The following is a 72,089-nucleotide window of genomic DNA, read 5'->3' as shown; positions in this document are numbered from 1 at the left end:
TAGATCTAAGAATCTCTGATTCTCAGTTTCTCATTTATAGATTTTTGAGCAACTGAGTGCTTATATTTTCATAAATACGTGCATGCTTGTTTGCTTTGTTTTCTTGCAAGTATTCGAAATAGCCAGTTTTGCCCCAGAAGAAATTACAGCATCTACTATTTTTATAGCTTAAACCTGCTATATATTAACAGTTTAAATTTGTGCCTCAGGAAACCACAGAGCTAATGCAAACAGCTAAATATTTAACAAGGAAGACTGCATCACCCAGAGCTCATCTTTATGAAATTCCAAATACATCGAAATTTCTCTGAACAAATGAGTTAAATGTTTAATAATTTCAAGACATGTTAAAGAGTGAGGGAAAAAAGTCCAATAAAGAACTTACAACAAGTTTGCTTTCAAAATTAAAAAAGAATCCTCCAAGCTTAAAAAATATGTAAAGGCAATATAGCCTTCCTTCTTCCTGACCAATAAGAAAATGTAATCAAATTAAAATAAATAGTATTTTTATAGTGCTATGTTTTTAGCATTGTTAATGTAGTTGCATAATAAGTTTAAGGGAATATTTCATTTTATATGCTATTTCACCTTTCACAATATACATTTCTTATGAAAAAAGAAAACTACATCAAAACTTTTTAAATGAGTTTTGAGGAAAATTTTCAGACATTGGAATTGAGAGGTTAATGGTCTTTCAGTTAAAAAGACTTTGAGCAATTAGGCCACATACAGACGATTAGGGATATAAGAATGTTTCCGGAAGTTTCTTTTTGGATGAATCTACTTGGACCAATAGATGGACGTCGAGACTATTTGAGTCAACTTGTGGCACATGCACAAAAAAGAGCTTTTATCAACTATGTATAATGTGAATTTTCTATGAAGTGTGCCATTTCGAAATGACTAGGAGATTTATGCCTCACAGTTCTCCTCAGAGTCTACTCTAATTCATTACATGCCGGTTAAAAAGGGGTAAATTATTTTAAGTTTACCTATGCCTTGGACTTGAGCCTGAGTTGATCCCAAGCCAGAGGCGCTTGCAGCTGCGTGCTTTATTTACAATCCCTTTGTCAGACTTACAACTGCCCCAGGCTATAACATAGTGTACCTAATGTTCAAACTGGCAGGTAATCTTATGTCAAACATACTTCTTTGATTTAAAGTGATCAATAGATTCTTGTAAAGAGGTAATTTCTCTGATGTTTCCACCTTGCCTTTTTACAGGTGATTCACACAAAAGCCTGCTTATATGATGTACGAACAATAAACAGAAAGCTATAATCATGTTTTTTCAGATGTTTCCGGTGCACAACGATTTTGGATCGATACACTGTGTAATACAATTATCTGCAATGATCTGGATGTATTGAAAAAGAATTTGCTGGAGACCTCTAGGGGGTTTTATCCAGAAACACGTATCTGGCAACGTTGTGAATAGTGGAAGGAAAAATTAAGGGGCTGACAAACGCTGTCTATTATGGACCCAATGACTTCATTAATATTTTATTTCATAAAAATATTACACCACAAAGTTTAGTCAAACAATAGCTCAAAAGCAATAATAATAATAATGCTTATGTCTTCATACTATTTATTTATATGGAAAAAGAAGGAACCTTAACAAACATATGGGCTTTAACTGCAGATTCAATGTCGTGTGTATATTATGTGCCACAGATTATAAGCAATATTGATTATTTATTTATGCTATGAAACAAATTCACTTATTTCTATCTTATCTAAGTTATGTTAATACTAGTGTCTGTGTACTTTGATGTCTCTTCAACTACATTTTTTTTGCTAGAACAGTAGAATTCTAGACTAAGTACCAATTTGAACTGCTTAAGAGCTCTTTACAATAAGCCCTTTATTTCAAGCTTTTTTCTTTTTTTTTCAAATGAAGATTTGCAACATCAGGGAAACAGCTAGACACACAGTCCGTATCCAAAAGACATTACACATTTTCTGCAAAGGTCTCTGTGTGGCGAAACAATTCAGTTTTGTTTTTACGGTTCTCCCAAAGATGCTGACACTCTTTGCAGCATCTACCTCAAAGCCTAAAATGATCCACATTTCCTGTTTTGAGCCTCTAATCATATATCCGTAATGTGAAATTCACTTTTGTCAGTCTACGACAGATTCACATTCTGGGGGTGCTCACAATTTGGGGTGCCCTGGTCCTTCTCACTAAGCCCTGCTCTATGCAGATTCTGCAGGTTCCTATCTGGCTGCAACAAACCTGCTCTCAGACGAAGCTTGCCCTTTTCCAGGCTTTCCTCTCTGCATATCCTGGATACTGGCTTTCAGTCTCGTGACCACACTCTCGAGGCGCTTCACCGTCCCTTTGACTTTGATGGCTTCCTGTGCCTGCAGGAGACCAGCTTCTGACTTTCTTAGAAAGTCTTATCTTTTGCGTATTGGCTGTGAAGACAAAAAGCATTCCAATAGTGCCTTTTATGATGTACTTTTTATATTGCATCCTGCTATTTTGAACTATAGGATACTGGAGATTATACAGCCCCTCATTAGCAACTGGGTATAGTATCCACATCTCTTCCAGGATCAAAACCTGAAAGGGACTTTCTTAAAAAAAAAAAAAGTCAGTTGGAAGGAAGATTCCCCATGAGCCTAAATACAGTGTTAATCAATATATAAAGGTTCAAAGGCTAAAGAAAATATTTCCCATAATTCTTAGGGAATTAAAAAGGAGCCTAGTTGGATCAAAATGAATTCTTTCGCTTTAAAATACAAAAAAGAATTTAATGAATACAAAAAATGTATTTAATCTCTTTAACACCTATATCGCTCTTTCATTTAGCTCTAAAGCAAACTACGCTAATGTGACACCCAGGGAAATCCCGTCACCGTAAAGATAATTATGATACCCTCCTAATGACTTCTCCACATCGCTTAAACTAATGAGCTTTATAAGAATACGTTTGTCACTTTCTTTTTCGATTTTATTACCTTTCCACCACACTATATCTCAGCTTTAAATTTCAACGAGGAAAGACATTAAATATAATCGAAGGCTAAAATGATAAACTAATGTGCTTCTTTAAAACAAAATTCACCAAACTTTACTGGTGCTGTTTTCATATCCATCAATATGGTATTCCTGGCTGGGTATTTTATTGGCTCTCTGCCACACCTTGACTCTCTATCATGCTCCATCATGCTTCTTTTAATCTGAATATTTAGTGTTCTTTCATGTCTTAATTACAGCAAATTGCGGCACACTTGGCACCATTTCTTGAAATTAATCCCAGAGTACTTTGTTTCTGTCAAGCAGTCAAAGCCTTGGAGAATAATAGTAAATGTTATTGCAGATCTAAATTTAAATGACTGTCTATGTATTTAACTTAAGCCTTTAATTATTCGTGCCGAACTGTTTTGGGTTCAAATGTTAAACATTATTCATTGAGAGTGTAGAATTACTTTAGACAGCTTAAAACCTGCAGATATGTTTGGCTATAATTTTAACACAACAATTATTTGTATTAACATATTTTCTCAGGTGTACAAAACTTACTAAATGGCCTGTGATATCTTATTATGAATACGTATTTCAGAGTTCCATTACTTCTGTCATTATTAATAAAAGGTATGGCTTTAGGTCCATTCCATTCTAAATAACTTTCCCCTAACGAATTGTTAAACTGTAAACCAGACTCAGGAATGACTTGGTTTTACTATTGCTAATAGTCTTTAAAGAATTCAATATAATGAAGCGCCTCAAAAGTTCTTACAAACGTAAGAGTCATTTTGTTTGTTTTTCTACGGAAAACTTAAAGGTCCTAGAACTCTCAATGTCCAGTTCTTTCATTCCCCAATTCTGAGCCATCAATACAAATCTCCAGATTCAAAAAGAAAGCACTACTTCATAAAATAATATGAGTTTCAAAGGTCCAAGGTAGTGGAATTCACTATTCATGTTTTATGAATATACGTTTAATGAGTTAGAAATTACAAAATTCTAGAATGTCGAGAATACATGTTTGTCGACCAGATTTCAAATAATTGGCTTTCTTTCTAGTTTTTTAAAAAGGAAACCTACTCTTCATGAATAATAAAAATTGCATACTTTGTAAAGTGAATATGCTTTTCAGTAAACCTCATAGTAGGAGCCTGTGTATCACAATGCTCCAGTCTGTGAACCTCTACCAGGCTGTGAGCTCTAGATGTAGAAAGAGCCTTTGCCTCATTTATCCATCTGTGTTGCCAGCATCTAGTACAGAGGCCTATATTTAGCTCTTTGTACAATAAGAGTTTAGTGAATTGAATTGGATAGATAGTGTTAATTTCACCTGTCAGATATGCGTCATTTTCCTCACTAGGAAAAATGTGTCGTTTGCTTTGCCTCTGAAATACCAAGTGAATATGGAAGGATTTACACTTACATTTGTGGCAGATTTATCTTCAAGCCATCTACAGGCATAAGTTAATAAATACTACAATATTATTTGGTTTTAATCTCTGTCTAAATGAAACTTGATGGCATTTCTATTACCAACACCTGAGGTATATATTGAATTTAGAGACAAACAACAGCAGAAAGGTGGATTCACAAAATTTATGGTAAAATAGATATGTCTCAATAATTCAGAAAAAAATGTACGAGGTGTGTTTCCAGTTCCCTCTCCTTATCAATAGCAATGTGATTTTTGAACCGATATCTGTTTCCCGATTTCTCGCAATCTCAAGGGTGTAGCTGATCTTTCTAACTACAGTTTCCTGGCAGCTATAAAGTTGCTTTCAAGCTGAGTTATCTGCTGTTCTAGCTGAGCAAGTTCCACTTTGTGTTTCTGTTGGGTAGCTATTACACCAAATGCAATGACTGTAAGTTTTTTTCTAGCTTTTCAATTGCAAGAACAGCTTTCTCCCCAACGTATTGGTCAAGCGTATTAGCTGTTTCCACTTTTTCTTCCTATGTGATCTACTCAGAGTCTTCAACTTTCATCCATGTTTGCATTGCGTTTAAGAGCATGATTAAATGAGAAATTAATGTGCATGATACCAGATATATTCTGTTCATTATATCCTCTAAACATTATTATAGACCTACTTAGAAAAAAATAAACAAGCACGTCTCTCTGCTAGTACAGCTAATGTAAATGTAGAAACTGAGGGATATCAAAGAGAAACCAATTATCTTAGCCCTGGGGTAATTTCACATATGCTGTTTAGACATCTTAGGGAATCAAAGACCTATCACATTTTTGCAACAAGTCTAAAAGCAGGACTTCTACACACTTGTTTTATATAATCAAGATAGTTCTCTCTTCTTGAAAATCATTCCAATGTGCTCAATTTGATTTCGTATTTTTTAAATTAATTATTGGATACTTAATTAAGTTAAAACTTTTATTGCATTTTACAAAAGCATTTTATATGAATTTTCTCATTTCGTCCCTATTGTAAACCTGTAAAGTATTATCACTCCATTTTATAGATAAAGAAACTGAACTCCTAATCCTTTGTTCTTTCTACTACACCAAGCTATTATTTTTCTTGAGAGATTTGGGTTTTATGACACACATTAATGGGATAATAAACTGATTTTTAAATTAAAAATCTGTTTATATTGCAATAACCATAGAGTACATAATGATAATGATAATATAGCACTCAACGTAAATCACAAATCAGTATAAACCACGTATCTAAAGGAAGTCATCTCTAACGTTTTGGCATTCTTATTTGAACTCTTTACCATCTAGTTATTTTGTGTGATAATTACAATCCTTGCTTAGCAATGGAAAATAAATCTCGCTCTGATTTTTTTAATGGGGCTGGATTTTCCCATCTGCATTGAGAGAAGCAACTGTGCATAGTGGAGAATTACCCTCAGAACCAGAAGTGCAAATCATTATCGAAAACTAGAAAACACTGTTAGCTATTGATGTTTATTTTGGCTATATTGTGATTGGGTTCTTGGAGAGAATACAAGTAGAGATGGAAATGTGTTTAATAAAGGAGAATAATTCAAAGATACCTGAAGAATTGGGGATACCACACTGTAAGCAGTCAGCTCTGTATCAAAGAGCAGCGTCAGGGAAACAAGACAATAGGCAGTTAGCACAAAGGTTGTAAGATGGAATCGAGGGATGCTAGACTGTAGGCAGAAAACACTGAAGATTATAAGTTAAAATCAAGAAATACTAGACTGTAGGCAGTGAATACCAAATGTCATAAGGTACAGAGTAAAGTGGTATTTCCTTTTAATCTCATTTTTCAAAAGATCCTAGCTGGAACTTGCCTCTGCTTAATATGTAATGAAATCAGAAAATTCTAATAATGGCCAATCCTATTATCAGGAGCTTAGCTGACCATTATTGATTGTCGAGATTCAAAAATAGCCTTCTGTAGCTGTTGCTCTGTACAGTGTACTAGATTTAGGCCATGACTTGATTGAGGCCAGAGACTCGGTTATTTGTTTTTCATTCAGTGGCCCTTGCTCTGCTCTGGCATACAGTAGGTGCTCACAAATGCATGTTGGGTTGAACTGAAGTCTTCAGTAGCAATAATAATAGTAATAGTGACACATTCAATATATACCGATTTCCTATACTTGGAGAATAATTTCCATAAAAAGATTATATTATAAAAACTGATACATTCACTAATTTGGAATTTTATGTAATAAAAATAAAGCGATAAATTACTTACAATTTCTAAAATTTGGAAAATGAGTAGATTGTGTGTAATTGTAGTTATAGGTATGAGCTATAATATTCTTTCTTAAACATACAGTGAAATTTGTGAGAATAAATGGCACTTTAATTCTGAGGAACAAACGTAACAATTGATCATATTTATCACAAAGAACATATAAGTCCTTTCAAAGCAAAATGGAAAACCTCATAGCCAGGCATGTTCAGAGGCTCAGAAATGATATTCTACATGTGTTTTCAAAAAAAAACATTCTTTGTCATTTATATTTAGGGTGTGTGACTGTCATCTTGAGCAGTATTAATTCTCACTGGAATTTCTGTGTCAGTTTAGTGGTTTGTTATGGTAACATAAAGTAGTCAAAATATTACATGTGCCAAAAGTTAACATATCACTATATTGAACTGGAACCCAGAACAGGGCTTCAAAGCCGACTTGAATTTTCATTAAAGCTTCACTACTTAATAGCTACGTAAGTTTAATTAAGCTATTAAACCTCTCTGAATCTCAGTTTGCTCACCTGTAAAACGAGGATGTATCTATCTCATAGAGATGCTGCAAGATAAGAAAAAATACAACTGGTACATTTTTAATATAGTAGACACTTAGTAAAAAAGCTATTGATACTATTATACTGGGTTATTTTTTTTCTTACCTTAAAAGTGTATTTAAATTTAAGGAATTATTAAAATTATTATAGAACCACCATGTACAAAAATGACTCTATTTTAAAAGTCTCACTGTTTCTCTGAAAGGTTACTTTCTCCTTATGTTGCTATATTACTATTTTTAAAAAATATTTTCTCTGCAATCATGTGTTTAAGTGTCTCCCTAATATGGTTTTTTATAATGATAAAAGAAGTTTAATAAGGGAAGTCTGTGTAATTGTTAAAAACAAGCTGCTTTGCTAGATTCTCAAGAAATAAATCATAATTCAATAAAAAAAATTACCTTTGACAGAGTAGAAGTGTCATCACTATTTTGTACTTATTTTCGAATGAAAGATTCTGGTGCTTTCTCTCTGGTAGTTGGAGGTTTAACTCTGGTAAGTAGAGGTTAACCCCACACTGATCTAATCTAGGGTCAGATGTTAAGGAACAGATATAGGCCAATAAACTGTCAGGTCAGGATTTGGTTTTCAAGTCAGATGTAGCAATATACGGGCCAGTATTGTGTCTAGAAGAGACAGAGATTCCATGTGAGTATGTGAGTACAGTTGTACAATTGTGATGGAGTCACAAAGAATTTGATCAAGAGAAATGGATTAAGATACAAAAAAGGCAGAATATCCACAAAGGAAGTAAGTGCCAACAACTCGCGGCTCCTTCTTACTAAACATTATCAACAAACAAACAAAATAAACATTGTGTTGTGTCGTAGATTGGTTCATGGGCTTGATCGATTGGTTTCTACTAAATTTGAGTTTGCCCATCTGGCATGTGGAACTACGTGATGTACTCAGAGCTCTTCATAAGACCCAGTTTACATAGGTGTCCATGAGCCTATTATTGATAAGGGAGGAGGAGATGGGGTCAGATGATGTACTTAAAAACAAATTTAGACATATTAAATAAATTCACTTACTACTAGAGGAATTTTCATTACAAGCACTTGAGAAGACTAGCATTCATAACAATCAACCTAAGCTAGGAAAGCAAATGAGTTTCTGCTCTATCTCCCAGGACAAGGGGTATCTGTAGGCACACAGCTGGTGGAAACATTGGAATATAACCAGTCAGTGGTGTTACTCAGGCTTGCTTCCCTGGGACATCTTAGGTGGGCTTTGAAGAAGTTTTGTGTAAGCTGTAGGTACTACCTTAAATTAATGCATTTTCTTGCAGTTATGTGCCAGGCACTATTCTAAGAGTAATTTTATTAATTTATTTAACTTAAGAAAATTAGTTAGAATCTTGCTGGAAGAATTTCTGTAGATAGGGTACTAAAAAAAGAATGATCAATTGAATTGTCCTCCACAAAGTGGGAAATAAATTGATAAAGAAGGTAGAAGTCAGGGGCCGGCCCCGTGGCATAGTGGTTGAGTTCAGCGTGCTCCACTTCAGCCCCTGGGATTCTCAGGTTTGGATCCCGGGCACAGACCTACACCACTCATCAGCCATGCTGCGGCAGCAACCCACATACAAAATAGAGGAAGATCGGCACAGATCTTAGTTCAGGGCTAATCTTCCTGGAGCAAAAAAGAAAAAGAGGAAGATTGGCAACAGATGTTAGCTCAGAGTGAATCTTCTTCATCAAAATAAAAAATAATAAAAAAAAAAACAAGATTGAAGTCACTAAAAAGTCACTAGGAACATTTATTGCCAGTAGCTGCTACTACTAGAAAAAGAAGAAACTGGTGGTAACTGCCGTCAGTGGGAATCACCGTGAGCAAGAATCACCATGTTGTTTAAGAGTGTTTACTGAGTGAAAGAAGGAACTTTGGGAGGCATGAATAGGAGGCAGCGTTTTGATCAAAATGCTCTCTTATTTCAAACATTGCTGCAACTTCATGTTGTTCACAGATAGAGGGCTACATGGCTTTCAGGGCCTGTCTATCTCAAAGTTTCATTTTTCCCATTATACACTAAGTTCTAGCGGTGTTGGTTGTCTTTCTGTTCCTGGAATGCCCTAAACTCCTTCCCTCCCTTGTCAGGGCCTGGTCCATGTGGTCCATTTACCTGGAGTGCGCTTTCTCCATCCTTACTTGCTCCCAACACCTCCAACCCTGTTAACTCCCTCATTCTTCGATATCAGCTTAAGTCACACTTTCTCAGAAAGCCCTCCCCACCTGATCCAGCAGAGGAGGTAAGTTTCCTTTGACATATATCCTCATGGATCTTGTACATTTTCATAGGATTTAAAATTATTGTAAATCAACACACATTTGTCTCATGATGTATCCAGTGCCAATTTCTCCCACCAGGGCAATGCTATCACATTCAGCATTGTATTCCCTATATCTAGTTTAGTTTCTGGCAAGGCCTTGTAATCATGTGCCCGGTATATAATAGGTAAACAAATGAATGAGTGAATAAATAAATATATAAACTCCCACTGAAAGAACTATGATTGGGATACTGTTAGACTGATAAACCTATAAGTCATTCAACTATGATGTACAGACGAAAGGTTAAAATTATTATTTTTCCCTCTGTTTGGAGAACTTTTACCATTCTTTAAGGGTAGGTAGGCTGCTGACAAATTCTTGGTTTTCCTTTATCTGAGAGTGTATTCATTTCTCAAGATATTTTTGCTGGACATAGAATTCAGGATTGCTAGTTCTTTTCTTCCAGTCCTTGAAAATTATGTGTACTTCCTTCCAACTCCATAGTTTCAGATCAGAAATCTGTTGTCATTCAAACCATTGTTCCCCTATAGGTGAATTCAAGATTTTTTTGGTCTTTAGTTTTCAGAAGTTTGATTATGATGTGTCTTGGTGTGGATTTCTTTGGGTTTATTCTGTTTGGGTTTTACTCAGCATCTTGAATCTGATGGTTTATGCTTTTAACCAAATTTGGGAAATTTTCAACCATTATTTCTTTGAATAACTTTTCAGCCCTTTCTAGGACTCTGATAACATGAGGATTCTATATTGGTCCCTAGATCAACAAAGCTCTGTTAACTTTTTTTCTTTACTGTTCAGATTAGGTAATTTCTATTGTTTTTTAATCAAGTTCATGATTCTTTCCTCTGTCATCCCCAATCTACTGTTGAGCTGGTCCAGTGAGATTTTATTTCATTTTTTATCTTGACATTTTTCACAAGTTCTATAGTTTATCTTTGTTTTTAAAAAATGCATTCCATTTTCTGCTGAGATTGTCTATTTTTTTCACTTATTACAAGAGTTTGTGATTGCTTATTGAAGCAAATTTATGATTGCTGCTTCCAAATCCTTGCCAAATAATTCCAATATCTGAGTTATCCCAGTGTTGGTGTCTATCGATTGTCTTTTCTCATTCAAGTTGAGATTGTTCTGGTTCATGGAATGATTTGTGATTTTGGATTGTATCTTGGACTCCTAAGATATGTTGTGAGATCCTGGATCCTATTTCATCTTCTTTTTCAGCAGATGCTCCCCTTGTTTAGCTGTAGCACGCAGGTCTGGGTGGACATAGATGTTCAGATTCCCACTGGACCCCATTGAAACTACCTCTGAAAAAGTAGAGCATGACGTTGCATTACCTTGTTGCTGCTGGATGAGAATAGAAACACAGCTCCCAGCGAATTCCCACTAATACTACCCTATTGGGGAAATCAGGGTACCAACTTACACTGCCTCACACCACCTCACACTGCCTGATTGCTTACAGCAAGGATGGAGGACAGTAGGGGTGGAGGTTCATGTTTCCACTGGGCCTCACTGACACTGGGAGAAATGAGGGAGCAGGATGCTGAATAACACCAACTTGCACTGCCTTGTTGCTGTCTTGTAGGGTAAAAATTCAGCTGTTTGCTTGGCCCAACTAAGAGCAATGCGGTGGGGTAATCAGAGCACTAACTGCTGCTGCCAAGTAGAAGGGTGGAAATTTGGCTCTGTGCTCAGTCCCCCTGACACCAGGGAATCAGAGGGAACAGTTTGTCCATTGGTATTTACATGAAGTAGAGCAGGTATTGTCGAAAAGTTTATTGTTCTACTAGGGTACCCTTTTCCTTCTTCTTTGGCTAGAAGGAGCAGACTTTTGTTGGGTCTTTTTTGTCTGTATTTTCGATGGTTTCAGGCCCCCAGTGCCTCATCCTGGCTGCATAGATGGCAAAAAGAACACCCTGGGAATTCACTGTCTTTTCATTCCTCAAGTCCCGTGGTCCTTAGTCAGTCCGCCTTTTTCTTTCCATCATTCAGAGTCTCCCTAGGTCTGCTTGTTGTATTACGTTCAAGTTTTCAAGTTGTGAGGAGGAGGACTAGGGAAGAAACCATTACATTTCAGCTTGAATTGGAAGTCTTCTAAAGTTATTGTTTTAATATATTCCTTTGCTCTTTTATTATTATATTTTTCCATTAGGAAAACTAGTGAAGTTGTAGGATTAAGAACTATGGAAAGTGGTATTATTGTGACCCAGCCCCAGATTCCTGGTCATGGATAAGGCCTAGGAAAAGAGAGTGATTTCTAAGAAGAAAATTAGTTCAAAAACTTGCTTAATTTCTAATTTGCTTAATTTCATTTTCATTATGTAATGTTCTTTCCTAATTATACATATTTTTACTCAACACATTTGCAGCCTTACTTTATGCATTACATGCCAAGCCCTGTGTTGTTCCAAAGCCTAAAAAGAAAGAATTCATGAACCAAAACAATCTGAAATACAAAACCGATAAAATCATATATTTAACCAATGAATTTATGCATCAGAAGAACATCATGCTAAGGGGGAAGATCTCACGTTAAGTGTTCTCCTCGAAATAAAATAAGATTAAAATTAAAATAAATAAAAAGAGGGGCTGACCCCATGACCTAGTGGTTAAGTTTGATGTGCTCTGCTTCAGCAGCCTGGGTTTGTGAGTTTGGATCCCAGAGGCGGACCTACACCACTCATCAGCCATGCTGTGGTGGCGACCCACATACAAAATAGAAGAAAGGTTGGCACAGATGTTAGCTCAGGGTGAATCTTCCTCAAGGAAAAAAAAAAAGGAAGATTGGCAACAGCTATAAGCTCAGGGAGAATCTTCCTTAGGGAAAAGACCAAACAAATAAATAAATAAAAAGAACATCATGCTAGTAGTTAGGAAAGACAGGTTGCTAAGTAGTTTAGACAAACTTCCAAATTGCTCAACTCCTGGGTGACATTTATAAAAAAACAATTTAATTCACCAGCCTTATATTTTCCAAGTTGTTTCTACTATAATAATTAAAATATTCTTTGTCAGATAAGGCACTGTTGAGAGTAGAGTTGCCATTTTCTCAACCATCATGCTGGGTAGGGGCATATAATCCCATACTGTGCCTTTCTTAGCTTTAGAAAATTGCAAATTCTGCACCCTCTGTGACAATTCTTCCCTCCTATCAAGTATCAAAAAGCATCTCCTTTTTCACGTTCCTAGGAAAGGATTTCACTCCCTATCCATTTATCTATCTATCTATCTATCTATCTATCTATCTATCTATCTATCTGTCAGTCTGTCTACACATATACTTCTTAGTAAAAGTAGATTTCTTTAATAATGTGACTAGACTCCCCATAAGCAGGCAGGGACCAATATTTTCATTGTAGATATTAAAGAAATTCTGAGACTTTTAGACCCAAAACGTTTATACTAAGCAGCTTGATTGTGTGATACTACTCTCAGTGTAATATGATTTTTACAGCACCCTCTTTCTGAATGGGCTTGGAACTGCTGAGACAGTTGGTGAAGGTAACTATAGTTGAACAGCTCTAAGGAAATAGGAGCTAACTATATATCCATAAATCACATCCTCAAGAAATAGCTATACATTAACCATATATACACATACATATAGGTATGCATATATCCCTACATGTATTTGTTTACATATATAGTTATATATTTCCATATCTATATATCCATCTATCTATCTATATGTATACACATAGATAGATATATGTAGATGGATACCTATATCCCTATATATGCAGTACATATGTAGCAGCATTATATATTTTTTATACTCATATGGAATGTGCCGGTACCTATGAATTATATCTATAAACGGCTTTTTCTTTTATTCTTTAAAGATCTTATGTTCCTGCAATCTTAAATAAGGAAACCATTAGTTATTGTTGTTGATGCTTTCAAAAAATGGAAATAAATTAGAAATTTTATTTAGCAAATTAATTCTTTATTAGCAGAAGGATTCTATATTACATAATTAAACTAATGTGCCAGGAATCAGCAATGTGAGTATTAATTCTTTCCTTACCACCCACAACTCTAGACAAGTTAGAAAATCTCCCTGAGTGTCACATTTCTCGTTTGGAAATGGTTTTCATGGGTATGTGACGGACTATATTATCTCTACAATCATTTCTAGCTCTTAAGTTCTCCAAAACACAAACTCTAAAATTTGCATACTAATTCTTTAGAGATACTAAAAGTGAAATATTACTCAAATCAGTGAAAAAGAAATAACGTTATATATTTAGGAATAGGAGGAATGAGTGTTTAACACTATCTCATCCTGTAAATGTTGCTTGTCTTGGAGACACTAGATTTGTAATAAAATTCTTCCTCGGTCCTAGCCTTCTATAACAGCCGCAGCTGTGCCTTCTCTTAGCCCTCTCCACTGGGGTGGGCGGCCTGCTGTTTTGCTGTAGGAGGCCTCAGATAGGCTCTTGCTAATACTTAAGACCTATCTCTCAAACTTGAGCCTTATCTCTCTAATTAATGCCTGTTCGCCCTCAGAGCTAAGTGCCCAGGGAGAACCAAATCTCTTGATCCTTGCTTTATGAACATCTACTTACTGGATCTCAGGGTTAGAAGCTCTGTGATGTAGTCACTCTAGTATTGTACTCTCTCCAGGAACCTAGGGTTCAAACAGCCCCTGCAGCCAGTAATCACTATGGCGAGAGATGGCCTAAAGCTGGTTTGACTGTTCCAGACTTCAGGCATACGAATTCCTGTAAGCCTGGACTTGCTACTTCACCACTCTAAAGCCGCAGTGTTCCTTCTGCTCTCTCTAGGTAGCCCATCTTTAATGAAGTGCTTTGCCAACACCATGGCTCCCATGGTATCTAGGCCTCTTTATGCTAGTCCAGACAAGGCCCAGCGAGAACTGCCTTATTTTTAGTGCTCTTCTACAGCACCTATTCTAGTCTCATTTCTTCTTTCAGTAACAACAGAAAATAGAGATAAAAGCAAGGCACTATACTCTTTTCTTATTACACCATGACATATTGGTACGCTGCTGTGGTATTCTTCTCCCAAACACGACAGGCATTTACTTCCATTAGCAGAATAATCAGATACTGTCTATTGTCCTCAGAAGGGAATCTGAATGCACAACTTATTCTAAAAGGGTTTTTTAAGTATTACGTGAGAGCAGAATTTTAAGGAAGTTCAAGGAAATGGTTAGATGATAGCTCTACAGAAAGTGAGACAGATAGACAGATTAAGATAAAAGAGAGGAAAAAGAGAGAAATGAAAGAAAGTTGTTAGTTCCCTGTTCTAGACGTACTAGTTTTAATATACCCTACTTTAGATTTGACCATTAATTGAATCAGATTTTTTTGTTTATTCTTAAAATTTGAAAAATGTTACACTTAAATATTATATTGGTGTTTTGTTCGAGCTTATTTCTAATGCAAAACTACCACTATTATCTAGCTGGTTAAATAAATTGTATACAAAAGTAATACTTAGCGTAGAACTGTAGACCTAACAATTATTTCTGGTCCAGGAAAACTTCTACCCCTTCTCACAAACACAATACAAAGCTGAGGTGAACTGTAAGATAGAATGCAAAAGAGCATATAGCACTGGACAATCCTGAGACTTCTCGAAAGAAGACCTGGAGGATCAGGATTAACCATGAAGTCATTTACTGTAGACTGACAGTGATTCAAGACACCTGAGAGTTACCTGGGCGTATGAGATATTCCATGACCACCGATGAATAAACATCAAACATCATCCAGTAGTATTTCATCGCTAACATGTTGTGGATGTTGGTACTAGACAGTCAGATTCAGAGAGATATCTACACAGGTACACACATGGAGTAAGACTTACTTAGTCTTGATTAATATGCTTCTGGGTAACGTCTGCTAAATTTTATTTAGTGTTTTTGTAAATTGGTATTCATGGGTGTGATTGTTGTGAAGCTCTTTTTATTTATCTTTCCTTTTTGGGAGGAGGCCAGGATGCTATGTAGCAGATGAAGTATGTCTTTTTATCACTGTTTAGTGCTAATATTTTGCCACCTTCATAAAAAAAAGTTGGAAGCTCTCTTCTTTTTTCTACGCTGTAGAGGATTTTTAAGTAGCTTTGAAATTAACTGTTTCTTAAATGAAATGTTCTGAGAAACATCCATTTTTGGACCATAACTTTCTGACAAATCTGTTTCTTTGATGGCATTAATCTGTTCAGATTGTCTATCTGTTCTTTGATTGGCGATGGCAGTTTATATTTTCCTAAAAAATATTATATATCATCCAGGTTTTTAAATGTTGGCATAGAATGGAGAAAATTAGTCTCACATGATTTAGTTAACATCTCCTATATCTGTGATTATTTCTGCTATCAGTGTGTATGTCATGTATTATACCAATTTTTCCTTGTTTATTTTAGAAAATGAATTATGTGTGTTATTGTTTTGATTTCCATCCAAATAGATCATTAATTTATTTATTAGCTCTATTAAAGTATTTATTACAATTTATTTCTTTCATTCTACATATACATTGTTTCTTTTCAGTTTTTCTTAAGTTAACTTTGTAACTTCCAATTTATTGAGTTTGATGATTAACTCACCTATTTTCCCTCTTTTCTTTCCATTAATGTCTGTATCTTAGGCCATAAATTTTCATCCTAAAAAGCTTCAAATTTATTCCACAAATTCAGAGGGGAAGATTTTAATAATTTTCCGTGTATTATTTATGCACACACATACACATAATTGTTACAAATAATATATGATACACTGTTTATAAGATATATTTCATTATATATAATATATATATAATCTCATATATATATATATGTAATATATATAATCTCTACATGAGCAAAATATATTAACAAACATTTCACCAAAGAAGATATATGAATGCTTAATGTACTATTGGGATTAAAAATAAGAAATACATATCTGAGCTTCATCCTGCTTCTGGGACAGAGTTCCCAAAAAGCTGAGAATTTACTAAGTGAGCGAGCAATAAAAGTGCATTTTGTTATGTTAATGAGGTGGCTTTTGGAAAGCTCAGTGGTAAACTAAGAATGGGGGCTGGTTGCCCAGGGCCCCAACCACATGATTAGAGGGTTGGAACTTCTGGTCCCATCTCCCATCTCCAGGGAGGGGAGAGGGGCTGGAGATTGAGTTTAATCACCAATGGCCAATGATTTAATCAATCATGCTTACTTAATGAAGTGGCCATAAATATCCCATAGAATAAGGTTTAGATAGCTTCCGGGCTGGTGAACACATGCAGAGGAAGGGAGAGTGGTGCACTCAGAGAGTGTGAAAGCCCCATACCCCTTCCCACATACCTTGCCTTGCGCGTCTCCTCCATCTGGCTGTTTCTGAGTTACATCCTTTTATAATAACCAGTAATCTAGTAAGTAAAATATTTCTCTGAGTTCTATGAGCTACTCTAGCAAATTAACCAAACCCAAGGAGGGGGTCATAGGAACCTCCAATTCATAACCTAGTCAATCAGAAGCACAGGGGCAATCTGGACTTGTGTTTAGCCTCTAAAGTGGGGGTAGGGGGGCAGTCTTATAGGACTGAGCACTTAGCCTGTGGCATCTGATGCTATCTCCAGGTAGAGTGTCAGAACTGAGTTCATTGCTTGGTGGTGTTGTAAAAAAGACACCTTGGAGCTAATAAGTACCTGGCAAGATGATGATTAGAGACATACAAATTAAAACTACAATGAGATACTATTTCATAGTCACTAGATCAGCAATATGAAATAAGTCCAACATTAACAAACATTGGTGAGAATGTGGAAAAATGGGACATCTCATACATTTCTGGGATAATATAAGATAGTACAGCCACTTTGAAAAGTCACTTTCAGTTTCTCAAAAAGTTAAACATAAACTACCATAGGACCCAGCACTCCTACATATATACCCAAGATTTGTGAAAATATATGCCCTCACAAAACTTGCAAATGAATGCTTACAGTAGCATTATCTGTTAGTAGACAAAAAGTGGAAACAACCTAAATGTCTATTAAATGTGAATGAATATACAAAATGTGGTATATCCATACAGTAGAATACTACTCAGTAATAAAAAGAAAGGAACTACTGGCCATGCTACATCATGGATTAACTTCAGAAAACATTATTCTATGTGTAAGAAGTTAGACATAAGAGACTACACGTTGTGTGACCCCGTTTGTATAAAACGTCCAACAAAGGCAATTTTATAGAGACAGAAAATAGACTTGCGGATGCCCAGAGCTGGAAGTGAGAATGGGGATGGGAATGGGGCTGAACTGTAAATAGGCATGAGGAATCTTTCTGGAAGAGATGAAAATGTTCTAAAACTGATTTATGGTGGTGGTTGTACCAGTTGATAAAGTCATTAAAAATCATTGAATTGTACACGTGAAATGGGTTAATTTTATCGTATTTAAAATATATCTCAATAAAATTGTTAAATATATGCTTATATGTATATATATAATACATATATACACACACATGCATATAGTTTTTAAACTTACACATAGTTACTTTTCATATTTTCCTGTATAATTTTGTGCTTTCTTAAATTAAATCAGAGGATGCAGTCTATATGAATGTGATTTTTCAAAGCTGATTGAAGTGTCTTGTGACATTATCCATGGTCAATTTTTGAAAAATGCTATGAAAAATTTCATAGCATTTTTAAAAAGGATATTTTCTATTATCAGTGTACAAAATTTGAAAAATTATAGCTATATATTAATAATATTATTTCAACTTTTACATATTTACACTTTTAAAATTTAATGTAACTTAAAATGGGAAAGAAAAATTAAAGTCTCCTGTTACAAATGTGTTTCTGTCTATTTCTCCTTGGATTTCGTGATGATCTGGCTCTATGACTGTATTATTTAATGAATGAATATTCTCTCTGCTCCTCTGATCTTCATTGTAAATTGCATTATTTATTATTTTTTTATTTAATTATTTTTTTGATCTGAATTTAATTTTTTCTTATTTAAAATTGCTAAATTCCACTTTTTGCTTTTTGTACATTTGCATATTTCTGTGATGATTATATCTACCTTTTCTATATTTGGCTTTTCTGAGTTATTTTGTAATTTGTGTATTTTTGTATACAATATATTATTAGATTTTGTTCTTGGTTCTAATAGAGAGTCTTTTACTTTAAATGTTTGAGTTAAACCTATTTACATTTATTTAAATGATATTTGCTTGGTTAATTATGTCATTTATTTTTTCCCACTGCTTCTTTTTAATCTTTCACTATATAAACAATGTTTTCTTTTATGTATGTTTGTGTTTTTTTCTCTGATAATTTGGAATGTTTATACATTTTCTAGTGGTTTTCTTTATAGCTATTACTTCTAGCAGTGTATTTAGTTATCTAAATCTTTGGACAGTCTCGATTGACTTCCTCTTCTACTTATGTCCCAATCACTGCTTATTTTGTGTCAATCAGAAAAGACTAGGTTATACTGCAGTAAAAAAGAACACATTTCAGTGACTTATCACAACAAAGTGTATTTCTTGCTCACAGTGCCCTACAGTCTGGGCATCTCTCCAAAGCAGCTGTTCTGCATTTGGAAGCTCAAGATCGCAGGCTGCTTTAGTCTTGCAGCACCTACTTCTCAACACAGTGCTTTGGGGTCAGCTCTGCGGGGTAGCAGAGCACGGAGGAGTTTGCATCAGGAATTGAATGTGTCAGCCCAGAAGTGGTAGCGGTCATTTCTGTTGATGTCCCTTTGGCCATAAACTAAGTTCTAGGAAGGAGAGAGTATTGCTTGTAGGCACCAAGAAGGAGAAGTGAGTGAGATATGAGTAAGTGCTTGTAATACCTACTTCATGATTTCAACTATATCATTTTACTTAATGTCTACCTTCATACATTTAAATATACAGTCATTTTTGTATTAATACTTTTATCACTTTGACGATACTTGATCATAAAATGATTACTGATTATAAAATATGAAGAAACCGGACTATTTCTTCTATCTTCCACCTTCTGTCCCCTTCCAGTCTTGTGATTTATATCATTTCTACATGGTCAGAGGTTATAAAATTTCTTGTTGTCTTTTGAAATGCAAGGTCTAAGTTTAAATCCCACAAGCTCCTCACAGAGGTCCTTAATACTTATAATATATAACTTGGTATTGTTAGTTTGCTCTTCCAATATAGAAGTACAATTAAAACACAATGAAATTGATCAGATTCTAATGCTACTGGAATTAGTTATTTGACTTTATTGTCACTCTCGGTCTTATTTCCATAATAATATTGTAAGCTCTTTGTGGTGGGAAGAGAAGTGACTCATTTTTCTATAGCATCTAAGAAATAATGAGGCACAAAAACTGATTTTTCAGAATTTTTTAAAAGAATTAGCAGCACATTCAGTTCTGAATCTCCTTCCAGAAGGAATTCCCTTAAGTTCTGGAGCAAGGTAGGGTAAATACGTCAGACTAGTAAGCCCAAAATTGACAAAATATGGCAAATGAAGAAGAATGTGGTTCTAAATTTAATTTAGATTTTATCTTAGTATCACTGTATGGAATTGGAACATAAAATAATACATTTTGTTTTGAATCAATACTTGTTAAATTTTATTTTCCTTTTATTTTGCCTTTTCAAACATACTCTTCAAATTGGAGGCTTGTTGAAATAAATATATGGGATAAAATTGTGGAAAAGGGTTAGATTGGATCAGAGTAATACTGCATAAATCACATGATAGCACATTCTTCTCACTAAGAGAATAGAAAGAAAAAAGTTATATATATATATATCTATCTATTATATATGTATTGGGTATGCATATACGCATACACAATAACATATACAGGTTTCCCCCGCTATTCAAAAGTTGAATGTTCCTATGAAACCTTTCATAAGCTGAAACAGCATAAATTGAAAAAGCAATTACCATTAACTTATATGGAAAACATTTTTTAGTGTCACCAAACTCCCAAAATAACCCACCAAATCATACCAAATAACACATAAAACCAAAAATAACACTAACATATAGTAAAAGCAGGAATTATATGATAAATACACAGCCTGTATAAAGTAGAAATATTGTATGTACAGAGCAGTTTCACTTACCAGAGTTGGGGAGACAGTGAGCATACTGGAAGGCTGAGAGTTGTTGGTGGTGATGAGAGTCTGTTAGGCTGAGTTGTTGGAGGTTGGGGTTCTGGGAGGTACAGGAGACTGAGGTGTAGGGGAGAAAGGAAGGGAGTCATCTATTAACATCTCATTGGAGTCTAAATCTATCAAGGCAGGTCACTAACATCTACACTTTTTTCTATGTCTGCTGCCTCCATATTGAAGGTCGAGGTCTGTCATCTGTTGTAGCTGATGTGGAAGCCTTGAAATACGCTTGACTGCTTAGCCTCTCTGAGAGCTCACTGCAAAACAAACACTGAACCCTATTTTCACTTTTTGCTTTTTTTGTAAAAGCAAAAATCGTCTTTGGATTTTTTTTGGTTATCAAAAACAGATACTAATATAGGTCTTTCATAAAAGCAAAGTGGCATAAAGCGAACTTTTGAATAGTGGGGGAAATCTGCGTACAATAACACATGTATATATTATCTCTCTCTGTATTATATATCTAAATAATCACATTTGGAGATATACCTCTCTATATATATTATAGATAAATATATCTCCAAATGTAAAGAAAGGGATTCTAAACGTAAATGGGACATATCTATTCAAATTATTATTTTAATAATATTGAATCTTGCTTATCCACATTATTAGACCTCCAAATTTAATACACAAAATAGTACTTTCTGATATTATAGTACCGGATAACACTAAAATTTACTAAAAATATTTTCCATATCAGGTGCCAACAATACAAACAGAATAAAAACAATATAGAACAGAATACAAAGGGCTTTTAAATTTATTCAACAATGTGCAATGTAAATTTTGAGGTTAAAAATAAAACTTCTGACTATTGAAATAATGATAATGGAAAGTTTAGAAATGCTAATGAATGCAGAGGTGCTGTCTATATTAGTACACACAATCCACCAAGTCATCTATGAAAATACAATTCCAAAGCCTTAGATACTTCATTTGTCTAATGAAGTTTATGACACTGATAATACTTCATTCTCAGTGATGAGTAAGTATTTTTTCCAAAGGAAATGAGAGATTGTAGAGCTTAAATTTTAATAAAACTTTTTATTGAAGTGAAACATACATAAAGAGAACAGGATATATATTATCAGTGGGCAAAGAGATTTCAACAAATTTTTGGAAGCTGAAAGGAGCATCAGTCAAATCTATAGATAGGTTTAAATTAGACAAAGCTGAAGAAAGGATTAGTGAACTTGAAAATAGTGCACGGGAAAATACTAACTAGAAAATTGTGGATAGAAACACACAGAGGCAAAATGATGGAAAATGAGCAAAAAAATTAAATAAGGGATCCCGTGAAAATGCCTAACATACATGCGACTGGAATTCCAGAAAGAAAAGAGAGACAGAGTGGACGAAAACTTTATGGGAAGAAATAATGACCAAGAATTTTCACAAACTGTCTATGATGTCAACCTATATCATCAAAAATGTCTATAAATTTAAACCAGATAAATAAATTCATATTTCAGTTTAACATACTCAAAGTTATGTAAATAAACAAAATAGAAAAACATTAAAAACTACTAGAAGAAGAAAAAACCATTAAATTTAAAGGAGCAAAAATAGAACTAAATGCTGATATATTAAAAATAATTGGTGGAAAACCAAAAACCAATGGAATAACATCAGTAGAATTTTTGCCCATTTTTCTCATTATGAACCAGCTTTCTATAATGCGGAAAATGTAAACTTCATGAATTTGCATAGATTTGCCCTTCAAATTAAACATACTTCCTTATTTAATTAAATTCAGGACCGTGATTTAGACATTCCACAAGAGGAATTTTTGCAACTGTTTTATTCTCCGTGATTTTAGATATATTTAATCTTATCTTTTGTTTATAGATCTATTTTATTTGTATTTCTCATATTTTAAAGGATAAATCCACATAATTAAACTAATTTTGCAAGTTGGAATTTTAAATTATATACTGTACTGTGTCATCTCTGTAGTATTTTCCGTAGTATTTATCTGAGCCCTTCTTCTCCAGGGCAGAATTAACAATTCTTGCATTTAGGCACCCATCTAGTTCAGTACAGTATTTCTATATTAATGTTGATTCATTATTCTGAAACTGTTTAATCACAATTTTTCTAATAAACTACAAGCTCTTTGAGGATGTAAACATTTCTTCTTCTGTTCATCATCTACCAAAATGCCTAGTAGAGAGTATGTACTTAATTTCTTGAGCTGGTCTTAATTTTGGGCAAAACAGTTTTAAAAAACAGACTTTCCAATTTGCTGATTTGCCATTCCCATTTTTCTACTCTTTCAGAATGTCCCCTCTCCCTGCATACACCATTATGGAAAAAAAATCACTAAAATGAGAACACATTGAAAGACAAAATTTATTAAAACTAAATTCTCAGCCTCTAATAACAGATCCCTTCTTACAAAGTTTGGAAACAGAAGAAACTAGAAAAATAAAGTTGGCTCCCTACATCATTAGCATCATAGTAGTTCCCACTTACACACGTGGCAGTTTTATTTTTGGCCTAAGTCTTGCTGTCTTTGACTCCTAGAAGCCTTCTGCAGCTCCCAATAAGGCTGCTGTCAAGAGTAATGGCCTCATCTAGCAACGGTTCTCCCATCATTAACACCTACCAAAGGATCCCCATTGTCTCTTGATTTTTTCAGCAGTTCCTGGATATCTGATCCACTAGAAAGCTCAGAGCCATACACAAACAGCCATGTTAAGAGAGACTCATAAGAGCTTCTCTGAGGAAAGTAAAAGTGGCAGCTTTATGCTGTGGACAGCTCTTTTGAGAAAGAGTTGTGTTAGAAAACTAAGCTGTAAGGCATTACATTCTACTCCTCTGCCACTTTCTTCTGTACTGTGGGGTAAGAAATATTTACCTATTTTTCCTGGCTTAGAGCAAGCATTGATGCTTCGTGGCTGAAACATCTGAGGGTATGTGATCTTTGTTTTACAACTGTGTGACCTTGGACCTCACTTCCCACACTGTATGTAAAAAAGGGTAATGATATTTTACCTAATAAAATTGTCATGAAAATAAGATGAAGCAACCCATTAAAGTGCTGAGCACATTTCTAATAAATGCCAAGCCCTCAATAAATGTTAACTGTTAGATAAGGCACAAAAGATCAATAGAAATTCATAAGTAAATAAGTGAAGTTTTCTATCAACATATGTTTTTCTATAAGGAAAAAAGTACCCAAAAACCCTGCAAAATATATGCATGATTTACCTCAATATTGAATCGTGGTCTTAAACTTTTAAAAATATATTGGAAATGATGAGTATATCAAGATAATTAAAAAATATACGGCATTCTATGGGGCTGGCCCAGTGGCATAGTGGTTAAGTTCACGTGCTCTGCTTCAGTGGCCCGGGGTTCGCAGGCTCAGATCCCGGGTACAGATCTATGAACTACTCATCAAGCCATGCTGTGGCAGCATCCCATATACGAAGTAGAGGAGGATGGGCACAAATGTTAGCTCAGTGACCAACTTCCTCAAGCAAAAAGAGGAGGATTAGCAACAGATGTTAGCTCAGGGCCAATCTTCTGCACCAAAAACAAACAAAAAAAGGCATTCTAAAATTAATAAATGAATTAACTAATTAAAATAATTTTTGTCAGCAGATGGTCTTAGATGGCAAAATATGTCACCTGACATGCAGAGATTGGGGTGGAACACATAGTTGAATATGTTTAAGAGTTAAATAAACAAAGCTACCCCTCTTATGTAAGTGTCTACAATCCAAAGAAAAACAAGTATAGTTTTTTAAAGTGTAGGTAATTATTCGTGAAATTTGAATAATTCTCTCTTTTTAGTCTTAGAAGTGTTACTGAGCCAGGTTCATTTTTGCCTGTCGCGCAGAAAGCCATACACAGAGACAATGAGATTGCAGCAGAGAAAGGGTTTTAATCACAAGGCAGCCAAGTGAGGAAACAGAAGAACGAATCTCAAATCTGCCTTCCAGAAAATGGAGACTCAGGGATATTTATGGGGTAGAGGGCTAGATGGTCTGAAGTGTGGAGATAGATGATTGGAAGTGAGGAGAGGTGAGGTAATTGATGATCTGCACATGCATAATCAGACTTCATGCTTCTTTGTAGGACACATGTTCACAAAATGGTGCTGTTAGCATGACCTGAGGGTGGAGTTTTTAGCCTCTTGATGTCAAAAGGTCACCTATCGAGAATCTGCTTGGGCCCAGTTGATGGGTTGATGGTCTCAACCGGCCTGAACTGAACAAGGGGTTCTAATCCCGAAAAACAGCTCAAACATCCATTACAACGGTGACCCAGGCGCCAGGGAGATGTTATCTACAGGAATCTAGTCAGATAGCATATTGCCTAAACTGCACAGTTGACAATGGGTGGGTAAACATCTAAAAGCTATAATCAGTAATTACAAAAAAGAAAAAAACCTTAGTTACTAGCTACCTAATCATCAACGGCTAACTGTTTACCAGTTTCAGAAGCTCATATAGTCCAACCTGTTTTGGAATTTCTCAAATCAGTGTCCCTGAAAGTCAGCCTCTGGACTGTGATTGCCGCCAGTATGCTTGAAATTTAAAGATTTTATAAGATTGCCAGTCCTTTCATGTACACACAGAAAATAAACATCTCCTACCCCTAGCTCACCCCTCTAAGAGGAGTTCAGTACCACTTATCTGGTCTGAGAACAACTGAGAGTAGATTGTTTTGGGAAGGATAGTCTCTCCATCCTGAACCAGGGCGACACTAAATAACAGGCCTAAGTTTGCAAAGACAGGAAGTGACAGAGCCTAGAAATAAAAGAGATGGTCTGAGGGAGAGTCAGTTCTCTTAGGTTCTACACTGTTTTTCATCTCTCAGGAGGTCGGGCCTAACCACACTGTCATAAAATATTAAAGCGTTGGTAGAAGCAAAATAATCTAATAAAAAAAAAAAAGTATAGAGGTCTCCATTCCTAGGGAGATCAGTACCTGTAAATAAAAATTTATACAAATCTAATGCCAAAATAGTGTTTTTCAGATTTTCCTTTTAGGGGTGAATTATTCCCAAGTTTCAAAATAGGAATATAATTATACTCCAGTTTTAATCTGCTTTTATTTCTTCTTTTTATGCCTAAGTCACCCGCCCTGTGGCTCAGACCTGTCCCTGGCATCCCCCATCTGTTTTGGACCCAAGGCCTGACCAGCTGCTGCAGAGCCAATGCCACCCAGGGCCCTGCAAGGGACGTATTCCCCACGACCCCCGCCAGGGGCGCTGTGGGCACCGCCCACTCAGTCTGAGGAAGAGCGGGAGCTTGTGGGTGAGACTGGCTGCTCCCAGACCAGAGCTAGCAGCTCCAGCAGAAGTTCAGGCGGCTGAGTGGAGACCAGCCCACCATTCCAAGGAGAGCTTCAACAAAGTCCCTAACATGAAGCTTATCCAGATCCGATTCGAAATCGACCGTGTCCTCTTTGACAACAGGAAGCGGTGTAAGGGGTCCCGGGGCCTGGCCCACGAGATGCATTTCGAGGACTTTCTGTCCGTCGTGTGCTAACCTCCAGCCCATCCACACCGCCGTGAAGGAGCAGCAGGTGCAGCTGCGCCGGAAAGAGAAGCTGAGGTTTCTGCTCCACGCGTATGACTCCGACAGCGGCGCGTGATGCATCACCCTGGAAGAAGGTAGAAATGTGGTCGAGGAGCTGCTCTTGGGAAACGCGCACATGGAGAAGGATTCTGCTGGCTTCGCTGCAGGTGAGGCCGTGACCGAGGCAGCCAGCGTCTGCATGGGGCCGATGAAATCTGGTCAGGTGTAAGAGGGGATCACCTTTGACGACCTCCTGAAGATCTGGCAGGGGACAGACATCAAGACCAAGATGCACGTCTGCTTCCTTAATATGGAAACCATGGCCCTTTATCAGTGACCTGCCGCCTCCCCCATGGAGAACCTGCACCGTGCAGTTTCTGGGGCACTGGGATAGCTTGCCCACGTGGCCTGGAGCAGCTGAAGGCCACAGGAGTCCTTTTGTTACAGTTCTTGGAAGTTTTCTTGTTGGTATGTTCTTATTCTGTTCCATATTGGATTTGTGTATTGGAGGTGGGGGGCGGGGTGATGAGAGGGAGCCAAATAATTTATCTTTTAGTTTAGAGGTTGTTGGGCCATGATGAACCAAAGTCACACCTAACAAGGTGGACTGCACATCTTCCAGAGATTCTAGACTTTGACTAGGATACAGTAACTGGATGGGACATTGAGATTGACTCTCTGGGGGGGAGGTAAATACATTCCGTGCATGAGAAGAAGGTTACAAATGGATATTTAAAAGAAGGAAAGTGTAGACTCTAGCAGAACCTACTATTTGTCCCCTAATATCTTTTCTTTTTCTTCTGTGTTAATAGAATTTTTAGTTGAGCACATGGCTCCCAGTCAAAAGACTACATTTCACAAGATTACCTGCAGCTAAATGCGGTCATATGTGTGACTTCTGTTCCACAGCAGAGAAGCAGAAGTTTTACGTATAATTTCTACTCAGTGCCCTTAACACGAATAACCATGTCTTTCTATTACTTCTTTCTGTAGCTGGAATGGGGATAAAATGGCAGCCATTAGAATAAGCCTTTCAGACCAGAAGATGGAAGCTAGATGTTGAGGGTGACTGGCAACAAGGTAGATTGAATCTGGGCCCTGATGGCTTGATAGAGGAAAGCCTTGATAATAGAGGAACTTTTACATGAAAGAGAAATGAAAGAGAAGCAAACTTTTATGACATTTAAGCTCCTGTAAACTGTGGCTATTTCAATAGCAAAACCAACATCCTAACTAATATTATCAGATATTTGTAGATTAAATTTGTTTACTATGTGGCAGGTAAATTATTTAAAACTAGTATCTATGATAAAGAAAAAAATGTCTTCAAATATGTGGGCAAGAAAATAAAATGTCCACAAAGGAAATACAATCAATCTGGCTTCAAAGTCGGGTCATTATGGAGTATCTTCTCCAACGTTTGTTTGTCCCAAGTATGATATAAAAATTTTATAACCAGCGAAATTGTTGTTTGTATGTGAAGGAACTAAAAAACATTCTCAACTGGGAAAGGACTAGAAAATCTATTACCCACATTATTCCACCAATAGTTTTTTTTTTAATTAATAGAATGTGAATATTAATTACTTTGCTCCCAAAATTTATATGTTGAAGTCCTAACCCCCAGTACGTCAGAATGTGACCCTATTTGGAAATGAGATCATTACAGATGTAGTTAGTTAAGATGAGGTCGTACTTAATCTGTTATGTGGGCCCCTAATCTGATATGACTGGTATCCATACAAAAAGGAGAAATTTGGATACAGACATGCACTCACAGGAAAAACACCATGTGAAGATGAGGGCAAAAATGCAGTGGAAGCCAAAGAACCCAGATTGCCAGCAAATTATCAGAAGCTGGGAGAGAGACGTGGAACAGATCCTTCACAGCTCTCAGAAGGAACCAGCCCTGCCAACACTCTGATCTCAAACTCCTAGCCTTCAGAACTATACGACAATAAATTTCTGTTAAGACATCCAGTTTGTGGTACTTTGTTACAGCAGCCCTAGCAAACTAATACACTCACTCAATTGATATACTTAAAAAAATAAAGAAATAATGAATGGAAAATTATCATATAAAATGACTAATTATAAATATTGAAACCAGTTAAACATGGAAATAATCTCTAAATTTTTTGTAAATATGGTTACAAGAGAGAATGCAAATTTCAAAATGTTTTCTTGAAAGAGAAGTAATAATAAGACAAAATATGCATGCATGCATGTGAATAATTCAAATACCTTTATCAACTCCAATTTCCTTTGAGGTGTTTGCCCTCAACTCAGAATCTTCCTCCTTAAGTTCATAAACATAGAAATGTAAATATTTCTTTCAAGAAACATGAGTATATCAGCACACAGAACTGAAACAGCATTTACTCAGTAATAAAGCTCATGGTCACTGGAAATACACTTTGATTTCTAAAAAAACTGAGAAATTAATAAGTTGGACATGTGACCTTTATGATCTTTGGGTAAAGCCTTAAAATTTAAATATTGGGCTCTGAAATTATTTTTAAAGGGTAATGTATAACCGAATGTACAAGCATTTTATTCATACTTGATTTATACAGCAGATTTAACATTTATTCAACAAAGCTTTGCATATAATAATGAGTATGCTTGGTGTTTTTAAAAGCTTACTAAATACCACTAAAATAAAAAAAAAAGTGTTGGAATTGAAGTCCAATATTTAGCTCATTCCACATTATGAGTTTCTCTGCCTAAAACGGGCTTTATTTGAACTGAAGAAAACAAAAACATTTTGTGAACTTTATACAAATATTTTATTTCATATAGGTATTTATTATAAAAAATAAATAAAAACATGATAGTTAAATTATTTCCTCTCACCCATTTCTTTCTTTTTCATGAAGCCATTTATTTTTTTGATTCAGTTTTTGCTTAAACTCTGTTTCGTTTCTTTGATATTCTTTCAAATGTAAGTAGATTCTCCTGGCAGTCTCTAGTGACAAAGTAACTTATTTCTGCAGTAGCAATATTTTGTTATTTTACTAAGCTCATGCAGTAACCTGAAACTGTGCCACTGAGTCGGCTCTAAATATAAGTACTGCCTAACTTTCAACTTTTTATAAGCCCAGAAGATTCAGAACTTTTTTTCCTTTTGTGGCCTCTCAGGAATTCTAAAAACCCAAACTTACATTCACTTTATACTTTAGGCAAAAAGCTTGGCAGGGTTTTGATAATGTTGGGAAAACAAACTTTTAAAATACAGTCTCTGCAAGTTTTGCTCAAGATCAGATGACAGCTTAAAACAAATTTAAAAAAAAGATTTTTTGCTAATGAATCATCGTTGTCACTTCCAAAAGGATTGTATGACTTCAGTTAATAAAAGATTTACTTGTGCTCATGTGAACCTTCATTTTCTAAAGATTTGTTACCATACAAATGAACATTTATTTAGGAACTATGATGAAATAACCCAGCCACGCCTTTGTCCCTATAGTGATCATTTCTATTTAATGAACATGACAATAAGGCATGTTTTAGGTATTAAATTTTAAGTGTGAAAGCGATGAAGTTACTCTCTATTTGGAGGGGAGAGAATTTGTTTTTAATGGAAGACTTCTTTTTTTTAAATGATTTTTTTTCTATATTAAAAGAAACGTCTTCATTTCATATTAACACACAATAGCAAAAGGGGAGGTTTTCCAGGAGATCGTCACTCCGTTATGGAGTTCCAGGAGATACTTGTTGTTCCAATTACAAGGTTATTACCCTAATTTATAACTTTTTTAGTAATGTGTATGATATTGACTAGGTCAATGATCAAGGTTAATATCCCCGTTTTACTGAAAGAAAACCCACAGACAGTATATTCATATTCTGGATGTTAATTAGAATTAAATGATATTTTTCATATTTGTATCACTTCATCCTTCTGTTTCTATTGTTTTGTGTTATTTTAGTTATACATACTGTGTTAATAACTTTAATTTCATTCATTCACTAATGGCTAGACTTAACGTTTTTCAGTATGAAGAACCATTTAGATCCATTTGAAGCCTTTAGAATCATTAACTATTTGACTTGAGATAAAAGAAAAAAAAGACATGTCATATTTAAACTCATATTTCTATTCTTTTGTGCCTCTAAAAGTTGTCAAAGTTCTCAAAATATTAACGATCACAAAAGTTTTATTTTGAATGCATTTATTTTAAATACAAAAGAAAAATATGTGTATTACACAGAAATAAAATAGAAGCTATTAATGAGCGAAAGGAAAAGATATCAGTAGAAGTGAATATACACATTTTTTTCTCATCTTCTGTTGGGACATAACTCCTGGCAATATTTTCACATGTACGTTTTCATTCTTTTGTTTCTGATAACAGCAAAAACAAAAACTCAAAAATTCCTCTGAGTTGATTGTGCAGTTCATTGTATTTGTACAAACTGGAGGTAATTTTACCTGTTCATGATAAATACCCTCAATTAAAAATTTAAAATTCAGTTGACGTTGAATGTCTATTTTTAAATCTTATTTTTAATATTAAAATAGATATATATTTATCTGAAATGAACATGTACTTGATTTTTATGTATTGCAATGCATTTTTCAGATCCTTTGGCATTCCCATGCAAATTCATAGGCCCAGATTAATTTAAATTATTCTAATTTCAAAAAGAATCAACAAACATTTTTAAGCTGGTTTTTCTCCTTTGTATTTTCACATTCTCAGTAATTCTTTACTCATATTGTTTTATAATCATGAATATTTTGTGAGAGAAGACTGTTATTAAGAATTCATCTGTTCTTAATTTACTCCTAACCTAAATCTAGAGCACAATGTTCTATTTGTAGTATCAGGACAGTTGGTTGATGTAAAAAGGGACTGATATTAATTACAGAAAATTGTCATCAAATGGAAAAGAAAAATGAAGAATCTTATGGAGGCTTAATCCTGATTACAGCTTAAAATTGCTCTCTCCATTAACACAATCGACACTCTCAACTAGCAAATTTTATAGAGGGACCAGATATTTTCCCTGGAAGATCTTTTTTCATTTTTATGCTTTTTTACTTTTTTTCTTTCTGCCAGTGTAGCAATTGTGAACTTTTGAAGGCTAGTGTAAAACTTCATTTAGAAAGTATTAGGAAAAGAGGCCTACCTAGTTATTAACATTTTTCGTTTTTTACTATGCATATGTCCAGTGGTTGTAAAACAGCAGCTACACAAATCCACCAACACAAATATTTTAAATATAAATTTAACATGAAAAGATGATATTAGCCAATGTAAACAGACACTAGATATACACATTTTAACCATGTGAATTGGCTTAACTTCAAAGGATCAGAGAGACATTTGGTAAATAATCATTTCCAGTACATTAGGGCACTGGAACCTTCGTGTTTTGGGAAGAGATAATTCATCCCATTTTGGTGAGCAATTTTCTCACTATAGAGCTGAATTACTGTACAATCAGATCCCGTACTCTATGTTCACGGGACACCCAGTCTGAGCAATTAAAGGTATTTCAAAAATATTTCAGCTACCTTCATAACTCCATATGCTGCATTAGTCAGTAGTGCATTGCATCATCTAGTCAGCAGTTCACTAAGTTTATACTAACTTATCTCCCTGGGCAAACTAGGATATGAATTTTTTACAAACTAAGGAGTAGTATACAATCCTTGTACAATATCACACTATCAGCACATCTATTTACCCTTATATCCTGAACTCTCTGCAGGCAACAGATAAGAAAATACAACTCTAATATTGATATTGAGGACAAAGAAAGTTTTAAAAGCTTTTTTTCATCAATTAAAAAAAAGGAAAAAGTGTTATAATTTGAAAACAGTTTTGTATTTTCTAAGGACTTCAGGTAGTTAACTTTTTATATTAAATATTGGGTTTCACATTAAAACCTTTGAGATTCAATCTCTTCACTCAATAGCTTCAAGGTGTTCACCTATAATTTCAATGTCACTATTTCCAGCCAAGAATATGATCAAGCAAAAATCAAGGGAAAGCTTATGGTTAGAGAAAATGATATTCAAGATTTTTGGCATTCTTCTTCTAGATCAACAGCTATTTTCACAGTTGCGGGGGTTCTAATGAATTTTTTCATATATAATATTTTGAGGGGGTGGATATGCCTTTTATTGGGATATAATTTACATACTATAAAATTGATCTATTGTACAGTTAATTGAATTTTAGTATATTTATGGAATTATACAAGTTATGCAGAGTATAATTTTAGAACTTATCCATCACATTAAAAACAACTTTGTGCTCAGTTATAGCCACATCCCATTCTACTTTCAACACTGGGCAACCAATAATCTATTTTTTCTCTATAGATATGCGTTTTCTGGACATTTCGTATAAATGGAATCATACAATATGTGTTCTCTTATGGCTGGCTTCTTTTACTCAGCATGTTTATTAGGTGCATTCATGTTGTAACATGTTTCAGTACTTTATTCCTTTTTATTTGTTCTTATGGTTTTTAACGTGATTCAAATCCTTTTGTTTCCAGTGGAAATAGCTTTGTGTAGAGATATGTGTAATTTTCACCTCTTGGGCTACTTTTTGATGGAACTGTTGACCTAAGACAGATAAAAGTTCCATTTTTTTTTTATAACTTAAAGAAATAAAAGTATAAAATGTCATGATGAGGACAAAGAAAGGAAAATTTAAGTCAAGAAAGACAATGTTATAGAGCAGGTAGTGAGGGTAGTCATTGTTTGCTTTAAATTTCATTTTAAATAATTATGTTTATGATCGCCTTCTAAGATTAATTGTACTACACTAGTTGTTGATTGTGTGTAAGTAAAATTTGTCTTTTATGGACTGGTTGCTATTCATATCTTCAATAGCAAAGTCTAATCTCCTCCTCTTTATTTAAGTTTGGGTGTTTTAGCCCCTCATATAAAAGAATTATGTGATTTAAAAGGATATATGGTGTTACCAGGACAAATATTTGAAATATGTACAGATCTGGAGTGACTTTGCAGATCTCAAAAAAGGATGTATTTATTTTATAAATGTATAAATATTTATATATTGAAAAAATAAAATTTATGAATAATATACTTGAAGGGGTTGTGATGACTAAAGAAGATTGGTATCCCAGCTGCTGAAAGGAATTATGGAGAATGAGTGAATTTTCTATGTTAGTTCAAACATCTTTATAGTCATATTTTAAATATATAAAGTCATATTTTAAATAGGACATAGAAATGAGCATAAAAAGGTTTAATTTACCTTTAATACTTTTTGTTTTCTCTAAGTGACGTCAATAATTGATACAAATTTTGGAGAGGATGTCCTGTAAATTTTGAATAGATTATGTAAAGTATGTAATGGTTAATTTGTAATATCAAAAATAAGTTTAAAAACCACTTATAGGGTGAAAGCTCTATTATATTTCCCATATAATAGCAGTATATATTTTTAACAAAATATATTTCAAATATTTAAATTTTAATATCCTACATAATCCATCTAGGCTGTATTGAACTCAAAAAGTTTCATGATAATAAGCCCATTCCATTTTTTCTGTCAGTTGTACAAATCTTATACACCTATAAGGAGCTAAGAGGAATATCTGGACTCATTTTGGTACAGAATTTCTACATCATTCCTATTATGAAAAATGAGTTTGTATTCCTGGTATTTGCTATTGTAACAGACGTCACCTTAGATGAAGTATCCTATTCCAACAAATTATTTGAGCACCTACTCTGTTCCAGATACTATGTTAGGGTGTATATTTCCTTTGGGAAATATGATGAAGTATCTTCCCTGAGAAAGGACATAGTGTAGTACTTTAAGGCACAGCTTCTGGAAAGAGATTTCCTGGGCTCAAATCCTACATCTGCTACCCTTTAGCCTATAACCTCATATTATTTATTTAACAATTTCAAGCTGCGGTTCCATAGCCAAGAAGAGAGATTTCCTTCTTCCTATGGTTGTTGTGTGAATATAAAGAAGTAATATAGACAGTGTCTGATATATACAATCAACACAGTGATGTATAGAAAAAACTTCCACTTACTCACTAATGGTGTCTCTTAATCTAACCAAATATGATATTATTATTTATTCAAGAAGGATCTTGAAACATGGAGAATGATATCCATGGTTTTCATAATTCAATTGACAACTTCTAATATAACTCCTCTTCAAAATAAATAGGACAAGTTTATTTGAATACCATAATTCAAATGTAGGGACTGTAATCAATAGAACCTAAATCAGTGAAGACTTAATCAGAACATAATTGGCTGAATATCACTAAAAATTTTGTTTATGCTTTGAGAATGCTGAGAAAAAATTCTCACAAGGGCAAGTCATCTTGAGATATTATGTTTTGCAAAGCTTGAAGTATCCATTATTCATCTATTTATTAATTCGATGAGTATCTATTTATTGCCTACTCTGCAACAGGCATTGTCTCAGGCATTAGGTATGCAAAAGTGATTGTGTAGAAAATAAGGGAGCACAAAATTTTGGTAATAGTAAGTCTAGCTAGAGATCACTTGCAAAATAATTTTTATTTCCCCCAGAATTTACTTTATACTTCTCTGTAAGACATGACTCTTTTCAATTATGTGTGGATTAAATATAATATGCAGACAGGGTGCCACTAAAATAAATAATTTTGTGTTCACAATTATATATTAGACAATATGTAAATTCATTGTTTTCTATGTATTGCAAATATTCTGTACATTCACTTAAATATTCTCTGCAAACGAGTGAAAAGTACTTTAGTATACTTTATTATTCCTTTGGAGTCTAACTTAACGTCCATTGACAACTCCATACATTTCGTAAGGAATAAAGTAATGATATTTTAGGTTAGACCTTCATGGATAGTAAACATCACCCTGAATATAAACTAAGCACATCCAGAGACTTTATATCAGTAATGGTTGAGTTATCTTGAAAAGATAATTGCTTTGAATAATATCTCATTTTTACTCTGAATGTAGGTAACTTTTTTTTTTTGTGGTAACACTGATTTACAGCATTATATAAATTTCAAGTGTACATCATTATATTTCGATTTCTGGTAGGATTACACCATGTTCAACACCCAAAGACGAGTTACAATCCATCACCACAAGTGTGCCTAATCACCCTTTTGCCCTCCTCCCTCCCCCCCTTCCCCTCTGGTAACCACCAATCCAATCTCTGTCTCCATGTGATTGTTTGTGGTTGTTTTTATCTTCTACTTATGAGTAAGATCATACAGTATTTGACTTTCTCCCTCTGACTTATTTCGCTTAGCATAATACCCTCAAGATCCATCCATGTTGTCACAAATGGCTGGATTTCATTGTTTCTTATGGCTGAGTATTATTCCATTGTGTATATATACCACATCTTCTTTCTCCATTCGTCCCTTGATGGGCACTCAGGTTGCTTCCAAGTCTTGGCTATTGTGAATAACGCTGCAATGAACGCAGGGGTGCATGTATCTTTACACATTCGTGTTTTCATGTTCTTTGCATAAATACCCAGCAGAATACCTGGATCCTATGGTAGTTCTATTCTTAATTTTTTGAGGAATTTCCATACTGTTTTCCATAGTGGCTGCACCAGTTTGCACTCCCACCAGCAGTGTATGAGAGTTTCTTTCTCTCCACATCCTCTCCAACACTTGTTTTTTCCTGTCTTGTTAATTATAGCCATTCTGATGGGAGTGAGGTGATACCTCATTGTAGTTTTATTTGTATTTCCTTGATAGTTAATGATGTTGAACATCTTTTCATGTGCCTGTTGGTCATCTGTATATCTTCTTTGGAGAAATATCTGTTCAGATCTTTGGCTCATTTTTAAATTGGGTTGCTAGTTTTTTTGTTGTTGAGATGTGTGTGTTCTTTATATGTTTTGGATATTAGCCCTTTATCAGATATATGATTTGCAAATATCTTCTCCCAATTGTTAGGTTGTCTTTTCATTTTGTTGATGGTTTCCTTTGCTGTGCAGAAGCTTTTTAGTTTGATGTAGTCCCGTTTGTTTAATTTTTCTGTTGTTTCCCTTGCCCTGTCAGACATGGTACTTGAAAATATGCTGCTAAGACTGATGTCGAAGAGCGTACTGCCTATGTTTTCTTCTAGAAGTTTCATGGTATCAGGTCTTACATTCAAGTTGTTAATACATTCTGAGTTAATTTTTGTGTATGGTGTAAGATGATCTACTTTTGTTCTTTTGCATGTGGCTGTCCAGTTTTCCCAACACCATTTATTGAAGAGACATTCCTTTCTGCATTTTAAGTTCTTGGGTCCCTTGTCGAAAATTATCTGTCCATGGATGTGTGGGTTTATTTCTGGGCTCTTGATTCTGTTCCATTGATCTCTGTATCTCTTTTGGTGCCAGTACCAAGCTGTTTTGATTGCTATAGCTTTGTAGTATATTTTGAAATTAGGGAGTGTGATACCTCCAGCTTTGTTCTCTTTTCTCAGGATTCCTTTGGCTATTCAGGGTCTTTTGTTGTTCCATATGAATTTTAGGATTCTTTGTTCTATTTCTATGAAAAATATTGTTGGAGCTTTGAAAGGGCTTGCATAGAGTCTGTAGATTGCTTTAGGAAGTATGGACATTTTAACTATGTTAATTCTTCCAATCCAAGAGCATAGAATATCTTTCCATTTCTTTGTGTCTTCTTCAATGTCTTTCAGCAATGTTTTATAGTTTCAGTGTACAGATGTTTCACCTCTTTGGTTAAGTTTATTCCTAGATATTTTATTCTTTTTGTTGCAATTGTAAATGGGATTGTGTTTTTAATTTCTGTTTCTGCTGCTTCGTTACTGGTGTATAGAAACGCAACTGATTTTTGTATGTTGATTCTGTATCCTGCAACTTCACCGTATCCATTTATAATTTCTAAAAGTTTTTTGGTGGATTATTTAGGGTTTTCTATATATAAAATCATGTAATCCACAAATAGTGACAGTTTCAGTTCTTCTTTTCCAATTTGGATGCCTTTTGTTTCTTTCTCTTGCCTGATTGCTCTGGCTAGGACTTTCAGTACTATGTTAAATAAGAGTGGTGAGAGTGGGCATCCTTGTCTGGTTCCTGTTCTTAGAGGGATAGCTTTCAGTTTATCTCCATTGAGGATGATATTATCTGTGAGTTTGTCATATATGGCCTTTATTATGATGAGTTACTTTCCTTCTATACCCATTTTATTCAGAGTTTTTATCATAAATGAATGCTGTATCTTGTCAAGTGCTTTCTCTGCATCTATTGAGAGGATAATGTGATTTTTATTCTTCATTTTGTTAATATGATGTATTGCGTTGATTGATTTGTGGATGTTGAACCATCCCTGCATCCCTGAATTAAATCTCACTTTGGTCATGGGGTATGATCTTTTTAATGTATTGTTGTGTTCGATTTGCTAGTATTTTGTTGAAAGTTTTTGTATCAAGGTTCATCAGTGATATTGGCCTGTAATTTTCTTTTTTTGTATTATCCTTGTCTGGTTTTGGTATCAGGGTAATTTTGGTTTTGTAGAATGAGTTAGGAAGCTTCCCCTTCTCTTCAGGTTCTTAGAAGAGTTTGAGAAGGATAGGTATTAAGTCTTCTTTGACTGTTTGGTAGAATTCACCAGGGAAGCCATATGGTCCTGGACTTTTATTTTTTGTAAGGTTTTTGATTACTGTTTTGGTCTTCTTACTGGTGATGGGTCTATTCAAGTTCGCTATTTCTTCTTGATTCAGTTTTGGAAGGCTGTATGATTCTAAGATTTTATCCATTTCTTCTAGATTATCCAATTTGTTGGCATATGGCTTTTCATAGTGTTTTCTTATAATTTTTTGTATTTCTGAGGTGTCCATTGTAATTTCCCTCTCTTCATTTCTGATTTTATTTATTTGAGCTTTCTCTCTTTTTTTCTTGGTGAGTCTAGCTAAAGGTTTGTCAATTTTGTTTATCTTTTCAGAGAACCAGTTTTTGGTTTCATTGCTTTTTTCTATTTTTCTTAGTCTCTATTTCTTTTATTTCTGCTCTGATTTTTATTATTTCATTTCTTCTACTGATTTTCGGCTTTGCTTGTTCTTCTTTTTCCAGTTCCTTTAGGTGCATTGTTAGATTGTTTATTTGAGATTATTCTTGTTTGATGAGGTAGGCCTGTATTGCCGTAAACTGTCCTCTTAGAAACGCTTTTGCTGTATCTTACAAATTTGTAGTCTCTTATTTTCATTTTCACTTGTCGCCAGGTATTTTTTGATTTCTCCTTTGATTTCTTCATTGTCCCAATCATTGTTCAGTAGCATTTTGTTTAATCTCCACGTATTTGTGGCTTTTCTGAGTTTCTTCTTGTAGTTGATTTCTAGTTTCATACCATTGTGGTTAGAAAAGATGGTTGGTATTATTTCAGTCTTCTTAAATTTATTGAGACTTGCTTTATGGCCTAATATGTGATCTATCCTGGAGAATGTTCCATGTGCATTTGAAAAGAATGTATATTCTGTGGTTTGGGGATGGAATGTTCTGTATGCATCTGCTAAGTCCATCTGTCCTAATGTGTCATTTAAGGCCAATGATTCCTCATTGATCGTCTATTTGGATAATCTATCCATTGATGTAAGTGGAGAGTTAAAGTCCCCTACTATTATTATGTTACTGTCCGTTTCTCCTTTTATGTCTGTTAATAATTGTTTTATATATTTAGGTGATCCTATGTTGGGTGCATAGATATTTACGAGTGTTGTATCCTCTTGTTTGATTGTTCCCTTTATCATTATGTAGTGCCCTTCTTTGTCTCTTGTTACAGTTTTTGTTGTAAAGTCTATTTTGTCTGATATAAGTATTGCTACATCAGCTTTCTTTTCATTGCCTTTTACGTGGAGTATCTTTCTCCATCCCTTCAGTTTCAGTTTGTCAGTGTCTTTAGGTCTCACAGCATATATATGAGTCTTGTTCTTTTATCCAATCAGCCACCCTATTCCTTTTGATTGGAGCATTTAGTCCATTGACATTTAAAGTAGCTATTGACAAGTAAGTACTTATTGCCATTTTGCTCCTTTTTTTCTGAGTATTTTAGTAGTTCTTCTACTAATAGTTCCTATTATCATGGAAATAGGTAATTTTAGTACTTTTGTCTTTTGACCGTCACTTTAGCTTCATAGGTGGTTGATCTGCTACCTTTACTGTATTTTTGCCTTTACCAGTGATTTTATTGCTTTTTTTTTTTGGATAATTTTCTTATTCCTATTTGCAGTCTTCTCTTTCCCACTTAAATCAGTCCCTTTAGCATTTCTTGTAAGACTGGTTTCTTGGTGATAAACTCCTTTAATTTTTGCTTGTCAGAGAAACAACTTATCTCTCATTCCATTCTGAATCATAAATTTGCCGGGTAGAGTATTCTTGGCTGTAGGTTTTTTCCTTTCAGCACTTTAAATATATCCTGACACTCCCTTCTAGCCTGTAAAGTTTCTGCTGAGAAGTCAGCTGATAGCCTTATGGGGTTTCCTTTCTATGTTACTTGTTGCTTTTCTCTTGCAGCTTTTAGGATTCTCTCTTTAACTTTAATTCTGGACTTTTTATTGTAATGTGTCTTTTTGTGGGCTTCTTTGTGTTTATCTTGTTTGGTACTCTCTGTGCATCCTGTACCTGGATGTTTATTTCCTTTCTTAGGTTAGGAAAGTTTTCAGCGATTTTTTCTTCAAATAGATTCTCTGCTCCTTTGTCTCTCTCTTCTCCTTCTGGGACACCTATAATATGAATGCTAGTGCACTTGATGTTGCCCCAGAGGTCCCTTAGAGTGTTCTTGTTCTTTTTAATTCTTTTTCCTTTTATCTGTTCAGCTTGGGTGATTTTCTCTATTCTTTCATCCAGCTCACTGATCTGTTCTTCCATACCATCTACTCTTCTATTGAGTCCCTCTAGTTGAATTTTTCATTTGCAGTATTGTTTTCTTCATTTCTGATTGGTTCTTTTTTATATTTTCCAATTCTTTGTTGATGTTCTCACTGAGTTCCTCCATTCTTCTCCCAAGATCAGTGAGCATCCTTATGACTTTTTGTTTGAAATCTTTGTCAGGTAGATTGTTTATTTCATTTCGTTTACTTCTTTTTCTGGGGTTTTGTCCTGTTCCCTTAATTGGAAAGTATTCCTTTGTCTCCTCATTTTGCCTCTTTCTCTGTGCTTATATCTATGTATTAGGTGGGTCAGCTATGTCACCTGATCTTGGAGAGGTGGCGTTATGTAAGAAATGCCTTAGGAGGCCAGGCAGTGTGCTTCCCTCTTGTCAACAGTTCCAAATGTTCCAGGAGTGACCCCTATGTGGACTACATGTGTCCTGTTGTGGCAGGGTTGCTCTTGCTTCAGGTGGCCAGGGAGGCTAGGCTGTTCCCCTGGCCAGCTGGTTGTAATGCTCAGCTGTGCGTGGCTGCTACAGACCCTTCAGTCACTTTATCAGGCATGGGGAGCCCCAGCACAGTGGGCTGCAAGGTCTAATAGTACATTCCTGGTGCAGTTTTTCTGTTAAATGAGTAGGTCCCCAGAGTGGCTGATTGCTAGGCTCACGGGTTTACAATTGCTGTGGGCCTCAAGCCAGCAAGACTCTTATCAGCTCTCTGGGGATTGCAGCTGAATGGAGCCAGCCCCAGGCGTGGCAGCACACCATTGTTTCAGGCTTTGGAAGGTGAGACCCATCCCCTATGTGGCTATTTGAGAAACACAAGTCTTCTGCAGCTGACAAGCCCCTCCACCCACATGGCCACACACACTGTCAACACAGTCTTGCCCTGTGTGTGCACGGGAGGAGGTGAGTTCAGAGTCTGCCTTCACTGCTATCTTGACACCTCTTCTCGTAAGTAACTTATTTAAGAAGTTCTGGCCCAGAAGTTTTGAGATATACTAACATTTAAACGAAGGCAGGAAAATATATATAAAGGCACAAAGATGAGAGAACAGAAGTAGAGCCCATATCCATAGCAATGTATTTGACAGCTCAGAAATGGAAAAGAGGGAATAAAGAAGACAGCCTACCATTACCACTTACCATGTGGGAAACAGAAAAATAAAGTCTGAGAAGGTAGGATAACAGGTCATTAAGGATCACATATGTCATGCTAAGTATTTTAGACATCATCTTAATCTAGACAGCTGACATTTGTTGACATTCTTCAGAATGAAAGTGGCATGATCACACTTGAGTTTGAGTTTTAAAATAAGCACTTTCTTAATTGTGAGGAAGAAGAATCCACACGGTGCAATACTGAGGGCAAGAAAACATTTAAGAGATTTGTGAAATAACGTGATCTATATACAAAGCAAGATTAGTTATAACTTTATGCAAAATATTGTGCCTTTTGTTATGAATTTTAAGTTATCTAGATAAAATGATTATGTGGATATGACGAAAACTGTACCTGTGGGATATTAATGTGACATGGTCACTTCTATTTGGAAAAAAATGAGTAAAATAACTTAAATTTTGTTTATTCCTAGCAGAATTTCCCTGAGTTTTTTTTGTTTGTTTTTTTTCGCTGAGGAAGATTTGCCCTGAGCTAACATCTGTTGCCAAACTTTCTCTTTTTTTTGCTTGAGGAACTTTAGCCCTGAGCTAACATCTGTGCCAATCTTCCTCTATTTTGTATGTGGGTCACTGCCACAACATGGCTGATGAGTGGTGTAGCTCCATGCCTGGGATCCAAACTCATGAACCTGGGCCACCAAAGCAGAGTGTGCTGAACTTAATGACTCTGCCATGGGGCCGGCCTTTCCCTGAGCTTTTAAAGGTTAATAAGTACTATGAATTTCCAAGAGGGAGATACACAATAACAACATTTTTCAAACTTCTTTGACCAGTGAAACATCTGCATCCATTCAGACTCTTGAGATTTTATTACATATGGCACAATTTAGAAAATGTGGCATGTTCTAATGAGTCAACAATATGATAGGCAGTATTGAAGATGGATGCAACCACCATAATAAAAGTGTATATAAAAGAACTGACTAGACCTTGCAGTGGTAGCTATCTCAAGGACTAATTTACAAATGCATTTTCAATATTTTTTCTAAATATTATTATAGGTTAATATATTCCCCAAGGTTCAATTAAGGAACTAGGATGCGTCACAATTTCAATCAAGAAGAGAATAGTCTAAAGTGTAGTGAATTTATAATGTGCACAAGGCAATATTATCATAATGAAATAGTTGTGATCTGTGTAGACTAGTAAAACAACAGTTTGTCACTGTGACATCAGCCCCATCTTGGACACAGGGCACCATGATCTAAATGACTAGACCATCAATTAAGTAGTTACAATATTATTCTGCCACAGTACAAGGCAAAAATGTCCCCTTTCACCACTCCTTTTCAACATTGTGCTGGAAGTACTAGCTAATGCAATAAGATGAGAAAAGAAATAAAACATATACAGATTGGGAAGGAAGAAATAAATCTTTGTTCACAGATGACGTGATAGTTTATGTACAAAATCTGAAAGAATCGACAAAAAAAAATCCTAGAACTAATAAGTCACTTTAGCAAGATTGCAAGATACAAAATTCATATACAAAAGTCAATCACATTCCTATATAAGAGCGATGAACAAGTGGAATTTGAAATAAAAACACAGTACTTCTTACATTAATATCCCCAAAATGAAATACTTTGTTATAAATCTAATGAAAATATGTACAAGATCTATATAAGGAACACTACAAAACTCTGGTGAAAGAAATCAAAGAAAAACTAAAAGAATGAAAGATATTCCATGTTCTTGGATAGGAAGATTCAATACCATCAAGATGTCAGTTCTTCCCAACTTGATCTATAGAGTCAATGCAATCTCAATCGAAATCACAAGAAGTTATTTTATAGATATCAACAAATGTATTCTAAAGTTTATATGGAGATGCAAAAGACCCAGAATAACCAAAACAATATTGAAAGAGAAGAGCAAAGATGGAGGACTTACACTACTCGACTTCAAGACTTACTATAAAGCTACAGTAATCAAGACAGTATGTTATTGGTGAAAGAATAGACAAATAGATAAATGGAACAAAAGAGAGGCTAGAAATAGACACCCCAAAAATATAGAAAACTAATCTTTGACAAAGAGCAAAGGCAATACAGTGGAGCAAAGGTAGTCTCTTGAGCAAATGGTGCTGCAACAACTGCACATCTACACACAAAAAAATGAACCTAAACATAGATCCTACACCCTTCACAAAAGTTAACGCAAAATGGATCAAAGACCTAAATGTAAAGTGCAAAACTATAAAACCCCCAGAGGATAATATAAGAAAATGCTTAGATAACCTTGGGAAAGATAATGTCTGCTTAGATACAACACTAAATGCATGATCTGTGAAAGAAATAATAGATATGCTAGATTTTGTTAAAATTAAAAACTTCTGGGGCCAGCCCAGTGGCACAGTGGTTAAGTTCACACACTCTACTGCCATGGCCCAGGGTTCACGGGTTTGGATCCTGGGCATGGTCCCTTGATGGGACACCACCCATCAAGCAATTCTGCAGTGGTGTCTCACATACCAAATAGAGAAAGATGGGCACATATGTTAGCTCATAGCCAATCTTCCTCACCAAAATAAAATAAAATAAGACAAAATTAAAAACTTCTGTTCTGTGAAAGACAGTGCTAAGAGAATGGGAGAGAAGCCATAGACTGGAAGAAAATTTTTACAAAAGATACGTATGATAAGGGACTGTTATCCAGAATATGCAAAGAACACTTAAAACTCAACAATAAGAAAACAAATAACCCGATTATAAAATGGGCCAAAGATCTTAATAGACACATCACCAAAGAACATATACAGATGGCAAATTACCATGTGAAAAATGCTCCACATCATATGTCATCAGGGAAATGCAAATTAAAACAACAATACCCCACATACCTATTAGAATGGCCAAAATCTGGAACACTGACAATACCAAATACTGTTGAGGATGTGGAGAAACAAAATTCTCATTCACTGCTGGTGGGAATACAAAATATTACAGACACTTTGGAAGACAGTTTGACAGTTTCTTACAAAACTAAACATATTCTTACCATATGATCCAGCAATCACTCTCTTTGTTATTTACCCAAACTAGTTGAAAACTTATGTCCACACAAAAAACTGTACACAGGTTTATAGCAGCTTTATTTATAATTGACAAAACTTGGAAGTGACCAACATATCCCTCAGTAGATGAATGGGCAAATAAACTGTGGTACATCCAGACAATGGAATATTATCCACTGCTGAAAAGAAATAAGTTATCAAGCCATGAAAAGATATGGAAGAACCTTAAATGTATATTACTAAGTGAAAGAAGTCAATCTAAAAAGGCTATATATTCTATCATTCCAACTCTATGACATTCTGGAAAAGGCAAAACTATAGAGACAGTAGTAAAAATCAGTGGTTGCCAGGGATTGGGGGAAGTGGGGGAGAAGGAGGAATTTTTGTTTTTGTTATATGCTGTCACATCGGCTCTGACTCCTGATGACTCCATGAATGAGTGTTGTCCACAATGTCCTGTTCTCAACAGTCTTACATGGCTCCTGTAGACTCATGCCTATGGCTTCCTTTATGGAGTCAATTCATCTCATATTTGGTCTTCCTCGTTTCCTGCTGCCTTCTACTTTTTCCAGCATTATTGTCTTTTTCAAAGAATCCTGCCTTTTCATGATGTGCCCAAAGTAGGATAGCCTCAGTTTATCATTTTTGCCTCCAGTGATAGTTGAGGCTTAATTTGCTCTAGGACCCATTTGTTTGTCTTTCTGGCAGTCCAGGTATCTGTAGAGCTCTCCTTCAACACCATATTTCAAGTGAATCGATTTTATTTCCTGTCAACCTTTTTTGCTGTCGAGCTTTCACACCTGTATATAGTAACTGGGAATAGGAGGCTGTGGATAATCTTGGCCTTGGTCTCTAATGACGCTTCCTTACACTTGATGATCTTTCCTAATTCTTTCATTGCTGCCCTTCCAAGTCTCAGTCTTCTCTTGATTTCTTGGCTGCAGTCGCCATTTAAATTGATGACTAAACCAAGGTAAACAAAATCTTTAACAATTTCAATGTCTTCATTGTCTACGTTCAAGTTGGGTGGTTCTTCTCTAGTCATGATTTTTGTCCTCTTGCTGTTCAAATGCAATCCTGCTTTGGACTCTTCTTCTTCCATTTTCATCGGAAGTTTCCAGTCATTGCTGCTTTCTGCCAGTAAGATGATGTCATCTGTATGTCTTAGATTGTTGATGTTTCTCCCACCAATGTTCACTCCTTCATCTGAGTCTAGCCCAGTTTTCTGTATATGTTCTGTGTACAGAGTAAACAGAGTAAAGATGTCATCTGGATCCATGTTCCTTTAAACACTGAAAGGAAATGTAACATTTATGTCCAGTAACTAGAAAATACCAACAAAATAAATAAAATGAGAAAAAAAGGCAGAAATTAATAATTAGAAATACAGAGAAGCAATAGATTTGGTAAATGAATACAATATTGGGTTCTTGGGAAAGATTCAGGAAAGCATATAGCACTAACTTATAAGAACAAGATTTTTAAAAAGTTTTTAAATTTGGGCCGCCCATGGCTTGGCAGTTAAGTGTGCACGCTCCGCTACTGGTGGCCCGTGTTCGGATCCAGGGTGCACACCGACACACCGCTTCTCCAGTCATGCTGAGGCCACGTCCCATATACAGCAACTAGAAGGATGTGCAACTATGACATACAACTATCTATTGGGGCTTTGGGGGGAAAAAAAAGGAGGAGGATTGGCAATAGATGTTAGCTCAGAGCCTGTCTTCCTCAGCAAAAAGAGGAGGATTAGCATGGATGTTAGATCAGGACTGAACTTCCTCACAAAAAAAAAAAAGTTTTTAAATTAAAAAAAAATTACAAATTGAGAAAGGACAACACAGTTACAGAAGACATTAAATGAATTAAAAGAGAATTTCTCGTATAACACTGTGCTAATAAATATGAAAAGGAATAGAAAATGGAAGATTTCATAAATTACTCAAAAAGACTCCAGAAAGAGTTGAAAACTTAAATTATCTGAAAGGAATAGAAGAAATAAAAAGCATACGAAAGAGCTAGCATTTAATGTTTCCTCTTATCAACTCCGTATGTTTAGTATTTTTATGTCAGCTGGACAATTAAATAAAAAGACAAAATAAGATATAAATATTAGGAAGAAATAACAATGTATATGATTTGCATAGAAAAATTATTAAAATATAGTGACAATTTGAACTAATGTAAAGACATAAGACTATGATTTTACCATTGTTTACTGGTATTCTTAGAATTTTTCTTATTGAATTACAAGAAATCTATATCTATTAAGGCAATTAGCTCATCTTTTATTTTTTCCACAGTTATTTTAATTCTATTTATAATGATTTTTGAACTCGAGAAGCTTTAAATTTTTATTTGATCAAACTTTGATCTATTTACCTATTTACATCATTTGTATGCTTAGAAAGACTTCAATAAACAAACAAAAAAGACCAAAAAAAAAAAAGAAAGACTTCTTTCAGATAAATGATCTTATCTTTTTTTCCTAGGTTTTTCTTTAGTGTTTTATAAATATTTGACTCTCTTTTACCTTAAAAAAAGCTTTTGTTTCATGGAATAGGGTGGAAATGTACCTTGATTTTTAGTTTATTTTCCAAATGGCTAATTCTCCTATCACCTGTTTTTATGAAGTATGTTTTCTCTCTGCTGGTTTGTTACATTTTCCTTTCCATTTATTAAAGTTGATATGTGAGAACTGTTTTAGAGCCATCACTTTTATTTCTTTAATATTATCAATTAATATTATCTTTTAATATAATATATATCTATATATTTGACATTATAAAAATTGAATTTAAAGGTAAATGAAAATAAAGTGTAAAGAAAATAGCAGATGGAACTACTACTCTATTTGTATAGATTTGTTATAATTGAATAAGAAAGAAATTTAATAATGCCAATTTAAAAAAATGGTGAGAACATAAACACAATTTATCCATTTTTAGAGAAAATGTAATCTGAAAAAAAAGCCACTTATCTCTTTATAGTTGTATATTCTAATCATTCTGCCTTCAAATATTTGTATTATTTTATATTCTAAGGCTTTTAAATTTTTTTGTGTTTATAAAACTAAGTTCAAATATTTTACAGTTTCTAGGACTAATTTGCTGTAACCTCCTTAGTAGAAACCATATATTCTGTTATTAGAGGTAGAAAAATCTCAGTTCACAATTTTAGGTCAAGAAAAGGCCATGGCAATAAAACATGAATAACTTGGTCGAGAGTTAAAGATGTTGAGAAGGAAAACTGATCAAGAAATTATGGAGTAATATCCAACTGCTAACAACTTACCCTGAATTCTTGATCTTGAAATATTAAAGGGTATACAATAATATATTGGTAAGTAGAATTCTAAAATTCTTCCCACCCCCTCGTCTCCACACCTTTGTGTAATCTCCTCCCCTTGAGTCTGGGCAGAATGTGTTACTTGTTTCAAACTAATAGAAATGGAAAAGATGATAGACTGTCATTCTCATGATTAGTTTATATTATACAGAAAGACGAGAGGATTTCACAGATACAATTAAGGTTCCTAATAAGTTAACTTTAAATGAATTAAAAGAAAGATTCTCCTGCTAGCTTTGAAAAAGCAAGCTCCCTCATTGTGAGATGGCTTATGGAGGGGACCACACGCCAAGGACTTGAGGATTGTCTCTAGGAGCTGAAAGCAGTCCCTGCTTGACAGCTAGCAAGAAAACTAGGACTTCAATCATCCAGCTGCAAGGAAATAAATTCCGCAGACAACCTGAATAAGTTTAAAATCAAGTTCTTCCCCAGTAAAACCTCCAGATAGGAACACAGCCTGGCTGATACCGGCTGTTTGCCTGGACTCCCGATCCACAGAAACTTAGATAAGTGTGTGTTGTTTTAGGGGCTAGGTGTGTATTAACTTGTCAGCAGAAATTGATAACTAATATATTTGATATATGTTTATTTTTTTCCTCCAGAGATCGAAAAATGGAATTAACTTTTTGGAAGAGTTAAGTTGTGATTGATCAAGCTATTTGCTTATCTCCTTAAAATGCTAAAATGTAATTGTCAACATTAAAAACATAATATATGGACCCTGAATTGAGAAATTCAGGCAATTTAAGATGCTGTGTTTATTACTGAATTATGCCACTTGGATGTAATATCATAGAAACGGAATCTCCAGACAATATTAATGTCATGAAGAAATGTTTATATTTTATCCATTTTATAAACTAGTTTGAGGATTTTTCACAAGGTGCCTACTTTGGAATGGAAAAGCAAAATTTTGAACTCTCTAGAGGCTGAAAAATGTACTCTTGTTAGCTGTGACTGGAACGTAGTCCGTTCATGAATTTTACTATTTCTTTTAACTTTAAAACCATGCTAAAAAGTTCCATTGTTGCCTTCTGAATGTTCTGTTTGGAGGACAGTTTGGAGGTTCATTTAGGGCAGACTTTTTCAGTGATTGCTGCTCCATTAGAACTGATTCTAAATACTTTTCTCAGTCAGTAACATGATTCCAAAAATAAAATATGTGTTAATAATTATCCATACCTCCACCAAAATTTTAAAAAAAATAATAATCTCTTCTACACCAAGACTTTTCAGTTGTAAAATAAAATGTCATTCTCTTACATATTATTGTTCTCCATATATTTTGGCAAATTGCTAATAAAGGTTCGTACTCTTCACGTGGGTGAGGTCATCCACTTGTAAAGAGAACTAACTGTCACCCCATCCATTCCACAGGCAGTTCTCTTCTGCTCTATGCGTTGCTGATATCATGCCCTGTGCAACAGTGTTACCCGTTGAAGAGATTTTGCCAATAACCAATATGCCTTGTTCTCTGGGCATGTTTGTTATTCACTTTCCTCTAGCTTTGTGAACTTCTCAAAAATACTGTTTCTTTCTTTTTTGCTACAAGGAATGCAACTTTGAAAGATGTTGCTATAATTTTGGTCTCTTCTTTACCTTTTGGACAACATTCATTTAATATAGAAAAGCAATATTTTGGAAGTAGACGGGGCTGTCTCAGTCAGATTACTAGAAAGTGAACTTTGAAGATGAACATGTGACCAATTGACATATTAACTTTATGACCAAAACACTCTGGACATTGGAGGTAAACAGATTATTTAGATTATTAGTTTGAGAAAATAAAATATTTTGATACCAGTTTCATATTTCTTATTTGCTCTTTATTTCTCTTTCAGCTACTGGTGGAAAATAATTACAACTTATGTTCTTTGTAAAATAACTACAAAAATTCACAATCCATAGTTTTACTGAAGTCTGTTCTTATTTAAGCTTACAATATTATTTTAAGTTTGATGTTATATTAGTATATATAGTATATGTACTATATATAGTACATATACTATTAGTATATATACTATTAGTTTATACTAATATACTAATATACATTAGTATATATATATATTAGTATATTAGTATAATATATTAGTATTTTCATCATTAATATTATGTTTCAATTAGTGACATTAGAGTCATTCACCTATTATTGTTAACTAGAACTATCCTTTAGCACAATAGTAACATAAAAAACAAATTTAAGAAACATAAATACCAGCACGCAAATGATGTGAGAATACGTTAACTGAGTATAATTGCATCTCGATAATTGTCTATTAAAATAGAAAAACTGAATAATGCAAGTCTTATAGCACAATCACAACTCAGAAGACTGAAATGATTGCTAAGGTGGTGCTATTTTTGAAAATGGCTGTTTCTAAAGGCCTTATATATTATTTAATTCTTACAATGATATTATGAATAAAGTATAATTACAATCCTCATTTTATAGTTGAAGGAATGAAGGCAAGCAGAGATTGAATAACTAACTTTTCCAATATCACATAGTTTAGGAGGCAAAGTCAGATTTTAATCCAGGCAGTGTGACTACAGGGTTGGACCCTTAACCAATATATTCTCACTCTCTTAGGTTTTATTCAACTATACAGAAATGTATCTGGATGAAATTATTTTCTTCATTTCACTTTTCATTAATTTCAAGGTGGATATATAGGAACAGTATTGAAACTATAGTTTCTATGAATTATATCAATGATTCTGTTGCACTGATCCATTGACAATGATCCTTATTATTTGGAGATGAAGCTAGGCTTTCCTCTTGATGAGCAAGAGGAGGGTGGTTGGGGAAACAAAGCTTCTGTCACCCTCACATAGATGCTTTCTGGTGGAAATACTCCTCATTATCCCTCATTATAAAAGTGGCTCCACTACCACTGTATATGAACTTGAAATGAGTATAGCAGTTGGCTTATGGGAAATAAATGGTTAAACAGAAGCTCTGTTTTACATTTTCTTCCTGGCTAGAGTGGACATAGGGGTGATGCCCCAGGGATAGAAATAATTTGACATAGTCAAATCTTCTTCTGAACAGGTTAATGATAAACCTCTTGGTAAAAGAAAATTTGGGTATTTGCTAACAGGAGATTTCTCATCTATAAATATACCAGGACGTACCTGCTTGGCTAGGATTACTGATGGTAAGCAAACCTGGAATCGGCAAATTCATGTGGCATGAATCTACATGGCTTCCTAGAGAATGTTACATGAGCTATGTAACTAAATATAAAATGGAGATGTTTCATGACCAAAAGGACTCCTTCCATGTGAACCAGGTGGCCGTATGCATCATTAAAGATCTCACAGGTTGACCTGAGTTGGAGTCCACTCAAACGCAGCAGGATAGAGCCTGGGAAGAAGCATTGGAGATCCCAGGCCACTTCTTGTTTTGCTTGTCCCTCATGATTTTTATTCTCGAACTTATTAGGAAAGTTTGATGCTGTCTAAGATCTCTGATTCACGTGGGTCTGATTTGGCAATAGAATATTTTGTATCTCAGCTTATAATGTACAAAAATCAAAACCATTATTTGTAGGTTGGAAGTCAATCTGAAGTAAAAAAGGTAAAGTACTTTTTCCTGTTGAAAATAGAAAATCTTGCTACAACTAAATTTTAATCCTAAAGTTTATTATTTTTCTTAAATAGACAATTTGCCATTGAAACTTTAAGTGTTTTCTCTCAGGTGAGGCAAGTAACAGTACTGCACCCATATTTTTACAGAATCTTGGGGTCAACTAATATGAAACGAACTGTACTCTGAGTAGAATGAATCACAACTTATCTTAGAGTAAACTTATTTTCCTTGAATTAAATTCAAAACTATTTTTAACTTTTTAAGAATATCAACCATAATCAATCATTCCTTTATTTTTATTTTCATTTTTGTTTTGTCACTTTTGAGTTGTCTTTAGTTGTCTTATCTGTTTATTGGCCTGCAAAAATTATTCTCTGCCCCTCAGAAGTAAGCCTTTAATATCATATAGAAATCCAAGGGTAGAGGACGTAATTATGTAATATTCAAAAAGCAAAAGACCTTTTTAGAGCAATGCATACTCTTTGGTACAATATATGATGGATTTTGAATAATTTTGTAATAAATTTCCAACAAATTCTATGATTTACAAGAAAAACTAAAGACAATATTTAGAAAATGAAAACATTCGTCTATTATATTAACTTCTTCCAAAATTAAACTTAGAAAATGATCCCACAAAAAACATTAATTTCTTTGCAGTTGTATTGCACACTATGTAACAGTTTAAGGAAATAAGTATGTTCTATAATCTTGTATAAGATTAGTCAATGAACAAAAACTACATTTCCCTTTTAGAGGAATAAATAATGAAAATAGGTAGAAGTAGTATGGTTCAGCTGGAGAAATGGCTTTGGGAAGAATGCAATCAGCGCCCGAAACCTCAATCAATTATTCATTATATGACACGTATTTGTTTCTCAATTCTAATAGCCTCACAGGCAAGAGTACACACTTTATTCAAAGTTTCCTTGACCACACTGTGTGAAATGCACTCATCTGCTCCAATATCGCATTATTTATCCATTACTCTGTTTTATTTTCTCCAAAGGATTTAGCAGTATTTGGAATGATGTTATTTATGTATTTGCCTATATACTACTTAATCTCTCCACAGTGGGACCTCCCTAAGAGATACTGTTTATCTTGTTCCCTGGCTGTATCCCCAGTGCCTAGAGCAGTCTCTAACACATAGCAGAGACCCAATACTTCTATATTAAAGGAATAATTAAGTAAATAAGTAAAAAATAAAATGCCTTACTCTTTGAACTGGTGTCACACTTATTCTTAATGCTTATAACTTTGTAACTATGTATCACAATGCACTTATTCATAAGTATAGTATAAGTCTTGTGTTATCCTAAGGTACCTATAAATGTAATTTTAGCCAGTAGCTGTACAGTTGTATATTTCTTAAGTTGATGACAGCTTGATTACTGTGACCTTTTATATGGAAAACTAAGAAAAAGTAAGTATTGTAAAAATCTCAGTTCATTAGAGCAGGAAGAGTCTTAGTTCTGAACTGAAACTTTTTTATATGTTTTAATTGTTACTCAAAAATAACTATATTTTAAGAACATCGGATAGGAAAAAGATTTAAGAATTAAAATCTTGCTTCCATCCCCCTTCTTGGCTTTCTAATGTAAATGCAAAACTCATGGACTACTTCTCTGAAGTTAAAAATCACTGAAGTATTTTAAAGGAGTTGTTATCATTCTCTAATAGGCCAACGTTGGGTTTTTTAAAGCTTGAGCAAAAATTATTCAGCAAGTAGAACAATTTCTGATACATAATATAAAATTGACATTTTTCTCTAGATTAGGTAGTTAATGCAACTGAGATAACAGGTTGAACAAGCTTTGGGAATGAACGGGCTGTCTCAGAGAGTCAACAGAAGTGAGCCTCCTGCAATAGGAAAGGTTTCAATTTTGCCATTTTCTAAACACAGAAAAATGTATCCCTCCAATTCAGAATATTGAATGTCTTATGGAAAGCGAAAGGTCATTTGTAACTGTCCAAAGGATTGATGGAGTTGAGATACCTCCTTGACCTTCACCCTGCACTCATAAAGAATAGTTTCAGATGACAGAGCATCAGGCAAGTTTTCAGAAAATGTCTTTTCTTCTTTTATACTGCACAGCAAGATTGTTACCTGATATTTTCTTTCATAATTGTATGTCAAGATTTAATTACGCTGTCTTCCCTCATTAAAAGTTAACTGTCATCTAATGCTGCTCAGCAATGCCTGGGATTTGGACGAATTCAAGCAGCTCTCTCTGCCTTTTGCCATTGTTTTCCATCCCAGCTTCTCCAGTAATTGCTTTGGAGGCATCACAAACCATGTCAAGGTCATCCTTTACAAATACTAACCACTACGCTCCCCCAACACATACATAGCCCAATTAATTATTGTCTATTAAGGATACATATTATAAAAAGCACTTGCTTCATTATAATTCAGGTTTTTTTTTTATCCCTATGACTTAATTAAAAAAACAATAAAAATGTTAGCATAGCTATTAAAAATACAACAAAAGTACGACATACCACTATACTAATAGCTATTGAATTATAGCGTGTGTGTGTGTGTTTACCACATTCCTCAATTGTGAAATCTCTATGACCTAGAGTGGCTTTATGATCTCTAATCTTAGGACTTGCATGATAGAAAATATAATAATATTGTGCAATACTTTCTATGCAAAATTATGCTACTGATGTATTATGTGGAGAAGATGTGCTTCCAGCTGTTTTACTCATAACAATGATGTATTTGAGCGTATTCTACCGCTATTGTCATTTAAGCTCCCTTTATATTTCAGCTTGTACATGGCAGCAGCCTCCTGACTGTTCTCCTTGCTTCCAGTGTTATCCAACTCAAATTTGCAATCTGTATTTCTCATAGAATAAAGATAATGAGAAAGGAAAGTTCCTAAAATATTCCAGAGATAATGCAAAAACAGAAGGCAATTAGAATCCCAGGAAAATGAAAAAACAAACAAAAAATCAAAAGTTAAAATAAAAGGATTGAGTCACAACACTTGGCTTTGAAATATTAAATAGACATTATAAATGCAAAAATATTTGTTGATTTTAAGCTATTTGAATGAACTTATACACTAAGCATAAAAGTAATTATAGTAACAAAATAGATACTGAAAATGTAAAAGTAAATGCAAAAATGGTTAAATTTAGTTGTTTTAGCAATGAGGGAGATAGAGACAGTTAGTGCTATCTTTATATTCCAAAGTTGAGAATCGAAAGTAATGTTTATGGTTGAAGAAATATGAAATAACTGTTTATAAGTATGCTATTTGAATTACAGCATTTCCCAATTGAGAGATGAAACAAAGTGCCAAAATTGTATGGGAAGGAGCCAGAGAAGGAAGGTGAGTTGGTGAAAATAAGCTAAATCTTCATTTATCTTGTCAGAGTGCCAATTGATGAAAATCTAAAGCTGTTAAATTTTAAAATAGCTCTATATAAACGTAATTTAGAAGAATTAAAATATTAACAACTAAACGTGATTACCTCTAGGGAATGACACATATATGTTGAATGAATGAAGGAACCAGTGCTTACAATTTGTTTGTCTCTATGCAATAAAGTGTCACTTTTTGTTATGAGTTCTGCCATACTTTCTAAAAACAATGTGGCGTATTACTTTTATGAACATGCTACAAAAATGGATATAGTTTCTTATAATAAAACAAATGATAATGAGATAAATTGTTTCAGAACAGAACACCTGCAGACTGGAAGCTAAGAAACAAGAGTGATAGTTTAAGTGACAATGGTCTGTGTTAGAGTTAAGAAAATATATCAACAGGGATGTGAAGCTGAAAGACATTTTAGACAAAGACTTAATTTAATGAAGTGATGTGGCAGCAATGTATGTCTTCAAAACAAAAACCTAAAGCACAGAATTTTAATTGACAGTTATCAACAAATTCACCATAATTTTACTATGTACTGAAATATAGTAGATATAGTAGTATTTTCTATCTTAAAAAAAACTGGTAACAAAAGATATCAATGATAATTCTTAGTTGATGTGCCATTGTAAGAGGATGATTTCAAGAGAAATTAGCAGATATTTTTTATTTATAACCATATCTCCATGGTCCATGGTGATAATTTTCACTTTTTATCTTATACATTGAATGTCCTTATAATACTTTTCAACTATTATTTTGCACCTTCACCTACCATTCCAAAATTCAACCATACCAAAAAGAGATTGTGATTTTGAGCATTATTTGGCTTAGACAAAAAGTGGGATGATATGGCACAGTATAAGTCATTTTAATAGATAGTAAAGCCTAATATAATAATGTCCACATTAGACACGTTTCCCACCTTCTAATCCTGGTCTCCCTTATCTTGCGCCCCAGCTCTCCTCCCACATAGTACTCACCTATGAATCTTCCTTTGTCTACTTTCCTTTATCATACAGTTTCTTCTTTCTTTTGCTAGAAATTTAGATGTGAACTCCAAAAACTCCTTTCTACCCAATCGGTGGCTTATGAAAGCATTTTCTTAAGAATTCCACTCTGTACCTCTGAAAGAATTATCTTAATAGTGTCTGAGAATAATTTTTTCTAGAAATCACAGATTCATATGTAAACTTTTGTGGTCCCTGCAATCATTCAGTGAAATATGTAATAATATGAATACTTATTTCAATTCTTTACAGTCACAAAAGCACTTTGACATAATATTATGGGGTGAACTCTGTTCCCCCCAAATTCATGTGTTGAAGTCCCAACTCCCTATAGCTCAAAATGTAATCTTATTTAGAGATAGAGTCTTTACAAAAGTAATCAAAGTGAGTGAGATCATTAAGGTGGCCCCTAATTCAATATGACTGGTGTCCTTACAAAAATGGGAAATTTGAACATGGAGATACAGACAGAGGGAAGATGATATGAAGAGACACAGGAAAAACATAGCCATCTACAAGCCCAGGACAGAGGCATGGAACATATCCTTCTCTTACAGCCCTCAGAGTAAACAAACTCTGCCAATACCTTGATTATGGACTTCTAGCTTCCAGAACCGTGAGACAGTAAAATTCAGTCATTGAAGTCACCCAGTTTGTGGTGTTTTGTTATAGCAGCTCTAGAAAACTAATACACATACTCACATTTGATGATTTCATGCCCATTCTGTCTTCCATTGCAATTTTCATTCACGTATAAAAAGAAAACATCTACTGGTAATTTTCCAAACAAGCCCAGTATTTGCTCAATTGATTCTCTCTGCCAATAATTCCTTTCCTTATCTTTCCTTTAATTTAACTCTTGTTCTTCCTTCAAAATTTTTTTTCAGGAAAGACATTTTTGTTTTTCTACAAATAATAAGAAAGAGAAGAGGACTGGCAAGGGTGGTATGAAATAATTCTCTAGCTTTTCACTCTCTCTATGAAAATCTTTTTAGTAATTCCTTGACTTCAAAAAATATGTTACCAATGAAAAGATATCTCTTTCTCTGCTCCCTTAGAGAAAAAAAGAATAAAGAAGAAACAAAACAAACTCTTCTTTTACTTTATGGAATAGCTCTGTTATTAGAAAGGGAAACAAACTATTTAGACCTTATGCAAAAGCATATGATGAAAGGGGGAGGCAGGATGTACACATTAGACTCTCCATAGGGGCCCATTATTAGCAATAGAATTACCTCTAGGCTTTGCACAATCTCAAAGAACCTCACACCCTCTGATCACCTCCCTGACCCTCCCACTCATACTGCTCAACTGTACTTACCCTTTCTACCTCAGCATAGGTAACTCTTCCTTCAGGAAATCTTCCTGGGCCTTCAAAATTGAATTTACTGCCTTTGCATAATCCCAGAGAGACCCAGGTTGACCTCCATGGCAGCACCATAGGATCTCATCACTAATGACCCCTTTAGACTCATCTCGGGCTGTTCTTCACCATTCAGTCAATGCTACTACTACCCGGGTGTTTGTTCAGTCCTCATTTCAACAATTTAAGTTTTGACACGTGCCTAGAACTTTCATGCTTCTTTTCAATCAGGGAATCCCTATTTATCCTTTAGTTCTCATTGTAAAGGTCACTCTCTTCAGTAGACTCTCCTTGACCTCTCCTCGTGCCTGTAGTAAGTCGTCTTCCTATTACGTGCTTTCATAGACCCCTGTGCTTCTCCTTCCCAGAACACATCTGTAATAAAATTATTAAACTGTAGAAACTTTTTTATATTTTGTTTTTAATTGTGGTGCAAAAACCCGTATAACATAAAATTTACAATCTGATCCATTTTTAAGGTTATACTTGTATAATTTTTAAATTATTTTCTCCTTTATGTCGATTCCTGTGGCTGGAGTTACATCTTTTTCACAGCTGTATTCATGGCATCTAGCATAGGACAGAACCTGACACTTGGTGATTAAAAAGTATTTATTGAATGAATAGATTGTTACATATTTATTTCCTTTCATTCTTGGTGGCAAGAACTGTGTGTTCAGCAGCTATCAATGACTGACACAAACGCTTCACAAAAAAATAATTGTGAAATCATACATTCATTCAATATACATGTGGAGTATCCATAATATGCCAGACACTAGGCTGAGCCCTGGAGACATTTCTATGAATAAGACCAACAAAATTCTTGCCTCTTGAAGGTGAAAACCTTGTGGATTGATAGGATAAATAAGTAGATAAAGATATAAATAAGGCAAGTGACAAGTACTATGGAAGAAATAACTTAGTGACGTGATATAGAGTAACTGGCCAGGACTACATTCATAGGCATTGTATTGGTCAGTTTGTGCTGCTATAACAAAGATACTGGAGACTTATCCCAAAGATAGTGGGTGGCTTAAACAGCAAATACTTACTTCTTACAAGTCTGAAGGCTGAGGAGTCCGAGATCAAGGTGCCAGCACATCCTGCGTCTGATGAGGATTGCATCCGGCTTGTATACAGCCATCTTCTTCCGTATGCTCACATGGCTGAGGGAGAGAGAGGGCTAGCTCTCTTCCTTTACTGACAAGGACACTAATCCCCTCGTGGAGGCTCCACCTTCGTGAACTACTTACCACCCAAAGGCCCTATCTCTAAATACCATCAAATTAGGGCTTCAACATATGAATTTTGGGGGGAGGCAAATATTTAGTCAATAGCAGGTGCTGACTGATTGGGGGCCGGTCCCGTGGCTTGGCGGTTAAGTGCGTGCGCTCCTCTGCTGGCGGCCCAGGTTCGGATCCCGGGCGTGCACCGACGCACTGCTTCTCTGGCCATGCTGAGGCCGCGTCCCACATACAGCAACTAGAAGGATGTGCAACTATGACATACAGCTATCTACTGGGGCTTTGAGGGAAATAAATAAATAAATAAATAAATAAATAAATAAATAAATAAATAAATAAAATTATTAAAAAAAAAAAAAAGAAGACTGATTGGTTAAGAGTTTAGAGCCAACAGAATTTCGTCAAGGATTACCTATGAGACTTCAGCAAAAGGCAGGAATGAAGTTCGTCTTATGCCCCAAATCTGTGCTCCTTCTATACCTTCTTCATCCAATTATGTAACATTGACTATGATACGAGTAGAATCTGTGACTATGAAAGTTCGTTAACTTAAGGATTTGAACACAGCCTAGTGAAATAAAATAAACTCTGAACAGAAAGTGATCTCTTTTTCAACTTTATATCTCCTGTGTTGACTATTGTGTTTGCTACATAGCTTCTGTTCAATGTTTGTCAGTGAATGACGGCATGCCTAATAAGACAGATGCCCAAGTAGAAAATGATGATTAAATAATTGAATTTTGCTTGGGAATTTATTTTTATACTATATATATATATATAAAATTAAGTGCATTTGTATTTTATAAACATTTTCTAGAGTTCAGTTTCCTTTCATGGAGAGCATATTATTTGATGATCATATCTGCTCTAACATTCCAGGATAGATAGGATAATTCTAACTTTATGCATGTGGAAACTGAGGCTTAGCAGAACTGAGTTACTTTCTAGTAAATGACAAAGGTGGTAGGTAGTCTAAAGTCCTCAATTTTAATTGGTTGTTTACTCTGCTCTACCGTGGTCCTTCAGTATATATTCAGGCTGATAGCAGCATGTTCAGTGGAAAGAATACTGAACTGGTTTGTGGGAAATCCTTCCAGGCATGGCCCTCACAACCTATCTGAGGTTAGTTGTCTGATCTGCAATATCAGGAATTTAGAACTAATGAGGTTTAAGGTCATCTTCAAAGCAAACAATGAAATATTCAAGCAAAATACCTATTGGGAGAAACTACGAAACTGCTGTTTCTTCTCATTGGCCTTCCTCCATGCATATAATTTTCTCCTCACTTCCTATTCATCTGTTTCAATATTTTTATTAATATAGAATCCAGTGATTCCTAAGAAGTACCAAAATACTGATAAAATAATTTATCCCACATCAAACACCCTTTTGTACAATTAACATATGTCGTGAAAGCTTTGTGCAAAGAACATTACTTGGAGCTGACGATACAATGGTGGAGAAAGTAGATATAATTGCTGCCTTCGTTCTTCCAGTCGACTGAGGTAAATCTATTTTCAAGCTCTTTATAAACCACAAGCTGTGACACAAAATGACAATTTTTATCATGTCTATTCCCACAGTTCAAACAATGTATGAACTAAATCCGATACCCAATTACCCAAGTTGCTTTTGTCTTAATTTTCACCCCTCTTATATTTAGAAAAAGGCTAAGAATGGGCAGAGTGGATATGTAGGTGTGTGCATTTTTTCCCACATATAAGACACTGTGTTTTGAAAATAGTTTCTGGTAGGTGAATTCAGGCTAGGGAAGGGATATTCATGGCTTTAGTTCAGAAAGTGATCTCAGAGGATGTGAACTGCCTGCGGACTACCCCCATCCTAAATACGCAAACCAGTGAGTACTTATCATTTTTCACAGTCTGATAAATGAGTAATCCAACTGAAGCCAATCTATTGTCAATTATTTTATCAAAAATACACACTGTGTGTGTTTAATATAGAATTTGAAAAACAAAATAGGTGACTATATGTATATATTTCTAGGTTTACAAAAATCACCTTGGAAGATGTAAGTGCTTTAGATTCAGACTTCATCAGCAGAGTAAGATGGATTATATGAACTATGTTTAAATTTCTAATGAAGATGAAATTGAGGACAATAAGGAAATAGAAAAAGGAGAAAGGGATGAAAAAAGGAAGGAGAGAAATAAAAAGAGGAAAGCTGTGAGTTGTAAAAGAGACAGCGGCTGCTGGCTTCCACATAGTTTCATAGTGACTGCGGAAATGCCTCCAGCCCTATGCACCAAGAAGTGTTTGCCAGAGTTTGCAGATGTTTCAACCAAGTGCAAATTTATACATGTTTTATTGAATCAAATTTCATCAGTTTATAGCAGTTGCTGATGAAAGCCGTGATTATTCTGTAATTATTTGACAAGTTTAACTAATTAGGTATCAGTAGTTCATTTGAAAGTGTCCTTGTTATTTATGCATTGATAATAATTTACTTTCAGTTACCTAATCTTGATCATTTCTATCCCATGTAAAACTGTGTTATATTAATAGTGTATATACATGTTTAATGTCATAGAAATGTGTGCCTAAGCTGAATTTTATATTAATAAAATACCGATGAGTACGAAATCAACTACCTATACCCTTATAGCCAAAGATATATTTACTTCATAAAAGAATGTTGGGTTGATCTGCATGAACCAACGGTGGAATATCTATTTATCAGTTTCAATAAAATAATTTAATTAAATATGGAATGGAAAATGAAGAGACGGTAATGTTGATGATGACAAGAAATAGCAGGCCCATCCTATCAAAAAAAAAAAAACAGTTAGCAAAATAGAGTCACCATGAAGAATGGCCAAGTTATTGTCCACTTTAATTGACAGTCCACTGTCTGGATTGCCAGCATCTGGTATAAGTAAGGTGTACTGCTCTATATATTCTTCTGTAAACATTGTGATTTAACTTGTAAATTTATCTACATGGTTCTAAAATTACTGCAACTCCTACGTTGTTTAGAATGTGCAATGGCTGAAATAAACAAACCTGAAGCACAAATTCAACACACACTGAATTTTTTTCTTCTTTGGAGGAAAACAGTTAGGTTTGTTTCCCACCCCCAACCCCAACCCCCGTTCATCGTGGAGAATTTCCCACAGCCATAGCCAAATGTTTTAATTTATAGAACATTCTGTGTTTTGCCACTGGCAATGAAATCACAACTAATAAGTTCCACAGACTGCAATAAAACCCCAGAGAGAACTATATGCTATCTGTCAAGCATATAATTTTAAGGTTTAATAATGCATAATATGTTTATACAGTTTATCAAAGCACATCTCTTTTTCAAAAGAAAGAAAAAGAAAAAAAAGGAAGATGCTTAAAAATAGTTGTTCCTAAAGGCACTGCTTTTTAAATGAACTGTTGTTAATTGCTTAAGAATTGAAAATATTATCATTTAAAGCAACTGATTAATCTATGTGTTCATTTAATTTAAGTCTGTGTTATCAAAAACATTAACAATGCATGATTTTAATAATCAGAAATGGATTATATTTACCTTATAAAAGAAATTTGCCAAATAGATTTAGCTGGGTGGCGTCCTTGTTTACAAAACATTGAAAATTTTGGTATTTTGAATAATCCTTCAGTCTTAAATGCTGTGAAAGTCTGAGGTTTTAAATTTTTCTAATATTTTTCTTAAAATGTGACCATGCTCTGCTTTGTGGAATTATCAAGATGAAGAGGGAAGAGAGTATTTTAATGGCATACCTCTATGCTCTTGAATGAGAACCAGGGATGTTTTTCTCCCATTTATTAATACTGCCAAGCTCACATATCATTCACTTGCAGGAAGTCTGTGTAAGAGATGTGATCTGACAGGGCAAGGAGGAATTCCTATTCTCCATCAAATCCATTGGGAAATAGCTAGGCTGTAACTGCAAGTCCTGTGTTCCCCAGATATCTGTATTAGGAAGAATTCTTACTATTCGACTCATATCTATTAATGATTTGTGAATCACATGAGTTTCACATGTAAATATCTTTCCATGATCATACATGGGACTTCTTGTTGAACCTTCAGGCTTGTAAACTTCTGGAAAGCTAAGTGGCAAAGTAATGTGGTGATTCAGATTATACAGGATTTTGGAAAAAGGGACATAAAATGAAGGAAGGGAAAGTATGTATTGAGATCTTCCCAATAAGGCTATTCGTATGAGATCAGAGAAAGGAAAGAATAAAACAATACATAACTAAAGAGTAATAACAGAATACCTTCCTTTCCTCCAATCCTTTACTCTCTTCATTCTCCTTATATTTTAGAAATATCATAAGGAATTCATGGGTATGAGAAATGGAACATGGAAAGGATCGAATTAGAAAATGAATTATCACAACTTTGCAATAAAAGAATAAATGTATATATTTATCATGAAAGAATAAATGTATATATATTAGGGCATGGGGTTACAGTAATTTGGATGTATTAAGTATAGGTTTTATATGGATGATAAAGTCCTTTGGATATTTTCATTTTACTGGTATAAAATCTTTATATTTTTCATCAAAGAAAACCAAAAGATGTCAAACGTGCGCGCGCACACACACTGATTGAATACAAATTATCACTTTGTTTCTAACAGAGAAAACACAAAACTAAATCAGAAGGGTAAAACATTTAACTGTTATATAAATAAGTGAAGGCTTTAACAGTGAGACATTATGGGATGAATTCTATCATGAGATCAGTGTACCACTGAACCAAAGTGGATTTCTATGCATCATTATGAGGCGTTAATTTTCCAAATATTTTGCACACTAAAATATAGTTACAGATCATATTTGTTAGCTGAGCTTCCTTCTTGGATATAATGGAAAACTAATGAGGCAGGGGTAAGTGATGACCAATGAAACACTTTCGGAGTTGTGATTTTAGAGCTTAACAGATTTTTCCAGTGTTGGAAGCACCAGGACCAGTAGATAGAGGCTCGATCTAAATATTGCAGGGAATCAAGGAATTATCACCTATGTAAAACATCATCATGAAAATTTTAACTTATGGTAATGAACAAATGAATAATAAGTAATGTGGGACTCTGACAAATCCCAGCTGAACTATTTACTAGCTGCGTGGCTTTGGATGTGTCACTTAAAGTCTCTACATATTGGTGTCCTCATCTTTAAAATGAAGGTAAGTGGGGCCGGCCCCGTGGCGTAGCGGGTAAGTGCATGCTCTCTGCTGCTGGCGGCCCAGAGTCAGATCCCGGGCGTGCACCGATGCACCCCTTGTCAGGCCGTGCTGTGGTGGTATGCCATATAAAGTGGAGGAAGATGGGCACGGATGTTAGCCCAGGGCCAGTCTTCCTCAGCAAAAAGAGGAGGATTGGCACAGATGTTAGCTCAGGGCTGATCTTCCTTACAAAAAATAGATAAATAAATAAATAATAAATAAAATGAAGATAAGTATCTTTACTTCAGAGAGTTGTGAAAATTAGAAAGGACGTTTATCAAATAATGCGCCAAGCAGAAGCATGTTCAGTCAAAACTGCATGTTATTGCCAACATAGTATCACAAACTTCTTTGATTTCCTCCATGATTGTTGAGCAGTTATCCTTAACATCAGCCAGAACTCTACTCTGTGATAGACCATTTGGCCTGTCCAACTCAGGTAGGGCTCATATTCCTGATTCTTAAAGTCATATGAAAACTTAATGTCTTATGCCCCATTACCTCATGTCTTGCCCTTATCCCATGATAACTACCTAATTTTATAGCCTGTAACACTGTTAGTGAGTTACAAGATTTGTACAGGTCTTGCTTAGAATGTGTAATAAATATGTGTTGATTGATGTGTAACTTTCTCAGGAATTATCAATTTGAATTGGGCTTAGAAATTTGAAATAACTGGACGAGATATTCATGGTCAGTCAAGTCTTGTTGATGTTCTTCCAGTGTGAGCAATGCAGTGTGAGTAGTCGTCAGCATAAGAGAATCCTGCTTGTGGAGATCCTGTGTTTCAGACTTAACAACACATTCAGAATAAAATAGATGCTGGGTGCTCATAGGAGATCTGCCAATGTGGTGGCAGGGGTGAGGGATGTATTGAATCTTAATTATACAATGTAATAATAATATTAAAGAATATATTATGAAAAGAAAAATATACTACCTGTAATCCTCACCCTAAAACAAAACTTATTTTCATGTCTTGCCAATTCTCTTCCAATGTTAGGTTGACTGTGACCATCATTAGGTGATCGCCTTCTGTGAGTGGGAGGATATTGTCTTCTTACCTAGTCACATCAGTGTACAGTGGATCAGTAGGGAAACTAAATGAATCAAACTCTTCTGACGTAGCCTGGCCCAGACTTTCTTGTGTGCCGACCTCTGCTCCATACTTTGTTCCAGGTAGGCAAAAATGGCTAGAAAACAGAACCTTTTTATACATATAACTGATACTGACTGATGGCAGAAGGGTGTAGATGACCAGTTTTCTGGAACAGCTAGGCACTGACCTCTTCTGAGTTAATAATGTTTATGTTTGGATATCATAATACCAAAAGGAGAAAGGCATTTAGCATACTGGGGTATGGTAAAGTATGGTAACAAAGTAAAACAAGTTTGATTTCTTTTTTATTATTGTTTTTGCTTGAGGAAGATTAGCCCTGAGCTTACATCTGTGCCACTCTTCCTCTATTTTATATGTGGGTCACTGCCACAGCATGGCTGATGAGTGGTGCAGCTCCGTGCCCAGGAACTGAGCCCATGAACCTGGGCTGCTGAAACAGAGCACACCGAACTTAACCACTATGCCACAGGGCCAGCACCAAACTAAACAAGTTTAATTTAAACTAAATATAAAATATACATATTTAATGTAAATATATTGTATATATAAATATATAATTAAAGTGACTTTAAATATTTTATAAAATAATTGAAGACCTCAGTAAGCATATCACATCAATCAAAAATAGGAAATAGGAAATAGAAAAATATTTTTTTAAAACTCACATATTAGGTTATTTAAATTTAATAAATGCATTTTATTCGTGGGCACTTTCACGGAAAATCACAGTTTGTAATTCACTCTCATTTCCTTAAAAATGTCTAAAAAGGTTTTACAATGATAAAAAAATCATTTTTAATGTCTGGGAAATCTTATTGCCAGTAGATAGGGGTATATTAAAGTAACTTATGAGAAAACATAGATGTTGAAGCTCTTCCGAAGATGTCCACTGGAGTCACTTGAGCGCCTTGCGATTTGCAATTGTCCCTTCAGTCAGCAAGTCTACGACATCTTCTGCTCAGTAGTAAATATCCTTCATGATATTAATTCCTTCCATTAAATTTGAGATATTTTACAACACAATATAGCCACCAATAAATGCATTTTAGTCTGCCATTTGCATTCTAACCCACCCCTTCTCCATCTTGTGGCTTGGACTTCTTCAACACCACTGTCTCCTTGATTTGCATCATGCATATAGTGCCTTTGTGATATGCCATTTATTATTCATATGTTAAAATGGCATGTTTTTAAAAATATTATTAGTAATTTAAAACAAAGTTTTTGAATTATTCTTTTGTTGGGCTATTTTGTGTATCTAGACTCCTAATATATATTTTTCTGCTGTATAACAAAATAATCATACAAAGCATTGACTCTAGAGTCAGGTATAACCAGAATCTAATCCTGGCCCTGTCACTCATTAACAAACTGATCTTGAAGATGTTAGCTATTCCCTCAAAGCTCCACTTCCCTTCTACATCAATCGGGGTTATAGTCAGTATCTGTATGATTGTTGAGAAGGTTAAAGGAGATGATGTATGTAAAGTAATCAGTAAATACCAAGTTCTCAGTGATTTAGATTATGTATTGATTTATGCATTAAATTCATAAGAAAAATGGGACATTTTAGAAAAACCTTCAAAATTTTGGTTCTCTGAGTTTGCAAAAGAGGTTACAGGTAGGTTTAGTTGAGTGGGATTTTCCTTCCTAACTTTGCTGCAATTCTCAAACCATGCCTCAAAGTCTCCCAAAGGAAACATGATTATTGCTGACTTATGGACTTCTGCTATCCCTTCTTAGTACTAATCCAGATATCATTTCACCCCAATTTATATGTTCTGAATCTAAAGGGGGATTTTGCATTAGGGTAGAATCTGGTCTCTGCGCAAATTATGCTTTTCACTTATACAAAGGAAAAATAAAAGAGATATTGAGGCTCTGTCAGTGATATTCCATTACAAAAATTGATCTTATAAAGAAAATCTCAGTTTTAAAATAGTGTCGCAGATAATGGCCCACTATTTAAAGTAATGTTTATAAACAACAAATGCCTGGTGAGCACAAGATCTTGTATTTTTCTTTTCATTTTACTGTAATGATATTTATTTCATAAAAGTCTCAGTAATAGAAATATGGAGTTTGATTTGTTTATATCCAACTGAATTTAAAGAACAAGAAGATTCTTCTACTAAGTAGTGAAAATACAAAACCTTGAGTTTTTAATTTCTCAATTTTGCTAACTACTTCGAAAATGTATATGACCCAATGCAGCAAGGGCTATAATTGCACAGAATCTTAGTAAGACTTATTTCAAAACAGCAGACAATGAAAATAAAATTGATTTTTTTTATGAAAGTTGCTACTATTGTTTTACTATTATTGATAGTAATGATCTGTTGGTAAAATGAGAAAACTGTATTTTATTAGTAAATTTTACCTTTGTCTTCAAATTTCATAGGTATTCATGTTGTTATGACAATTTAAGATTTTATAAAAATGTAACGTAACAGTGGCTTTGTTATTGTTGTGGAATGCATAGACATTTTATATCATTATGGTCTCCTTAATGTTTACATCGTATAGCTACATGATGAAGATGCAATCAGTCCTGAGGAGAGTCAAGTGTATTCCATTACTTGGAGGATATACTTGCTGAATTCTATCATGGGAATAAATTTAAACTTGCTTAATCATTTTGGTCAGTTCTAACGTTCACTATTTTCAGACATGTCTGGTATTTTAAAATAAAACTTCACAAAGATAAACATTTAAATATCAGGGCTTATTTTTAGAACTACATTTTAGTTACCATATGTTCAAATGATGGTACTCTTGAATTTTTGGGGAAATGAGTATTGATTTCCAGAAAAAAATGATGCAGGAGATACACACACGTGCACACACACACACACACACACAAGTTTTAGCTTAAAAAAGAATTTGGATAATATCAACCATAAGAGAATAAAAAAGCAGCTATAATCTAACTACACAGGAAAATCAACCTTTTAAATTTTTTCTGTAATTTTCTCCAGTTTTTGTTTATATGCATGCATTATCTTGATTAATTTCTACTTTCCACAGGTAAAAATAATGCTGCAATAAATTTTTGAATGATATATTTGTTAATTGTTTAATGTTTCCCTGAAATAAAAATATCAGAAACTAGATTGCTAGATTTGGGTTCATGGATATTTCTATAGTTTACAACATTTACTGTGTCATTCATTTCCATAATTTTAGATCAGTTTACTTTGCCCTAAACAATGTAACTACATATATGGAAGCTATTGTGAGCCCCAGCATAACTGTCAAAAAGAACATATAATAATACCCTCTGCAATTTGACATTTTTTAAGTAGTATAGAATTAAATATGGTGAACAAATAATGCAATCTAGCGGGAAATCTGAGGGAGACACTGCTGGATGAAGAAAATCAAAACACGAGCAAGAACTTGGATGTTGAAAATGTGATGAGGGGTCAATGATTTCTTATTCTTTGTGCCAAACTACAATTTATAAAAATAGCACCAACCAATTTTCATTGCTAATTAAGTGTTTGACCTACCAGGAATGCTACTCACGTTTTTTAAACACTTTTAACATGGAATCCAATGAATAGAAATCTTTAGGGTCCAATTTTTGTCTTTCGCCACCACTGAATATTCAGGCTAGACTTGGTAGATATCCAAACCCAGAGTGATGCTAACTCTTTCAAGAAAAACCCTACCAAACACAAACAAATATCCTAGAGGCATTTATTAATATCAAATGGCAAGATTAATGAATCCTATAACACAATCAGTCCACTAGTGTTTAAACATTACTTGATATAAAATAGGTCCACTGAGCTAGATTGATGAAGAAAATTGACAAAAGAAGAATACCTAATAAGATCTGGATAGCAAGCTGAAGCCAAAGGCAGCAGGGCAGTCAGAAAAAATGTTATAAGAACTTGCTGAAATACGACTTTAAGCAATACATCATTCCTGGAGGGCACTGCGCAGCTCTGGTCCTGGGGAGATGGACATGGCTACAGAAAAAAGAGACTGATTCAATTTTTAGAGCCCTTTGGGTACAAACACAAGCAAAAAATTGGAAAAAATTCTATTTTCATAATCCCCAGAACTTTGAGGATGGGCAGTGATACTCAGTAGTGCTGATAATTCTTTTCCAGGTGCATTTGGGTTAAATTGAGAAGTAAATTATGAGCAATCTAGGAATATATGGAAAAGAACTATTATTTGTTGATTATCAGGCACTAGAAGGCCCTCTAAGTAAATTATTTAATTTAGTGCCATTTTAATTCTTGCAATATTATCTACATTTTATAAGTGGAGAAATTTAGGCTTAGAGAAGTTAAATAATTTGCCCAAGGTTATGAAACTAATGGGAGAGAACAAAGTCTGATTAGCCTCAAAGCCCAAGTTTTAAGCCCTAAAACTACCGTATACTGTGTTCATACAAGATTAATACTAAGAGAAGGAGAGCTGGTACATGGTTTCATAGTACATACTATTGTTATACACAGTCTAATATAGCGCTTCATCTGTTTTCAGTTGGTGCTTCTATATAATTGCTAACAAACATGTTTAATCAAACATCTTGCCTTAGCCCTAACTCAGTTTTTCCTTTTTGTGATTTATCATTTGAAAGACATTTGATGAAAAAAATAAGAAACCATGTAACCAAACTATTGCTTAATTAGGAATATATTAACATGATATAAAATTTACATTAAACTATATTTAAATTTCGGTAAGGTGTTCTATAGAGAGCAATATATATATATTTTTTAATTTTTTGTTTATTGCAGTAACATTGGTTTATAACATTGTATAAATTTCAGGTGTACATCATTATACTTCTATTTCTGCATAGATTACATCATGTTCACCACCCAAATACTAATTATAACCCATCACCACACATATGTGCTGAATTATCCCTTTCGCCCTCCTCCCTCCCCCCTTCCCCTCTGGTAACCACCAATCCAATCTCTGTTTCTATGTGTTTGTTTATTGTTGTTATTATCTACTGCTTAATGAAGGAAATCATACGGTATTTGACCTTCTCCCTCTGACTTATTTCACTTTGCACATTGCAGCGTTATTCACAATAGCCAAGACTTGGAAGCAACCTAAGTGCCCATCAAGGGACACATGGATAAAGAAGCTGTGGTATATATACACAATGGAATACTACTCAGCCATAAGAAACGATGAAATCCAGCCATTTGTGACAACATGGAGAGCAATATATTAAATGTGATTGTTTGGCTAACTTATAACTTTTAAAACTATGTATGTCTGTAAGACTAAATGTATGTTTTCATCATAGGGATTCATTCTAAGGATGTTACCACTGGAAATCAGAATCACTAGAGATCTACGCGTGGCACTCACTGAAAAGTAGTAACCACAGATGAAGGTTGGAAGATTTCAAGCAACGGCTGTAACGTAGGTCTCATTTTCAGACAACTGGATGCAACTACATAAATGTCTGTCATTTAGGCCCTATTGATCCAATATTTTAGGGAGTACTTTTTCTTTAAAAGTAGGCTGAAATACACTTTTAAAATACAATGAAAGGTCTAGCATCTAACAATGATTTGACATTTAAAAATGGTACCTTAGAAATGAAATGAAATAATTTAATCAACTCCTTACTCAACCTGACACTAAAGCTCAAAATCCAAATCAAAGTCAGAGCTTCCTGCCAATACTGTTCAGGAAAACCATCACGGCCTGGAAAGCTGACTGAAACTTAAGGAGAATCTATTTTAATGGGGAATAATCGGTTCAAAGAAAAGAACAAGAGCAGCAAATCTGTTTTGTCCTGTGGATCTACATCGCTCTACCTGCCTCAGGAAAAGTAAAGGTGCAGATGTCTGGCTTTTATGACAAAATTAATGTATCAAATAAATCACATTTTCTGAAAATTTGGTCACTGTTACTATGCTTTGCAAAACTATTTTGCAGGAAATCCTCAAATTTAAATGAACTATTTTCCAAACCTGTATTTGGAAATCAATTGGCAGGAATTAAGACAGGTGGTTATCTTTCCTTCCTTCCTTTTCTCTTTTTTTTTTGTTTTTCAGAAACCAGTCTAACATGCTATTTGTATATGAGGGGGCCAAGGTGGAGGGGGGTACATTATTTTTCCAGAGAGATACTTTTGGTGACTTTTTTTAGACTTACCTACTAAATATTGTTTCATTCCCAATATTTTCTGGGGGAAGGAAAGGGAGGAGAGGGGAAAACAGTAGGAAGAGGTATTTTGGAAGCAAGATAATCTCTCTGAAGTGTGTCACGAAAAGTTGGAACTCTATCTTTTTTGTGTGATTATGTATGAAAGTTTATAAATCTAGATTATAATCTCAGTAAGGGCATAGCTCATGTCTACATTAATTGATTGATGAAATTTCAGTGCCTAGCACAGCACTCTGCATGTACTAAGTTTTCAATAAATATTTCTTGAGTGAGTGAATGAACTATGGATAGGACAGGAAATTAGTGAAACTGAATTCAGTTTCCTCCATCCTATGCTCTGAGAACCCTAGTTAGACTTTGAAATCTTCAATACCCATGGAAGGGAGCTTGCACACTAGGGGAAGAGTTCTCACCTCATCCTCCCAGCACTATGTTGAACTAGGATGCAGAAATAGGGAGACACAATGGAAAACTGCCCAGCAGATTACCAGGTGAGCATCCGTGCTCCCAACCCAAAAGTACTAATTACGTGTTTGTGTGTGTGTACATGTGTGGCACCAAATCAAAGATTCTCAGGGGGAAATATCACTTAGTTGCGTGATTTTCAAACTTTTTACCCTTTAGTGATTTTTGAAGTACATTTAATGAGTTGTGACCAGAATTTTTAAAAATAAGATAGTCTAGACTAGAATAATAATAAAATAGAAATAAGGATGAAAGAGAAAAGTAAATATCCAAATGCATTAGCAAAATTTTAAAATCTCCTTGTCTTACATATGGAACATTCTGACAGCCCCAGCAGATTACCACAAGTTTCTTCATTTTACATATATATATATATATATATATATATATATATATATATGTTTATTCTCTTTTGTTTGTGTTGTGTTTCTAGTGAATCTGGAATTCTTCAGTGGGAAGGAGACGTGATGGTATTACGAAACTGTGTTGAATATTTGAGGTCCTTTCTTATTTAGTCTTCTGACAAGTCATAAAAAAAAATAATATTAACTGCACACCAACAGAAAGGCCACCAGAAATTGCCTGTATGGAGCTCTAAGAGTTTTTGATGTTATGCTGACATGAGTAACTGCAGCTATGCTCACCACTAAGGAAGAATGCCTGACTCAAACAGAGAGTCATGGTAAGTTGAAGGAAACATTCCATCCATGTCTCAAGGGTGAGGCTAAGAGTGAGGTATCCAGTGAGAGTTCCAAAGCAAAATCTGGATTTGTGAAATAGTTACGGTTATTTCTTTAAGATATATTATAATTGTGAGTAATATTTTTACATGTGGTTATAAGTAACAATGATTAGACTATTAAAATATTACTAATCATAAATATATAGCATATAAAATTTTAAGAATGCAACGTTCTGGAGAAAACAATTGAGTTGCAAAGCATATCTA

At 34.6% G+C, this 72,089-nt stretch overlaps 1 pseudogene; it reads left to right on the top strand.

Annotated features, from left to right (window-relative positions):
• Positions 1–25,769: 25,769 nt before the first annotated feature.
• On the top strand, positions 25,770–28,662 carry LOC131396673 (calcineurin B homologous protein 3-like; annotated as a pseudogene).
• Positions 28,663–72,089: the final 43,427 nt, after the last annotated feature.

Source organism: Diceros bicornis, chromosome 33 (assembly GCF_020826845.1).
Source record: "Diceros bicornis minor isolate mBicDic1 chromosome 33, mDicBic1.mat.cur, whole genome shotgun sequence".
NCBI classification, from domain to species: domain Eukaryota; kingdom Metazoa; phylum Chordata; class Mammalia; order Perissodactyla; family Rhinocerotidae; genus Diceros; species Diceros bicornis.
Note: the sequence above shows the minus strand (reverse complement) of the source record. Positions and strands in the feature narration are given on the sequence as shown.